Consider the following 72089-nt stretch of genomic DNA (forward strand, 5'->3'; position numbering starts at 1 on the left):
TGAGTCTACATTATTATAAGTGTTATTCAAATATTCTATATTCTTAGTGATGTTTCTATCTAATCTGTTCTGCTATTGATAGAGCAATTTTGAAGTCTCCAACTATAATTATGGATTTGTCTACTTTCTCTTTTCTATAGTTCTATCAGTTTTCTTTTCATATATTAGGAAGCTCTATTCTAAGCACATACACAATTATAATTGTCATGTACTACTGGAGAATGTACCCCTTCATTTTTTATGTGATTTTAAACAATTCTAGGTAATATTTCTTGTTATAAAATTTATTTTGACATTAAAATAGCCAACCAAGTATTTTAAAGTTAGAATTTTCATGATGTATCTTTTCCCTTCCTTTTAATGTCTACATAACTATAGTGTGTTTTCTTTATAAAGCATCTTGCTTTTTGAAAAATCTATTTCAACAATCTGTCTCTTAATTAGTGTGTTTGGGTAATTTACATTCAATATAATTATATGTTTGAATTAAAATCTATCATCTTGCTACTTTTTTTTTAAACTGTAGATAAGCAGTTTCTTTTAGAGCAATCACAAATGAGAAATGTCCTTTCTTGCATTACTTAAAAAAAACTATTTCTGGATATCTTCCTTTTTTTGTTCAGAAAGAAGTTTTCTTTTGTGTATTTTATTTTTGTCCTTATAAAAATTCTCCCTGAAGAACTTCTTTCACATTTTTTGACTTTGTCTGCTTGTAATTTATTTTCTCAATTTTTGTCTGAAAATAATCTTTTAAAAAAAATTCTGTTTTTGGTTTGGTGGTACATGTGGAGATTTGTTATATAGATAAACATATGTCACAGGGGTTTGTTGTATATATTATTACATCATTTAGGTATTAAGCTCAGTACTGAATACTTTTTCTGCTCCTCTCTCTCTTCCCTCAAGTAGACCCCAGTGTCTGTTGTTTCCTTTCTTGTGTTCATAAATTCTTATCATTTAGCTGCCACTTACAAGTAAGAACGTGTGGTATTTAGTTTTCTGTCCCTGCGTTAGTTTGCTAAGGATGATAGCTTCCAGCTCTATGTTTCTGCAAAAGACATTATCTCATTCTTTGTTGTGGCTGCATAATATTCCATGGTATAAATGTACCACATGTTCTTTATTCAGTCTGTCATTGATGGGCATTTAGGTTGATTCCATGTCTTTGCTATTGTGAACAGTGCTGCCGTGAACATTCGTGTACATGTGTTTTTATGGTAGAATGCTTCATATTCCTCTGGGTATATACCAAATAATGGGATTGCTGGATCAAATTCTAGTTCTGCTTTTAGCTCTTTGAGGAATTGCCATACTGCTTTCCACAGTGGTTGAACTAATTTACACTCCCACCAATAGTGTATAAGGGTTCCCTTTTCTCCATAACCTCACCAGCATCTGTAATGTTTTGACTTTTTAGTAATAGCCTTTCTGACTGGTATGAGATAGTATCTTATTGTGGTTTTGATTTGTATTTCTTTAATGATCAGTGATATTGACCTTTTCTCCCTGTGCTTGTTGGCTGCATGTATGCCTTCTTTCAAGAAGTGTCTGTTTATATACTTTGCCCACTTTTTAATGGGGTTTTTGTTTTTCTCTTGTAAATATGTTTAAGTTACTTATAGGTACTGGATATTAGACCTTTGTCGGATGAGTAAATTACAAATATTTTCTCTCATTCTGTAGGTTTTCTGTTTACTGTGTTGATTCTTTTGCTGTGCAGAAGCTCTTAAATTTAATTAGATTCTAATTGTCAATTTTTGCTTTTGTTGCTATTGCTTTTAGTGTCTTTGTCATAAAAATCTTTGCCCGTTCCTATGCCCAGGATGGTATTGCCTTGGTTGTCTTCCAGGGTTTTTATAGTTTTGGGTTTTACATTTAAGTCTTTAATCCATCTTGGGTCAAGTTTTGTATATGGTGTAAGGAAGGGGTCTACTTTCAATCTTCTGCATATGGCCAGTCAGTTATCCCAGCACCATTTATTGAATAGGGAGTCTTTTTGCCATTGTTTCCTTTTGTCACCTTTGTCAAAGATCAGATAGTCATAGATGCACAGCCTTATCTTTGGGCTCTCTATTGTGTTCCATTGATCTATGGTTTTGTACCAGTACTATGCTGTTTTGGCCACTGTAGACTTGTAATATAGTTTGAAATCAGGTAGCGTAATTCCTTCAGCTTTGTTCTTTTGGCTTAGGATTGCCCTGACTATTCAGGCTCATTTTTGTTGCATAAAATTTTAAAATAATTTTTTCTAGTTCTGTGAAAATGTCATTGGTAGTTTCATAGGAATAGCATTGAATCTGTAAATTGCTTTGAGTAGTATAGCCATTTGGATGATATTGATTCTTTGTATCCATGAGCATGGGATGTTTTTCCGTTTGTGTTTTCTCTGATTTATTTGAGCAGTGTTTTATAATTCTCATTGTAGAGATCTTTCACCTCCTTGGTTATCTGTATTCCTAGGTAGCATATATTATTTATTTATTTATTTTGTGGCAATTGTGAATGGGATTGCCTTTCTGATTTGGCTCTCAATTTGGTTGCATTGGTGTGTAGGAATGCCAGTGATTTTTGTACATAAATTTTGCATCTTGCAAATTTGCTGAAGTTGTTTATCAGCTGAAAGAGCTTTTGGGCTGAGACTGTGGGGTTTTGTAGATATAGAATCATAACGTCTGCAAATAGAGATAGTTTGACTTCCTCTCTTTCTATTTGAGTTTATTTCTTTCTCTTGTCTGGTTGCTCTGGCTAGGACTACCAATACTACGTTGAATGGAAGTGTTAGAGAGGGCATCCTTGTCTTGTGCTGGTTTTCAAGGGAAATGCTTCCAGCTTTTGCCCATTCAGTATATGTTGGCTGTGGGTTTGTCATAGTTGGCTCTTATTATTTTGAGGTTTGTTTCTTTGTATTTCTCTGTTGATCAGTGATATTGGGCCTTTTTTCATGTGCTTATTGGCTGAAAGCATATCCCATAACGGGATGTTGAATTTTATCAAACGCCTTTTCTGCATCTACTGAGATAATCATTTGGGTTTTGTCTTTAGTTCTGTTTATGTAATGAATCACATTTATTGATTTTCATATTTGAACTAACCTTGCATCCTGGAGATAAAGCCTACTTCATCATGGTGGATTAGCTTTTTGATGTGCTGCTATATTTGATTTGCAAGTATTTTGTTAAGGATTTTTACATTAGTGCTCATTGAGGATATTGGCTCGAAGTTTTCTTTTTTTTTGAGATGGGGTCTCACTCCATCGCCCAGGCTGTAGTGCAGGGGCACGATCTCAGATCACTGCAAGCTCCGCCTCCTGGGTTCACACCCTTCTTCTGCCTCAGCCTCCCCAGTAGCTGGCACTAGAGGTGCCTGCCACCATGCTTGGCTAATTTTTTTGTATTCTTAGTAGAGACAAGGTTTCACTGTGTTAGACAGGATAGTCTCGATCTCCTGACCTTGTGATCTGCCTGCCTCAGCCTCCCAAAGTGCTGGGATTACAGGCATGAGCCACCGCGCCAGGTGAAGTTTTCTTTATGTATTGTGTCTCTGCCAGGTTTTGGTATCAAGATGATGCTGGCCTCATAGAATGAGTTGGGGAGAAGTCCCTACTCCTAAATTATTTGGAGTAGTGTGTTTTGGAATGGTACTAGCTCTTCTTTGTACATCTGGTAGAATGCAGCTGTGAATCCATCAGGTTCTGGGCTTTTTTTGGTTGGTAGGCTCTTTATTACAGATTCAATTTTGGAGCTCATTATTGGTCTGCTCAGGGGATCAATTTCTTCCTGGCTTAGTCTTGGTAGGGTATTTATGTCCAGAAATTTATCCGTCTTTTCTAGGTTTTCTAGTTTGTGTGTGTAGAAGCGTTCATAGTAGTTTCTGATGGTTGTTTTTATTTCTGTGGGGTCGGTAGTAACACTATCTTCATCATTTCTAATTGTGTTTATTTGGATCTTCTTTCTTCTTAGTCTAGTGTCCTATTCATTTTCTCAAAAACCAACTCCTGGATTTGTTGATCCATTGAATGCTTTTTTGTGTCTCTATTTCCTTCAATTCTTCTCTGATTTTTGTTGTTTGTTGTCTTCTGCTAGTGTTGGGATTGATTTGTTCTTGCTTCTCTAATTCTTTCCATTGTAAAGTCAGGTTGTTAATTTGAGATCTTTCTAACTTTTTGATGTGGGCATTTAGTGCTATGATATTCTCTCTTACCACTGCTTTAGCTGTATCCCAGAGATTCTGGTATGTTGTATCTTTGATCTCATAATTTTCAAAGAACTTCTTGATTTCTGCCTTGATTTCATTATTTGCCCAAAAGTCATTCAGGAGCATGTTGTTTGATTGCCATGTAATTGTATGGTTTTGAGGGATTTTCATTGTGTTGACTCCCATTTTTATTACACTGTGGCCCAAGAGTGTGTTTGCTATGATTTTGGTTCTTTGACATTTGTTGAAGATTGTTTTGTGTCCAATTATGTGGTCAGTTAGTAGAATGTATATTCTGTTGTTTTTGTGTGGAGACTTCTGTAAAGGTCTATCGGATCCATTTGGTCCAATGCTGAGTTTAGGCCCTGAATATCTTTGTTAATCTTCTGCCTTGAAGATCTGTCTAATACTGTCGGTGGAGTGTTGTAGTCTCCCACTATTATCATGTGAGAGTCTATGTCTTTTTGTAGGTCTCTGAGAACTTGCTTTGTGAATCAGCATGCTCCTGTGATGGGTGCATATATGTTTAGGATAATTAGGTCTTCTTGTTGAATTGAATCCTTTACTATTATGTAATACCCTTCCTTGTCTTTTTCGATTTTGTTGGTTTGAAATCTATTTTGTCTGAGATTAGGATTGCAACTCCTGCTTTTTTCTGTTTTCCATTTGCTTGATAGGTTTTTCTCCTATCTATTTTGAGCCTATGAATGTCATTACATGTGAGATGGGTCTCTTAAAGGTAGCATACCATTGGGTCTTTATTTTTTATCCAGCTTGCCACTCTGTGCCTTTTAAACTGGGGCATTTAGCCTGTTTACATTTAAGATTAGTATTGGTAATGTGTGGATTTGATCTTGTCATTGTGCTGTTAGCTGGTTATTGTGTTGGGTTTTTTGTGTGGTTGCTTTACAATGACATTGTTCTGAGTGTTTCAGTGTGTTTTTGATTAGCTGGTAGCAGTCCTTCCTTTCTATATTTAGTGCTCCTCTCAAGATACCTTGTAAGACAGGTCTGGTGGTAATAAAGTCCTTCAACGTTTGCTTATCTGAAAAGGATCTTATTTCTCCTTTACTTAGGAAGCTTAGTTTAGGTGGATGTAAAATTCTTGGTTGAAGATTTTTTTCTTTAAGATCGTTGAATATAGGTCCTCAATCCCTTCTAGCTTGTAGGGTTTCTACTGAGAGATCTGCTGTTAGCTGAATTGGGATCCCTTTGTAGTGACCTGCCCTTTCTCTCTAGCTTCTTTTAATATTCTTTCATATCGACCTTGGAAAATCCAATGATTATGTGTCTTGGGGATGATCTTGTGTAGAATCTTGCAGGAGTTCTCTGTATTTCCTGAATTTGACTGTTGGCCTCTCTAGAAAGGTTGGGGAAATTTTCGTGGACGATATCCTAAAATATATTTTTCAAATTGCTTGCTTTCTCCCCATCCCTTTACGGTATGCCAGTGATTCATAGATTTGGCCTCTTTACATAATCTCATACTTCTCAGTGGTTTTGTTCATTCCTTTTTATTATTTTTTCTTTATTTTTATCTGACTTATTACAGAGAACCAGTCTTCAGAACTTATTTCTTTCCTCAGCTTGGTTTATTCTGCTGTTAATACATGTGATTGCATCGTGAAATTCTTGTATTTTGTTATTCGGCTCTGTCAGACCCATTAAGTACTTTTTTATACTGGCTATTTTGTCCTTCAGCTCCTGTATCACTTTATTGTGGTTCTTATTTTCCTTGGATTGGGTTCTGCCATCTTCCTGAATCTTGATGATCTTTGTTCCTATTCCTTAGTCTGAATTCTATTTCTGTCATTCCAGCCAGTTTGACCTGGTTAAAAACTCTTGTTGGAGAACTGGTGTGGTTGTTTGGAGGATATATCACACTCTGGCCATTTGAGTTACCAGAGTTCTTGCATTGGTTCTTTCTCATCTTTGCATGTGGGTGTTCCTTTAACTGCAGTATAGATTGAGTACAGTCAATAGGCTTCTTTTCTGGTTATTTTCACCAGGCTGAGGCTTTGTGTAGGGTCTTTATTTGAAGCTGACTTCTTGTGTCTTGTTTCAGAGTGGGGTATGTTAGTGAGGTATTTTTTTGGTGTTGAAGCTTTGGGGTGTGATCCAGGAGGTGATACTTAGGCTGATGGGTCAGTTGGTAGACCTTGCCCAGTTGTGTGACTCCTCTGTTTCCTCACAGTTGCAGCCATGTTCCTTCTCAGTGCTCTGAAAGTGTGGGTTTCTCTCCCACTTAAGTCCTGGCTGTAGTTCACGACTTGGCATTCCTGGGCTGCCCACTGCAGCTCTGGAGTGATCTCAGTGTTTATGTCCTTCCCCAACTTAGAGGCAGCAGAGGAAGAGATTTCAGTAGTCCAAGTAAGAGATCAAGTTCCAAGGGTCATTTGCTTGACTCCTGCAGACTGCTCCAGAGAGATGCAGCTTAGCAATCACTCAGTGCAGTCAGCCCAAGAGGGAGGGTTTGTGCCATGGTCCCAAGCCAGGGGTTCCCTGTCTGGTGCTGAAGTATGGGGGATGTGAGGGTCCCATGGAAGGACTGCCTTCTGTCCTTGGGTTAATTGCAGTTTGTTGGAGGTGTGAATGAGGCACTTAGGGTCTTTACTCCTTTGTTAGTCTGAGGGTGTCAAGGGCAATTCCCCTGCAGAGGAAGTGGCAGGGAGGCTTTCAGTTGCCCCTGGAGGCTCTGTCCAGGGAGTTACTGAGTTGGTACTGGAAGGACAATGTAATCTTAGTCTACTACATAACTTTGTGAATAATATTTATATTAATATAAGCAGAAAATACTGATTGAACCAGAGATTGTTTAATTGCTATATGATGAGGATAGAGATAATTGTGCATAAATGAATCTTCACATTTCAGAATTAGAAGTCAGTAGATAATGTCTAAAATTTAAAAACCAAAGAATAGAGATATAAGCTTTTAATTTAGAAGTATAAGATCACATAATAATGGCAATACCTAAAATAATTTAAAGTGGTTGCCTCTAGGACATGGGAGTTGGGGGTATGAGCAAGAGTGAAACATCAGGTTTCATTTGAAGTACTAAGGTTTTACTAGAAATTTCTAATTGTGTATATGGTTAAAAATTAAATATAAGATTAAAACTTTTCCATATATTAAGTTCTTCTAAAACGTCTTTGACAATATTTGATAGGAAGCCTAGGTTTGAATATAGTTCCATACATAACAGCTGTATGTCTGTGGATGACTGTTACTTAATCTGACTGCTTCTGATTCCTTCTTCTAAGGTAAAGATAAAAATAGTACCCACCTCACAGCATTGTGATGAGATAAAGTTAGTAAATGCATGTAAAACACTTAGTGCATGGAACAAAGAAAGCAACTGTTAAATGACTTTATGTTGTAATTAATTTGTAATACAAATGTTTGTATTAAATACAATATAAAGCCATACTAATTTCCTTTGTTTGCTAAATTCCACTTCTCTTTTTTTGCTAAATTCCATGACTTTTTTCTTCTAAATAAACTTAAGAATCATTTTCTCTTCCCCAACAAATATATTTTATCTCTACATTTATTCAAGTTTTCTTTTATGTCCACGGTCTTTCTTTATCAAAGTCTGCACATTTCTTGTTAAATTTATTTCTAGGATTGTGAGTGTATTTGGGTCTCTAAATCTCTTTCTTTTATTAAATAAAGTTCCAGATCTAGTTCTATATTTATGTACCCTTGCATATGAGATCTTATTTTTAATATTTTCTTTACATCTATTTGTATATAGGAACAATCTTGACTTTTGCCATCTTGTTTTTTAAAGCAACACCTTTCTGAATTTACCAGTTTTAATATTTCAGTTGATATTCTTGTCTTTTCCTTTTATACAGTCATAATATCTGTAAATTATGATATTTTACCCTTTTTTAATATGTGACTAATTTTCTTTTTTCTTCCTTTCCTTTCTGCTTTTATGATATTTGAAAGTTGAACTTTTGCTTTATTTATTGTTACTTTGATCTTGTGATTTCCCATTATTTTGTTTTCTGTCTTTTGGTTTATGGTATGTTTTCTTTATTTTTATTCTTCTAGTGTTTTATGTCACATTTTTATTCAAATAGTAATAGCAATAATATTTTGAATTAGTATGATCATAATAGCCATTTATTAGAAACTTGCATGTACCTGGAGATGTGTTAGCCACATTACATGCTTTTCAATAATACTAATATTACTACTACTACAACAACAACATAGCAACAATTGCTAACAATATTGAACATTTTCTATGTGCTAAGTATGTTTTTTAGGTGCTTTACATGCATTATCTATTTTAGTTCTTTAACTCTGTGAAATAGCTGGTATTATTGTCCTAGTAAAATCCTGTGAGGCATGTACAATTATCTGCTTTACAGAAGAGAAAATGTGATTCTTGGGTATAACATCGATACCTAACAATAATACATTGTCTCTCATACTTTTAATGTTTTGAAAATCATTTTTCTGTAATTTCTTTATTTTTGAAACCTTAGTTCTTTTTCTTTTTCTTCCTCCTTCTCTTCTTTTCTTATTCCTTCTTTCCTTCCTCCTCCTTCTCCTTCTCTCATCTTCCTCCTCTTTCTTCTCCCTCCTCTTTCTCTTACTCTCCTACCCTTCTTCCTCCTCTTCCTACTCTTCCTCCTCCTCTTCCATATTCCTCATCCGTGGCCACTTTTGCTCATTATCTTTCATCTTAATTGTAAGCAGTTTCACTCTGCATTGCTTTCTCCTTTTCCTTCTTTAAAGACCAGTAGTGCAACATCTATTATGTTCACACAGCAGTGTAATAGGAAAGGAAGGAATAAAAGAAGAGAAAAAGAAAGGAAAGAAATGGTGAGGGAAGAAAATCTTTTCAAGACCCTGATTTCAGGTTATTCCCAGTGACAGTTTTCTCTTTTATTCCAAGATCAGGACTCCTTCCTCTTGGAAGGGCTTGGGGGCAGATGGTGTAAATAAGTGCACATTCAGTATCCAGGGTGTAACAGTTTCCACACAGGGTGGCTGCTCCTCGGGTTCAGGTGCAAGAGAACAGCCACAGATGGTGCAGACCATTACTTGCTACCCTCAGGCAGCACAGCCCGTCTCCCATTGTTCCCGGAGATGAAGTAGTTAGATCAAGCCAGTGACAAAGGGATTCTCTCTAAGCACTAATTAGACTCTGAGTAATTTCCAGTCTAACTCCAATTTCAACCATATGTATATATAGATGCAGTTTATACTTCTCCTCCTTTGCTGCATCGTTCTTACATGCTTTTGCCACCCATCCACAACTCCTGCATCCTTTTTATTCTATTCTTCAATTTCCTTCCACAAAATATTTTAATATTAACTTGAAACTTCAAGGCTGACAACTTTTGGGATCCTGCTTGTTCTCCTACACTTCTACATGGGGCTCTCAGGAGCCATCACTAAAGTTGGGATTAAAACTCAGAATCCCTTTCTTTCTGGGATGAAAGTAAACAAATACAGATGCAGTGGAGGCAGGTATTGCATAACCCGCTGACTCTGTTGTGTTATTATTTATTTTTAGTATTTTTTCATTATTTGATTTTTTGTTTTTTGTTTTTGTTTTGTTTTGTTTTGTTTTTGAGACAGATTCCTGCTTTATCACCCAGAGTAAAGTGCAGTGGTGTCGTCATGGCTCACTGTAACCTCAGTCTCCTGAGCCCAAGCAATCCTCCCACCCTAGTCTCCTGAGTAACTGGGACCACCATGCCTGGCTAATTTTAAATTTTTTTGTAGAGAAGGGGTCTCACTATGTTGCCCAGGCCAGTCTTGAACTCCTGGGCTCAAATGATCTTCCTGCCTCGGCCTCCCAACGTGCTGGGATTACAAGTGTGAACCACCAGGCCCAGACTCTTCATTTGTTTCTTAAAATATTTTCTCAAAGTGATCTACAAAGAACACCTTTTTGTTATCTTGAGCACTTTACTGTATCAGAGTCTGCTCTAGGTTGTCCAAGGGGCCCTTTCGCTTAGTCCTATTCTTTTCATATCACTGGCCTTCTTGGGTTGTGGATTTCTTTAGATGACTGCACTTGTCTTTCTATTTGACATCAGCCATGAGTGTATTGTCATAATTTTACTTTGGAAAATTCTGGTTCTTATTTTTCTCTGTCTGTGGATTGACTCCTTTTTTTTTCTTTTTCTTTAATATATTTCCACAAATTTGTTTCTTGAATTGCATAGCCCCTACTAACCTTGCACCAGTTTTCTTCCCAGTGGACATGAATTCCTAGAACACAGCAGTATTCTCTTGTAGACGCTCCTTGTTTCCACATCCACTATCAATTTGCATTAATTAAGGCCGGTGTGGTCGTTATCTGTGGGGCCATGGAACATGATGGCTTTGGAGCCTGTAGGTCAAGGTTAAAACCTTGGCTCTACTTCTTGCTGGCTGTGTAGCTTTGAGAACGTTACTCAGCCTGCCTAAACCTCAGGTTCTTAATGTTTAAAAATGGAGAGAATAACAGCTACCTTGTGAGATTATCATGAGGATTAGAGGTCATTCTGTAAATTACCTGGTGTGTGATAGGTATACAGTAAATGAAAATAACTTTTGAGTCAGTCAAAGATGAGATTCAAATCCAAGTTCTGCCACTTACTATAACTTTTTTTTCTTAAGTTTACCACTTTATGAGTCTCAATTTTCTTATCTGTAAAATGGGGGGAAAAGTTCCTATCTTATAGCATTCCTAGGAAGACTATAGCTTCTGGCATGGTATAAGACAGTGGTACATGCTCTTATTGAAAATTGCTCTCTTGGGTGGGCATGGTGGCTGACGTCTATAATCCCAGCACTTTGGGAGGCTGAGGGGGCACAGATCACTTGAAGTCAGGAGTTCAAGACCAGCCTGGCCAACATAGTGAAACCCTGTCTCTACTAAAAATACAAAAATTAGCTGGGCATGGTGGTGGGTGCCTGTAATCCCAGCTACCTGGGGGACTGAGGCATGAGAATCGCCTGAACCTGGGAGGCGGAGGTTGCAGTGAGCTGAGATTGTGCCATTGCACTCCAGCCTGAGTGACAGAGTGAGACTCTGACTCCAAAAAACAAAAAAAAAGGAAAAAAAAAGAGTGCTCTCTTATGCCTTCTGAACAAAGATATGCCCTGCTGGACACATCTGCATCTGAACTTTACCTGACATGCTGTTTTTTGTTTTTTTTTTTTTTTTAACAGAATGAAGCTTTCAGTAGGTATCACACTAGCCTGAAGGCTTTGCTTTAGCTCAGTAGAGTCCTTGTTTTGATATGTTGGGTAAGCAGTACCCACTTGTTACTTCTGATCAACAGAAATATGTTTTCATAAACATTTTACTTCTGATTTTTACTTTCTATGTGGCTGTGTAGAAAGCCTCACAGGTATCATTCAAAAAGGAAGGAAGGAGAAGAGAAAAAGAAAAATGGAAGAGAGAAAGCAAGAGAAAGGAAGGAAGGAAATGAAAGAAATGGACAACTTACTGAAGGGGACACTTTCAGGTATTACAGAAAACAAGAGAGTCATAGACAATCTCAATCAAGAAACATTTATGCAGCTTGGTGAGCTCATTTGTCACAGTTTGCTAGAAGAAAACTTCGTAACCTTAATCATTTTTTCAAGGATTTGGAAAATGCTCAATAAAAGGGAAGCAGAAAATTGGGGAAAATATTGCTTATAGTAGAATATAAACAAAGATTCTTTGCTCCTCACAGGGCTTTGAAGAAGAAATGATCTTGGAATGTGAATTTCATCCCATCCTTTGTAATCCTGCAGGAATACTTCCATATCTGATGAACTGGAGGGTGTGGGCTATTTTAAATCTGACATGCCTTGATTGGAATCCAAGCTCTGCCATTTACTGTCAGCAATGCATTAAACCTCTGCATGCCTCAGTTTCTGTAGGCATTTTTGAAAGGGCAGCCTACTTTTTTCCTCATATAGTTTTTAGCAGGAACAAATAACGTAATTGATGTATGCTGCAGCAATTAGCATGATTCCTTGCATGGAATAGATAATAAATGTTAGTGCTCCATCTCTTTTTCCTGGAGGCCTATCCAATAGTGTGAACTTGATTATCATAGATGATCAATATGAGCAAATAATGGGACCTGATGGAAGAATGTATCAGTGGAATTAATCTCATTTTCACTAGTATAAATCAATTTGAAGAAGCATCTGCTCTTGAGAGGAGCAGAAATGACTGAATTGTTTTAATACATGGCATAACTTGATTTTAATTTTATGAGGAAAATATGAACCCCACCTGGTTATGATTATTGATTAAAAATAACTGCTACCATTTGTTAACTTAGTGTGAACCAGATGCTTGCCTTTTAAGGAAGATATGATGTACATTGGACAGATGAGGAAACTAAGGCTCAGGGCAGAGAGGAGACGTTCTGAAGGTTACACAGCTAATGAGAAGAATCAAATTTGAACATAGGCTCTTTCTTTTGGTGTGTGAGGTTTTGTGCTGCATGACAGCAGAGACAGACCATTACTCCAAACATGTACATTATTTGTCTCACAATATAATTGAATCTGGTATAACACTTAAGAAAATTCTTGGCTCAGTGCAGTGGCTCATGCCTGTACTCCCAGCACTTTGAGAGGCCGAAGTGGGAGGATTGCTTGAACCTAGGAGTTTGAGACAAGCCTAGGCAACACAGAGAAACCCTGTCTCTACAAAAATACAAAAATTAGCCAGGCATGATGGTACACACCTGTAGTTCCAGCTACTCATGAGGCTGAGGTGGGAGGATCACCTGAACCAGGGGAAATAGAGGCTGCAGCGAGCCATGATTGCAAAACTGTGCTACAGCCTGGGCAACAGAGTAAGATCCTGTCTCAAAATATATATATATATATACATATATATACACACACACACACACACATAATTTTCATATATTCCCTGGAAAACATCAACAATCTTGGGGTAAGGTAATTTTATTTCTATCCAGTTTCCATGTGTAAGTCAGTTTCATTAAGTTTATCTAGATCAGTTATCAGTGTCCTACCACTGGATATAGGAAAGAGTCATTCTAACAAATGAGGCCAGCCCATGACTGAGGCGTCAAGACTACGTATTTACTGACAAGTCAAGGAAGTAGGAGATACGCTTTCTTCCTTTTGACTTTTGATACTTTCAAAGGGAAGTGAACTAACCTTCAAAGTATACCTGGAATGTAACCAAAACTATTAATACAAATAGGAACATAAAATTCATCTTCTCATTTAATACAACAATGGGTGAGACAAACATTATTATCTCTATTTTATAGTGGAGAAATGGAGGCTTTGAAAGGTTAAGTAACTCATGTAAGGTAAGAAGTGCAGCTAGATTTTGAGCCCCAGAAAATACAATCACATTGAAGAGCTCATTCCATGATGATGCTCATAAATGAAGTGTTGCAGCTCTTTGCTCTAATTTCTTACTTACCTTGACAAGGAAACCATTCATCATTTTTCCTAGTGGTGCCTTGGCCCATCTCAGGGTCAGGCTGTCTTTCAATTAAGTAATATACAAATTGAGGAGCATACAGCCAGAACGTCTTCAGCAGAACCCTCACTCTACAGGCTCAGAGTTGTAGGGGTGGGTGGATAGAGAGGCGAGAAGGTGGATGGGAATAATGGAAAATGAAGTGATGTTGTGGAAATGTAGATTTTGAAATGATTTTTAATCAAGTCAGCCAGGAGAACCTCTCTTCAGGTGTAACCAAGATGTAATCAATAACTGACGTTCCCGGCCCTCTTGTCTCCCATGTGATTTTATTGAACACAGGTTTAATTGACCTGAAAAAGAAACTTACTTGTTTGGAAAGATGTGTGCACCGCCAGCAAAATAAACCTTTCTCAGTTCTTGCCATGTATAGGGGTGTTACTGGACTGTTTTACATGATCACTTCTGACAGTAGAAATCTGTCAGGTCACCACGTTGTAAATGCTTTGGAGGCAACATTCCATGAGGCCAATTTGATAATGAGAGAAATTATAAAATGTGGTGAGGATTTCCTTTTACTTGGCTTGCTCATTCCAGAAATTGATTTGGATTGATTACCATGGAAAGACTCCACTGCATCTGTGCTCCAGAGGGGCAAAGTGGCACAAAGGGACGAGGCTTGTACAGTAAAATTTTACCTCCCTTGACGTGATACAGTCCACGAGGATCCTATCTCAAGGGAGTAGACTAGAAGTGATTGCTCAAGGAAAACTCCCATCTGTTTGTAGAATCCCGGCTATGCATTTTGTCTCTATGCACCTGGTTCCATCATCTGTGAAATAAAAATCAGCCTTACCTTGTCGGAATGTTACAAAGGCTTCCGTACTTAGCAACTCAAAAGAATTTAGTCAGTGACTTCATACTGGTACCCAAATTCTTCTGTGCACTTAAAAATACGTTGGTGGCCTGAAAAATCTTTCTTGAGCCTCGTGTTTTTTATATGTAGAATGAGATTCAGCTAGATTATCACTGACATCCTTCCCAACCCTAACACCAAATAACAGCACTTCTACCAATATCCTAGGAGTAAGGCAATCTCGAATTTATAAAATATTGTCAGGCTCAGAGAGCTGTTTTAGAAATCAGCCTTGACACAAGGAAAGGACCTTCAGTTAGGAGAGCTGGACTCAAGGTTTCACTTCAGCCACATCCTTGTCATCCCTAAGCCAGAATATCTTGCTCTACAAAATTAGGATAATTTCCTCCTCTACAGACTTATTGTGCAACACATAGTCCATACATCTGCTTCCTTTTGTCACTGATGTCCTGTTCCCCTGAGGCAACCACTTGCAACTGAGTTTTTATTTTTTCTGATATTTAGCTCCATATATCTAAATAGCTACCCATAGTGCCATTTCTTGACTTTTTAGTTTTAGGCATTTTATGACCTACCCATTAAGGAAGATGGGAACTTAGCCATTTCATCCCCATCACTCTGCTAGTAGCAAAAGCATGCACAGTTATTCATGTTTCCATTTTCCCAAAATAAATATATATTTTGGCTAGATCTATCATCAGTGCTTAAATTGAGTACATAAATACTATTCACAGCTGAGCCACATAGAGTACTATTATTTTTTCCCTTCTTGAACAAGCATTTGTTTTCCCTAGATTTACTAAGTGTTTTGTTTATGTACTGCGTTTTCTATGGTCTTATCTCTGATTCAACCTCAAGTTCTCTCAATATATCTCAATGCATTAAGTATTTTTAGCAATTTTATCTACTTGGAGACATTACTGCAGAAGCCTTCTTATCTATTTAGTTAATTCCTGACCGTTGTTTGCAAGCCCACTGTTTGCTGCCATCCTGGGGTTATTCTTTGTTGTATTCTAGGGGTTTCTTTTATTATATAACACCTCTCTCATATTGAATTCCTCATTACTTGAGCGCAGTGTCTACAACTTTATTAGTTGATCTCCTTGTTTTAAAAATGGAGCACCTTTTCTAGTACCTTCAGTAAATGTGTATATGTTGAGAACTTACATATCTGAAAACATATTCAGTTTATCCTTATCCTAGGTTAATAGTTTGATCAGTATAGAATTTAGGTTGGAAACAATTTTTCCTTATAATTTTGATGGCATTCCTCCAGTCTTACTGTTAAAATGTCCAGGGCCATTCTGACCCTTGAATACTCCTGATTTTTCCTTTAAGAAGCTTTTAAGATCTTCTGTTTTTCCCAGCATTCTAAAACTTCATGGTAGTGTGATCATAAAAATAAATAAGTTTTATTTATTGTGCTAGTGCTGGGATTAAACATATTCTCCAGTCCTGAGATTGAGTGAGACACTTCTTGGTAGCTACTTTTAACTGAGTAGTTGAACGAAATTCTTCCATGATACTGAAGACACACTTCTTTTAACAGCTGTTATGACATTGTTTTTTAGTTAGTTGTGTATATCCACACCATATAGCATTACAGGCCCCATTATGGAAACCCAGTGGAGTTCTGTTGTATAAATGAAAAACAATTACTTATGATCTTCTGCCTGCATGGGCATAGAAGCAAAATAAGTATTATGGATATGAAAAATTAATAAGTTATATTGAGTTTTTAGAAAACATACCACTGCTTTAAAGAATTCACAGTTTGCTATACATTATGTAACTTTTTGTAATAAATGAGTTAGTTATCAACCGAAACAAATTCTGAACTGCTTTCTGTAACCACCTGAAACTTGAAAGGAGATAAATAAAAATGGTTTGAGGTTCTGGAGGTTTCTAAAGACCTTCAAAACCCCATTGGTTGTGACAGTCAGGATGTTTATGATCAAGGAAAAAGGGAAGTGTTCTGGAGACATGTCCTATTTCCACATTTGTGGTGCCCAATCAAAGACATAAATGGTGACCCACATATGTATGTCTAAATAGTTAAAATTAATAACCCAAGCTTTAAAAATATTAAACAAAATTTGCCCTAGCAAATTTGGAAGGCTAGGTTGCATTTAGAGTTCTGGGATTTCTTGGCAGCCCAGGAAGCCAACCCTAAGCCACCAACTTGGCTGTCTTATCTCCTTACGTTCCCCCAGATATTTTTAGTCTTTGTGGCACCCTGTTTGCACATATACAGACATGTTAACACGATAGTCACATGGCCAAGCTCCATTCACATGCTCTGCAAACAACTGCCCTTTGGCCATCCCTTGAGGAAAGGGTAAGGGCATTGGTGAGTCAGTTACCACTTGGGAGGACAGTCATGGGTCAGAGGCTGTGCATGCCCTGAAAGTGAATGAGGGGCCATTTGGAAAAGGAATTCCCATGGAGAGCAGGCGTGTCACCTTGGCTCTGGGGACTCCTCCACAGGACAAGGGCCAGAAAGGAGTCCACCAAGTGCAGAGTACAGGGCAGAGTCACCTCCTGACTGAGGCTGAAGGTGAGACTCTCAGACAGTAAGAGGAACCTGACTGTGATCCTTTGGTCAACTTACGGCAAATCTGAGAAGGAAACCCAGGTTGTTCTAAAGGATTCCTTTGGCGTCTAACTGCCTCCCCACTTCCATGAGCAATTTCATTAACCAAACAGGAAGGAACTGAGCAAGTTCAGTCCTCTTACTTTTATTTTACATTTAAAAAAAATAGCGATGGAACATGATCCTTCTTGATAACTTATACTGGTCCAGCCTAGACCATAAATCAGAATGTAAATGTCTTGTGGTTTGAGGACACGTTATCCTCCCTTTTATGAAGCCTCGGAGGCTCACAGGCCCAGATTTAGTCTTGGTGGTTTGCATATTAAAAACTGGTTTCTTTCTCTGGATTTTATGTTACCACTTCAAATTCCTCTAGACAAGAAATAAGGGAAACGGTGGGAAAGTTCAAACTACAAAGGGTGCTCACCCAGGAATCCAGGAAAGACCCCCAATTAGACTTTGGAAGCTCAGAATACCTTTGTTTCTGATAGACTTGTGAACCTGGAAGAAGTTAAATTTTTTATTTCAAAAACTTTCTAAATAACAATATCTTAAATTTAAAGTCCTTCCTCCCTCACTCTACCTCTAGCTGATTGTTTTGCTTTAATATTTGTAAAGTACCTGTAGTTGTTTACATTTCTTCTACTCTTTTTTGCAAGGCCCCAGGAATGCAAAGGGAAAACACACCAACATAGGCAAGCCTTGGGGTAATTTTTAAATAGTCACTGCTCTTTCAATGCATGGTGTTGGGTCATTGCTTAATAAACAGTATTCTTTCTCAACTCCTATTCCAGCTCCATTTCCATATACTTTACATTAAGACTGGAAATAAATCAACTGCTAATAGTTTAGCTCCCAGGGTGAGTGGGATGCTGGGTCAGGATGTTCTCTCTCAGAGGAAACAAAGGGTCAGCCAGGCGACAGCTTGAATGTTGAACGCTTGTTTCCTTACCTTTTTCTAGCAGTTCAGATTTTGGGTTGGGTCTTAGAATCTGTTTCTCCTAGTTGCTCTGGTATGAACTTGGAATCTCATGGTGATTGATTCTATCTGATTTTGGCCTGCACTCCCCTTACCCACTCAGCTCTGCCTTCCCATCCGTATCCATCCCATTTTTTTTTGAGACTGAGTCTCGCTCTGTCGCCCAGGCTGGAGTGCAGTGGCCGGATCTCAGCTCACTGCAAGCTCTGCCTCCCGGGTTTACGCCATTCTCCAGCCTCAGCCTCCCGAGTAGCTGGGACTACAGGCGCCCGCCACCTCGCCCGGCTAGTTTTTTTTTTTTTTTTTTTGTATTTTTTAGTAGAGACGGGGTTTCACCGTGTTAGCCAGGATGGTCTCGATCTCCTGACCTTGTGATCCGCCCGTCTCGGCCTCCCAAAGTGCTGGGATTACAGGCTTGAGCCACCGCGCCCAGCCTTATCCATCCCATTAACTGGCTTGTTCCCGCCCTTTGGTAGCCATGGCAGTGGGACAGCCCAAGTGCGCACTGCACAGATTGGTGCCTGAGAAAGGACATTGCCCACCTCTATGTTAGAATAAGGAAATGTTTTCTTTTTCATGACACCAAGGTTTGTGGTATGAATGATCCCATTACCCAAGTAGTGAGCATGGTACCCAATAGGCAGTTTTTCAACCCTCTCCCCTCTCCTCCATCTAGTAATTCCCACTGTCTGTTATTCCCATCTTTGTCTTCATGTGGAACTTGTGTTTAGCTCCCACTTACAAGTGAGAACATACAGTATCTGGTTTTCTGTTCATGTGTTAATTTGCCTAGGATAATGGCCTCCAGCTACATCTGTGTTGCTGCCAAGGACATGATTTTATTCTTTTTTTATGGCTGCATAGTATTCCATGGTGTATATATATACCACATTTTCTTTATGCAGTCCACCACTGATGGGCACCTGGGTTAATTCCATATCTTTGCAATTGTGAATAGTGCTACAATGAACTTATGAGTCCATGTGTCTTTTTGGTAGATGGATTTATTTTTCCTTGGGTATACACCCAGTCATGGAATTCCTGGGTCAAATGGTTATTCAGTTTTAAATTCTTTGAGAAATCTCCAAACTATTTTCCACAGTGGCTAAACTAGTTCACATTCCTACCAACAGTGTATAAGCATTCTTGAGAATAAGGAAATGTCTTCACCTCTCAGTTCACTACCTGCAGGGTCATCTCATACCTATCAATTCTTATTGCCTCCTCCAGACTTGTCTTCTTTTTGTAAAATTTGATTGCACTGTCATCAGGAGTTACTATAGAGACCCGAGGCTTTTTTAAAAGCAAATATAGCAGCACTCACAAATTGCCACTGGCTTTGTTCTTTGGTGTCCTTTCCTTGTGAAGCCAAGTGTTCACTTCAATGAAGCTGCTTTGCTCAATACTTTTTAGGAATTACTTCTTTTTGGAGCTGCCTCAAGAGCTAATTCTCCATTGCTATTTCTAAGCAATTGAAATTCCTTGAAAGAAGAAAAACAAACATTGCTAAGGGTGTTCCAGAAAGGAATTTTATATATGTATAGTTCAAGCATAGCATTGGCTAACCTGACATTTTATCTTTTTCACAAAATTTGGCTTGGCAAGACTTTTCCAATTTGAAAAAAAAAAAATCCGTCTACAAAGGTGCAAACTGTGCAGCCATGGATAACAATACTTAAAAGAACATCCAGAGTTCTGCTGCCATTTAGCAAGTAGGAGCATGTGAAAGACCTTTGCTCCTGCCAAAACAAGAAGAAATCACCAGAGAAAACAAAAAGCATACTTTTTATTTAGTGTCATTAAAGAGCTTTGGACACAAATATAAAAGAACCAAATTCTAAAGGAATGAGCTCTTCAAAGGTGAGCAGCAAGGAATAGAGGAGGTTGCATACCTGGATTGAGTTGCTGAGTTTGGGGGTAAAATGACAGGGGAATGAGGCTTCAGGGAATGACAATCTTTGCTTGGGTGTGAAGAAACCCTCTAAACTATTGACAAACTTGGAGGCTGGTATCATCAGATTTGATCCTGGAGGAGCCCCCAATGCAGAAATAATTCTCTCTTCCACGTAACTCACTAATGTTGCTAAGTAAACAGAGGCTGGAAGAGAAGGTGAAAAGCAGAAAGAGTTCTCAAATCTAGCCATCTCACAGTTTTTTAAATCTTGTGATCTCTAAGTCTCATGGTTCCAAACACTCTTTACCTCCAAATCTTATCTCATGGGCTTGCTCTGTTGAATTCTTGAAAATTTGAGGTTGTGAAGACTGGTGGTTTTAAAGTCTCATGATCATCCACTCTCACCATTTCTTGGTTCTGAGGCCTAGCCATCTTACAGGGTTTGGTCTTTGGACTTTCCCAGAGAAAGAGGCCTGAACTTACATTCAAAGTGTTTGAAGACAGAGGTATAAAAACTTAGTCTAACCAAAGCCACAGCCAAACACCCATTCTATTTAATGTCTGATACATTCAAAGATTTCAGCACCAGCACAATACATGAGTTAGGATCTGGGCTGAAAAGCAGAGATGAATTTCTTAAGATCCCTCATACTAAATTCCATCTCCCTGCTGGAGGAATTAAATCTACAATGCTGCCTTCAAACAGTTCGACTCCTGATTGGATCAAATTGATCAGCAGTCACCCAAGTTGCACATGCCCATTTTTCTTTAGTCTCTACTGTTCTTTTAGACCCAACATCCAACACACAATAAAATACTATGAGTCAGGCAGCAGAGCAGGGGAACGTGACACAGATTAAGAAAAAATCAATGAATAGTAACAAACCCAACAACCCAGATGTTGGAATTATCAGACACAGTCCTTAAAATAGCTATTACATATATTAATACTCTTTTTTGATACGTTGTAAGGTATTTTATTCCTCCAGACTTTATAATCCTCATATATCATTGATGATTTCTCCTTTAAGTAGTAAATTGTATTTTTTAAAAATATAAAGGAAAAATAATTTATATTAAAGACATGGGTTAAACAATTCACAGAAAAAGATGGATTAAATGGATGGAGATGGGGGAATTTATGGAGAGGTTTAGAAACAGTGAAAAAGGGACCAAATGAAAATTAAGATTGAGAAATGAATCTGAAATGAAAATTTTACTGGAAGAGATTAATAGCAGATTGGACAAAACAGAAGAAAGAGATGATGAATTTTAAAAAAAGATGAATTTAAATTATTCAAACTAAAGTACAGAGAGAAAAAAGAACAAAATAAAAAAGAACAGGACCTCAGCAACCATGACACAATATCAAATATATGTGTATGTGAAGTGTAAGAAGAAGATAAAAGACAAAAGAAGGCAGAAAAGGTTGTTGAAGATTGTCAGCTAAAATTTTTCCAAAGTTGAATAAAAAATGGCAATTCATAAATCTAGACAGTTCAATAAATCCCAGGTAGGATAAATGCAAAGAAAACCACCAGTAGGCACATCTTGGTCAAACAATTGAAAACCAAAGAGAAAGAAAAATCACAAAACAGCCAAAGGAAAAAAGGCACATTACATATAGGGGACAATGACTGCTGACTTCTCATGGAAAACAGTGGAATGATCCAAGATGCAGACCTAAACTGAAAGAAATGCTAAGGGATGCTTTTCAGGCTGCTGCAAAATTATACCAGATGAAAACTTGTATGTAGAGGAAGATATGAAGAACACCGGAAACGGTAAATATATGGCTGAATATGAAAGACAAAATTTTTTCCTTTTACATTTCTTTAGGCCAAGCACAGTGGGTCATGCCTATAATCCCAGTGCTTTGGGAGGCCAAGGTGGGCAGATCACAAGGTCAGGGGTTTGAGACCAGCCTGACCAATGTGGTGAAACCCTGTGTGTACTAAAAATACAAATATTAGCCAGGCATGGTGGTAGGCGCCTGTAATCCCGGCTATTCAGGAGGCTGAGGGAAGAGAATCGCTTGAACCCGGGAGGCAGAGGTTGTAGTGAGCTGAGATCGTACCACTTCACTCCAGCCTGGGCGACAGAGTAATAAGTCAATAATAATTCTTTAAAATACAGTTTACTATTTAAGGGAAATGTTATTATGTTATGGGCTTGTAAAGTATGAAAAGAAAAAATACAACATTATCAAAAAGGATGACAGTGTACAATTTAAGTTACTATGTTGTAAAATTTCTATATTATAAAGGAAGTAGAATATCATTAGTTCAGTGTAAATTGTGGCATGTTAAGGATGTATATTGTGGCCAGACATGGTGGCACACACCTGTAGTTCCAGCTACTCCAAAGGCTGAGGTGAGAGGATCACTTGAGCCCAGGAGTTCAAGGCTATAGTGAACCGTGATAGCACCACTGCACTCCAGCCTGGAAACAGAGCGAGACTGTCAAAACAACAACAGCAACAACATACAACCCAGATAAAAAGGGGTAGCTAAAAAGCCAGTAGAAGAGAGAGAAGGGAATATTAAAACATACCTAATTAATCCAGAAGAAGACAGAAAAGGATAAGAAAATGAACAAAAGGAACAAGTAAAACAAATTTAAACGATTGTAGACTAAAGCCTAACAATATTGATAATTACATTAATTAAAACTCTCCAAGTAAAAGAAAAATATTGTCAGCCTGCTTAAAGAAGTAAAGCCCAACTGTATCTTGTTTATATAAGAAGCCCTTTAAATGTAAAGACATGGACAAATTGAAAGTAAACTGTTGAGAAAAATACAGACCATGTAAATGCTAAAAATAAGAAAGTTGATTGAAATGACTCTCATTGACAAATATGATCTCACCCTTCCACTGGTTCAGTAATTTTTTCAGCCTTAGTCAAGTAACGTATTAAATTAGTCAAAAGCTTATATATGGTAAAATATTTATCTCTAGAGGTATCAGTCCTTAAGAGATAACCATGCTGTTATTAAGTGTCTATTCAGCTATTCATTTATTAGTTCACTTATTTATCTAGGCTATATGATGTATGCTGTTAAAGTAGCTTTGTTCACATACTATGTATGCCATTTAAAATAGCTATTTTATGCTCACCTTTACAATATGTTTAAGGTGTAACAAAACATATCTACTTTTATATTTTGTCATTTGCAATGTTAATTTTTAAAATTCTTAACATAGGAGGAACTGTTAAAAGGCTACAACTTTTTCTTATCCTCATATGCCCACCTCTTTGCAATATGACTTTGCCACTCCTCACATCCAGAAATGAGGCCTATTTCTTGCTCTCTTGAATAACGGCTGGTCTCTTGACTTGCTTGGACTAAGAGCATGTGGCAGAAGTGACACTTTGTAGGTTTCAGAGCCTCAGCCTCAAGAAGGATTGCAGCTCCTACCTTTATCTTCAACCCTACACCGAGGCTGCCATGGAAGAAGGTCAGTCAAGCCTGCTAGAGATAAGCTATGTGGAACAGAATCATGTGCCCTAGTAATAGCCTGTGCCAGTTTCCATACATGTGAGTGAGGACATATTGTACCTCCAGCCCAGTCAACCAGCAATAAACCCCAAGTAGGATAAATGCAAAGTATCACTAAATCAAGCTGAATCAAGCTTCATGTATTATCCCAGCCTAAACCAGCAGAGGAGATGTTCCAACTACAGAATTCTGACAAATAAGACAAAGTTGTTTTAAGTCATAGAGTTCTGCAGCGCTTTGTTACACAGCAATGGCTAAAGGAAAGAGAAATTGCTACCTGGAAGTAGGATGATGAATAGCAAAAACCTAAAACATATGCCACAGAGTTTGGGATCAGGAGGCAGATGAAGGTGGGAAGAGTGTGTGAAGAAAAAGGGAATGAAGATTAAATGATCACAGGAAAGTTCTTATGGACACTGGAGAAAGACCCAAGTTATGCAATGGTGAAAAGATGAGCAAGATTGTTATCTGCAGCAATTTGGAATCTATAATGTGTTTAATTAATGTGTGGATGTGAATAAGGAAATTTCTTGGCAGAAAGAAGTATCAGTTGTCATTTTTTAGCTATCATGATACACAAAGAGATACATGAACTCAAGAAGGAACTGTTTAGCTTGCAAGGAAAAATTAAAAGACATGCACTAGGTTCAGGACATGCATTAGGTTCAGGACATGCATTAGGTTCAGGGCATACTAAGTAACCAACCTTCCAAAGTGCTGAGATTACAGGCATGAGCCACTGCACTTGGCCCTAAAACTATTTTTTATTCCTAGCAAATATTTTCTCCCAGAAAAGATTCTTAAAGTAGGAAACAATCTCAGGGTAAAGATCAAATTAAGGGAGTGGGTATAAGATCATTTAGTTTGGAACTATTTAATGTAGTTCCAGGAAGATCCTCTTCTCTTTACAAAGGACTTCTAAGAACCACAAGGATCGTGTTCTAAAGCAGCTCCATACAAGGTCACAAATAGAGAAAGGCCTTTTTCAAAAAGAATTATGGATGTATCTTTGGGGGCATTTAATGATTCCCAATCAAATTCATAGGAAAGTCAAATTTTTTTAAAGGGTTGTATTAGAAGGAACACTACTAGCTTGGATTATAAGGGACAGAGTATTAGACATGTCCTCCTGTCATAAATAATGATAAACTGAAAAAGAAATAGGCAACTCTTATCAGTCATCAGACAAGAGAGCACAGAGCTGTGACCCTTGAGAAAGGAAAAGCGCAGAAGAGGAACCCCACTTTCTTTTCTTTTTTTTTTTTTTTGAGACGGAGTCTCGCTCTGTCGCCCAGGCTGGAGTGCAGTGGCCGGATCTCAGCTCACTGCAAGCTCCGCCTCCCGGGTTCCCGCCATTCTCCTGCCTCAGCCTCCCGAGTAGCTGGGACTACAGGCGCCCGCCACCTCGCCCGGCTAGTTTTTTGTACTTTTTAGTAGAGACGGGGTTTCACCTTGTTAGCCAGGATGGTCTCGATCTCCTGACCTCATGATCCGCCCGTCTCGGCCTCCCAAAGTGCTGGGATTACAGGCTTGAGCCACCGCGCCCGGCCGAGGAACCCCACTTTCATACTGTGTTTCTACCTAGGGCAATTTGCTAATCAGGGCACAAAGAAGTGGAGTCCACATAGAGTATAGCAGTCCTGCTGAGTTGGGGAGGATGAGATCAGTGTTAGGGTCTGCTACAAGACCTGGAAATTTCAGGGTAGGATACTGTATAGGAGAGAACTTACAAAAGTCTCTGCAGACTTCAGAGTAAGTATTTCAATCCCTAAAGTTCTTTCTTTCTTGCATGCGCATGCACACGTGCACACCCACCCACACACTTATAGCTGAAGAGCCAATAGAATAAAAGAACATAAAATATAACCCAAAAGAAAGCAGGAAGAGAAGAGCAGAGAAACAAAAGCAAATGGCACAAAGAGTAAACAAACAACAAAGTGGTAACATAAACCCAACCCATATTGACAATTTCCTTAGTTATATATGGACTTAGAACTCCAATGGAATGGTCAGCCTGGTTGTAAAAGCAAAACTCAATGATATGTTGTCTAAATGAGAGTAAATAGTAGGATACAGATTAGCTAAAAGTAAAAGGATGAAAAATACATACCATTTGAAGAGTAAGCAAGGGGAAGTTGATATGGATATATGAATATCAACATATTATGTTATGATAAAAGTGTCAATTCAGAAAGAAGAATTCTAAGTGTATATGCTGCTAAAAGTAAAACTTCAAAATATGTAAAGCAAAAACTGACAACTAAAAACAAATCTACGATTATAGTTGGAGATTTTTAGCACTCTTAGGAATTTAGAATATCTGGATAAGCAGTGAGTAAGAATACAGAAGATATAAATCATACAATCAACAAACTTGACCTAATTGATATTTACATAATATCCCAATGCTACCATGTACATTGGAAACATTTGGCAAGAGGGACCATAATTTCAAAAGATTGAAGTGTTTACTCTAACCACAGTAAAATTCAGTGAGAAATTCATAATAAGATAATACCTAGAAAAGTGCCAAGTATTTTTTAAAATAAATAACCCACGTATCAATAACTTATGAGTCTAAGAAGGATATTCAAATTGAGTATTTCAAATTGAATGAAAAAACACAGGTTCTAAAATTAAGTTGGATGTAGCTGAGTGCTCAGAGGATAATTTATAGACTTAATGCTTATATTAAAAAAATAAAGATTTAAAATCAGTGATCTAAAATTCCACCATAAGCTAGAAACAAGACCAAATTAAATGCAAAGTATAAGGAAGTAAATAATAAATATAAGATTAGAAATTAATGAAATAGAAAACAACATAAAATTGACAGCTAAATATATCTAAAAAGATAATAATAATTATTATCTTAAAGTAGGAAACAATCTCAGGGTAAAGATCAAATTAAGGGAGTGGGTATAAGATCGTTTAGTTTGGAACTATTTAATGTAGTTCCAGGAAGATCCTCTTCTCTTTACAAAGGACTTCTAAGAACCTTCTTTTATTCCTTCTAAGGAACCTTCTTTTATTCCTTCTAAGAAGGAATAAAAAATAGTTTTAGGGCCAAGTGCAGTGGCTCATGCCTGTAATCTCAGCACTTTGGAAGGTTGGTTACTTAGTATGCCCTGAACCTAATGCATGTCCTGAACCTAATGCATGTCCTGAACCTAGTGCATGTCTTTTAATTTTTCCTTGCAAGCTAAAAAGATAAAAATAAATATCTAAAAAGATATTTATTTGAAAAGATTAATAAAATTGATAGCCACCTAGCAAAGCTAATAAGCAAATAGAGACAATTTAGATTTGCTTTATCAGGAATGAAGAGAATAATATCACTACATTAAATATCATAGACATTAAAAGGATAATAAGGGCATATTGTGACCAGTAACTTTTGTCATATGTCAACAACTTTGACACTGTAGATAAAATTGGTAAATTTCTTAAAAGAAACACATTACAAAACTAACAGAAGGATAATTAGAAACTTTGAAAAGCCTTGTATCTATGAAAGAAGATGAGTTTGTAATTAAACATCTTCCCACAAAGAAAGCTGCAGGCCAAGATGGTTTAATGGATGAATTCAGTCAAGTATTTGAGAAGAAATATTGCTGATGCCACATAATTCTTTTTTCAAACAGAGGGAATACCTTCCTACTCATTTTGTAAGGCTAGCATAAATCTGATACCAAACCTGACAAAGATATTAAAATAAAATAAAATTACAGACCAACAGCCTCATGAATATAGATACAAATCTTTTTTTTAAAAGTTAGCAAATAAAAAACCATAAATATATTGAAAGGAAAACATCTTATCCCAATGCTACCATGTACATTGGAAACATTTGGCAAGAGGGACCATAATTTCAAAAGATTGAAGTGTTTACTCTAACCACAGTAAAATTCAGTGAGAAATTCATAATAAGATAATACCTAGAAAAGTGCCAAGTATAAACAAATAGGTGTGCAAGGTTGGTTCACTTTTTTAAAGAAGTCAGAGCCTGGCACGGCAGCTTCCGCCTGTAATCCCAGCATTTTGGAAGGCCAAGGCAGGCAGATCACCTGATGTCTGGAGTTCGAGACCAGCCTGGCCAACATGGTGAAACCCCATCTCTACTAAAAATACAAAAATTAGCTGGGCGTATCCTAGCTACTCAGGAGGCCGAGGCAGGAGAATTGCATGAACCCGGGAGGCAGAGGTTGCAGTGAGCCTAGATCGCACCATTGCGCTCCAGCCCTGGGGGGCAAGAGTGAGACTTCATCTCAAAAAAAAGAAACCAATATAATTCATCTTGAAATGAAGAATCGTGTGATCATCTCAATAGATACATTTATTAGTTTTCTACTCCTGCATAACAAATTACCCCAAAACTTAGTGGCTCAAAGCAATGAGGATGTATTATCTCACAGTCCCTGTGAATCCATTACATAGCTTGACTGGATGCCTCTAGCTCGAGGTCTCTTACAAGGCCACAAACAAGATACCAATTGATGCTGCAGTCATCTTTTGGCATTACTGAGGATGGTTCCACTTCTCAGCTCAGGAGCTTTTGCAAAGATCTAGTTCCTTGGGTGGTTGAACTTAGGGGGCCTTGTTTCCTTGCTGACTCTTGTTTGGAGGTCAGCCTCAGTTCCTTGTCACAGAGACCTCTCCTTAAGGCAATTCACAACATGGCCTCTTGCTTCATTGGAGGGAGCAAATGAGGGCAAGAGAGAGAGTGCAAGCAAGTGGAAAGTCAGTCTTTGATTACCTTACCCCAAAAATGACATCTTCATCCTGTTCGCCATATCCTGTTCTTTAGAAGCAAGTCACGTGGTTCAACTCATACACAAAGGAGAGAGGGTTACACAAAGAGTGTGAATATGCAGAGGTCATCAGAGGCTATTTTAGATGCAGCCTACCATATACCTAAAAAGCATTCCACAAAATTCAAAACCTATTTATGATTTTTAAAAATTACCAGCAAAGTAGGAATAGAAGGGAATTTCCTCAACCTGATAAATAGCATCCATTGAAAAACTATAGCTAGCATAATACTTTATAATGATATATTAAATATGTTTCCCCTGAGACCAGAAAAAAGGCTAGAATACATTATCTTACCACTTTTATTCAACATTGTGCTGGAGTTCGGCCAGTGTAATAAGACATACAAATGTCTTTGAAGAAAGGAAGAAGTAAAACTCCTTATTCACAGATAACAGGAATCTATAAAAATTTAGTTACATTCCTATACATAAGCAACCCATAATGGGAAAATAAAATTTTAAAATATTCCCCTTTAAAATGGCATTCCAAGCATTAAATACTTTGGAGTAAAATTAATGAGACGCAAAATATAATACATACTTTAAAACATTTTTGAGAGTAATTTTAAAAGACTCAATCAGTTATACCATATTCATGGACTAGCATACTCACCTGTTAAGTATCACTTGTTCCCAAATTGATCTAAAGATTTAGCATAATACTAACCAAACTCCCAGCAGGTTTTTTTATTGTAGCCATTGATAAACTGATTCTAAAATCTGTATGAAAATATAAAGGAGTTAGAATATACAACACAAATTTGTAAACAAAAATCAAAGGCTTTTGCTATGTGACCTTAATGCTTACTATAAGCTACAGTAATCAAGAAAATTATATTATTAAATTATTAAAGTATATTCTTAAATTATATTATTAAAATGATAAAAAGCATAACAATGAAACAAAATCGTCCAAAAATACACTCACATGTTTATAGTCAATTTATTTACAATGAAGATATGAAGATAATTCACCAAAGAAATACAATCTTATCAACAAATGATGCTGGATGAATTGGATGTGCATATAAAGAAATTGATTAGATATCTAAACATAAAAGCAGATATAAAACTTTTAGAAGAAAATATAAGAAAAAGCCTTTGTGACTTTAAGGTAGGCAATAATTTCTTAAACAGGAATCAAAAAGCAAACTATTAAAATATTAAGTTATTTGTTGGTCTTTATTAAAATTAATAACTTATTTTCAAACAACACAAGGAAATGAAAGGGCAACCATATACCAGGAGAAAATAACTTTAGTAATATATCTGACAAAAGACTTGTACCCTGAATATATAAGGCATTCTCATAATTCAATAATAAACCAGACAACCCAGTGAAACAAATGTGCAAACAACTTAAACAGAAATCTCAGAGAAGAAGATTTACAAATGACCAATAAGCACATGAAAGATGCATGCCACCACTCCTCAGAAAAATGCAAATAAAAGCAAAATGGGATACCCCTTCATACTCACTAGATTGAAGTCTTAAAAGTGAAAATACCAAGTATTGTGGATGATGTGGAGCAACTGAAACTCTCGTATATTCCTTGTGGGGTTGTAATATAATACACCTACTTTGGAAAAGAATTATATACCCATCCACTTAATGACTTGGAAATTCTAAGCCTAGCTATTTTCTGAAGACAGATTAAAAACATACATGCATAAAATCTTGAATTTTCACAGCAGCTTTATTTATAATAGCCCCAGACTAGAAAAAACTCAAATGTTCATCAAGAGGTAAATGGAAATAGAAAATATTGAAACATTGGTTTTCAAATAATCTTTTTGGAATACCATATATTATGGTATATCCATACAGTAGGTTATTAGTCAGTAATAAAAATGAAGAAATGACTTTCTTCACCAGAGTTAATCTCAAAAAGTTAAGTTGCATGAAAAAACTAGACACAAAAGAGAGTGCGTAAGTACATCATTCCATTTACGTGAAGGTCTAGGACTAGTACATTTAAGCTATGGCAATAGAAATCGGATCACTGGGTACCCAAAACTTGTGAGCGTTTGACTTCAAAAGAGCCCCCAGGAACTTTCTGTGAATGACTGAAATGTTCTGTATCTTAATTGGGGTAATGACTATGTGGGTGAATATATTTTCAAAACTCATTAAAGCAGTACTCTTAAATTATGTTCATCTGATCTTAAATTGATTTTTAAAAAGAATATTTACAGATGCAGGGTACTTCTACTTCTTTGCATTAATTATTTTGTTTCCTCCAAAGCAGCTTGTACTTTACAGAAACTGCTCTTTTAACGAGTGTCTGTCAATGTCCTCCTAATTGCATATTTAATGGGCTGTTTATTCTTTGTTCCCCTTAAACTTTTGGGAGCATTTCACATTGTTACTTACTTCCATTTTCTTGAAACTCTTTTTTCAGTCTGATACCACACCAACCTACATTTTCTTCTGTTTCTCCAGTAAATTATTCTCCGATATCTTTGAGGTTCTTCTTTCTCTTGCTTACTGAATATAGCTGTAGGTCATCTTCTCTTCTCCCTGTACTTTCATTTCCTGGATAATCTGATATTAATCTCAGGACTTTAACTATCATTTCTATATGGAAATTTAAATCTATAGCTTCACTCCCTGCCCTTATTTCAGAACTCTAGTTCTACCATAGCTGCTTTCAGATTTATAAACCTGCCCTTTGAAGCCTAACTTGTTTATGGCAAATTCTGGACTTCAGATACCATTGTATCTCCAGACTCTTGCACGGTGTCAAGCATGGTGTCTGACTCATAGTTTGATGTAGAATTCATGGGTTTATTGGATGTTAGGAGTGGGTAGGTGGTAAGTATGAAGGATGACCCCTAATTTATTATTTGGATTACTATAGAGATGATGGTTGTTAACTGAGATAGGGAATAAGGAAATAAGAGGCCATAGAAGCAGAGAAGAAAAATAAGAGAAGAATTAAGTGCAATTTTGAGCATCTTGAATTTGAGATCTCAAATGCATGCTGATGCCAGAGTAAACTCCTAAAGTAGGGTTTGATCATGACATGTCTTCCTTCTTCAAAAACCTTCAATGATTTCCCACTGTTGATCAAGTCCATATCAAACTCCCTACCCTAGAATTTAAGATTTTCCACCATCTCTGGCTGCCACCTGACTTTTTCACACAATCTCAGATCCTTCCCTTCTAGCAGATCTGCTCTTCCTGCCCTCCTCACCCACATGTGCATCAGACAGTGCCACCTGTGGAGTAACACCTTCCTTTTGGAGAGCACCTCTCTCCAATCTACCAAATTCCTATCTATCCTTTAAGACTAAACTCAGACAGCGTTTATACGATTAGAATACTTTTCTCCAATTACCAGACAGAAATACTCCTATTACTGAGCACATATCAATTTTGTCACATGTATTTACCACATAACATTCCTTCTTACTTGTATGTAGCTATTTACATATGTTTTTATTACTCCTCCAAGACTTAAAGCTTTTAAGCCTTAACTAGAGCTTTAAGGTACAGAATGTGTTTCATTTATATTTTCAATCCCTCCAAGTAACTAGCCCATCATGTGACATGTAAGTGTTTAATAAATAATAAAATAAAAGACTACAATAGAGAAGAATGAATAATTGAAGGCATGAAGGAAGGAATAGTTGAAGTAGTTAAGAATAATGGTTCCCTGGCTGTTTTTACATACTTAACTGCAGCAGTTTCTTAGTAACTGTGCAGAATGTGCCAACACTGAAATAAGCACGTGTTCATGAGAAAATGAGGCCAAAAAAATTCAGCTTGCCTGTATGACTATCAGAGTTTTAGCTAATTGATCCATGGCCTGGAGTTTGTAGCTATTGGTCCCAGCTAGAGTTCCTGTACCAATTAATAAACTAGACAGAGTGAAAATAGAAGCCAAGTGAAATGCTTACACTTCTCCAGGCTCACTATATATAAATTATTAATGCTTCCTGATACTATATTTTCCTTGAATATATTTAAATGTGAATACATTGGTAGAAGCAGAAAATAAATTTGTTTCCATCACTCCAATATAATTTATAAAACTAACATTTATTATATATTTCTGATTACAAAATATGTGTTCCTTGTAGAAAATTTGCAAAGTGTATAGAATCGTAAAGATGAGATAAAAATCACCTATAAGGTCCCCTCTGTAATATAAATTTGTTACTATATTGGCATTTATTCTTTTAGGGTTTTTTATGTAGTATGAAATACTAGCATCTTCTAACTTTGTTTTCTTAATACATTTAGAATATTTTCTCTGTAATCAAGAATTCTTCATAGACTGTAACTTTCAATGTTTGCTATATGCTCTAACTTCTCAATAGGTCATGCAGTCAATTTGTTATTGACCACTTAGCTTGTTTTGAACATTTCATGATTATACATAACTGATAGACATCCCTGGACCCAAAGCCTCAGCACCTCTCATTATATTTTTATAAGTTGTAGTTATGGAATCACTGAGTCAAATAGTGTGCATAGTGTTATGGTTTTTTCACACATATAGCTTGGCAGAAAGATTTTTGTTTTAGTTTTTAATGAATTGACACTCCCATCCATATTATGTGAAATTTCCTATTTCCCCATATCCCCTTCACCAGTTTTATAGGTAAAAAATTGCACCTCAAAAATCACAAGCATTCCTATATACCAATAACAGACAAACAGAGAGCCAAATCATGAATGAACTCCCATTCACAATTGCTACAAGGAGAATAAAATACCTAAGAATACAATTTACAAGGGATGTGAAGGACCTCTTCAAGGAGAACTATAAACCACTGCTCAAGGAAATAACAGAGGACACAAACAACTGGAAAAACATTCCATGTTCATGGATAGGAAGAATCAATATTGTGAAAATGGCCATACTGCCCAAAGTAATTTATAGATTCAATGTGATCCCTATCCAGTTACCATTGACTTTCTTCACAGAATTAGAAAAAACTACTTTAAATTTCATATGGAACCAAAAGAGTCCATATAGCCAAGACAATCCTAAGCAAAAAGAATAAATCTGGAGGTATCATGCTATCTGACTTTAAATTGTACTACAAGGCTCCAGTAATTAAAACAGCATGGTACTGGTACCAAAACAGATATATAGACCAATGGAACAGGATGGAGGCCTCAGAAATAATGCCACACATCTACAACCATCTGACCTTTGACAAACCTGACACAAACAAGCAATGGAGAAAGGATTCCCTATTTAATAAATGGTGTTGGGAAAACTGGCTAGCCATATGCCAAAAACTGAAATTAAACCCCTTCCTTACACCTTATACAAAAATTAACTCAAGATGGATTAAAGACTTAAATGTAAGACCTACAACCATAAAAGCCCTAGAAGAAAACCTAGGCAATGCCATTCAGGACATAGGCATGGGCAAAGACTTCATGACTAAACATTAATAGCAATGACAACAAAAGCCAAAATTGACAAATGGGATCTAATTAAACTAAAGAGTTTCTGCACAGCAAAAGAAACTACCATCAGAGTGAACAGGCAACCTACAACATGGGAGAAAATTGTTGCAATCTATCCATCTGACAAAGGGCTAATATCCAGAATCTACAAGGAACTTAAATTTACAAGAAAAAACCCCATCAAAATGTAGGCAAAGGATATGAACAGACACTTCTCAAGGCATTTATGCAAACAACAAACATATGAAAAAAGCTCTTCATCACTGGTCATTAGAGAAATGCAAATCAAAACTACGATGAGATACCATCTGATGATGAGATACCATCTGATGCCAGTTAGAAAAGTGATCATTAAAGTCAGGAAACAACAGATGCAGGAGAGGATGTGGTGAAACAGGAAATCTTTTACACTGTTGGTGGGAGTGTAAATTAGTTCAACCATTGTGGAAGACAGTGTGGAGATTCCTCAAGGATCTAGAACTAGAAATACCATTTGATCCAGCCATCCCATTTATAACCCAAAGGATTATAAATCATTCTACTATAAAGACACATGCACACGTATGTTTATTGCGGCACTATTCACAATAGCAAAGACTTGGAACCAACCCAAATGCCCATCAATGATAATGCTGCCATAAAAAAGGATGAGTTCATGTCCTTTGAAGGGACATGGATGAAGCTAGAAACCATCATTCTCAGCGAACTAACACAGGAACAGAAAACCAAACACTGCATATCCTTACTCATAAGTGGGAGTTGAACAATGAAAACACTTGGACACAGGGAGGGGAACATCACACACCAGGGCCTGCTGGGGGGTGGGAGGCTAGGGCAGGGATAGCATTAGTAGAAATACCTAACGTAGATGACGGCTTGATAGGTGCAGCAAACCACCATGGCATGTGTATACCTATGTAACAAACCTGCACGTTCTGCACATGTATCCCAGAACTCAAAGTATATTAAAAAAAATTACACCTCATGGTTGTTTAATTTACATTTACCTGAGTACTTTGTTAAATTTCCTTCCATCTCATAAACTCTTTATATTTCTTCTTTTGTCACTTGACAGCTTATCTTTCATCTTTGTATTTACATTTGTAAGAACTATTTATTACAGATATTAACTTTTTGCCATATATTACAATAATATTTCCCCAGTTTTCATCTGCCTGTGAACTTCATTTTTGTTGATTTTTTACATATAGAATTCTTTCATTTAATGTGAAATATATTCCTTATTTGATAAATTCTGCCTTTACACGTATACAAGATTAATATGCTTTTTCAGGTTACTTTATTTCAAATACTTTAACATTTCAACTTATGGTTTATACTGAAGATGTCGTGAGATAGAATTAATACTCCTTTATTTTTTCCCAAATAATTAGGTAATTCTCTTAGTGCTATTATTGAATAATTCCTTTCTTTGAACAATTTTGAACATCACCTTTATTGATATCGAATTCTTACACATACCATTCTCCACTCTAGACTTTGTCTTTTGTTTCAGTTATCTGTTTATCTGAAAGAACACTTTTCATTATTGTAGAATTTTAATGTGTCTTAATATTTACTAATGTCATTCCACCCTTCTTCTTTTTTAGAAGATTTATTGACTCTTCCATTTCTTTTTCTAGATAAACTTTAAAAATGATTAACTCAGGTTCCAGAAAGGTCTTTTTAGGATTTGTTAGAATCTCATTGATTCATTCATTAAATAATGACTGACTGACAACTTGTGAAATCATATCTACCCATCCAGAAACATGATTTTGTTCCATCTTTTCTTTAATCCGTAAAGTTTTCTTATGCATTAAGCAATTTTTAAAAATTATATTTGTGTCTGGGAATCTCATTTTGTTGTTGTTCCTATCATGAATGGAATCTTAATTCATAATATTTCTAACAGTATTTCTAGTATAATGCATATTTATTTTATAACTGACCAATTTAATGAATTCTCTTGTAAGACCTAGGAAGCTCACTTCCTTCTCTCTTTCTTAGGAATATCACCTACAAATATTTGTCTTGAGTTGTGCCATGTTTTTCTTTATGATTTTGTGAGAGCCTTTTCTAATTCTAAGTAATGATCTTTTATTGGCTTTTAACCATATAGATCCTATACCATATATATAAAACATATGAAATACACACACTCATATATATATATTCCTCCCTGTTGTCATCCAGCAATTAACTGCATGCATGGTATATTTCATGGAACAGAATTCTTTCATTTTGACATAGTCAGTTTCACCAAAATTTCACCTTAAAATTTGTGATTGTGGAGTCTCATTTAAAAGTACCCTGCTCCACCCCTAGGTAAGATTTCTTCAACATCTTTATCACCTTTATAGTTTCACATTCTCATTTTGATCTTTGATGGATTTGGTATAGATTTTTGCAAATAGTACGAGGTAAGATTTCTTCCTCCTATGAGCCCGTTTTTACCAACACCATCAGTTAGACAATCCATTCCTTCTACATCAATTTATGATACCACCTCCTTGATAAACCACCAATGTATACACAGAGTGTAAAGTTGATTTAGCTTTTCACGACCTTTCATTCTTACATGTAAAATTTAAAATAAGTTGTTAAGCTTCTAAAAAAAATCCCGCTAGAATGTTAGTTGGCCAATTTAGTGGATTCTCAGTGAGGATCACTCCAGTGATCCTCCTGCCTCAGCCTCCTGAGTAGCTGGGACTACAGGTGCATGCCACCATGCCTGGCTAAGTTTATTTAAACATTTTTTGTAGAGACAGGGTCTTGCTTTGTTGCTCGGGCTGGATAAATAAGTATTTTAATTTAATTTATGAAATGCTTTCTCTGCACCTACCTTTGATGTGGTAAATTATACCGATAGATTTTCTAATGCTAAATCACCCTTACTAATTAGGATAAAATCTATTGATCAAGATCCATATGTTGGCTTCAGTTAGCTAATATTTTCTTTAAAATGTGTGCATCTAGGCACATGTGAAATGGTTTATAATTTATTTCTCTCTTTCCTTATACTCATTACTGTCTTTATTTTGTTGTTATTATCTAGAATTTTAATTCTGAGTTGTAATGGATATACAGTACATTTATTACAGTCAATCCTTCTGTTACCGGGGTCCTAGCTTCCAGAGCTCCCAAGATGGTGGCGGGCCACTTCCAAGATGGTGGCAAGCCTCGTGTTCTCTGACCTGGGTTCTTGGCCTTACAGATTCCAAGGAATGGAATCTTGGGCCATGTGGTGAGTGTTATAGCTCTATTAGAAGCCGTGGGTCACAGAAGAGAACCATGGAACCCAGTGACTAGTGTTCAGTTGGATTAGGATGAACCCAGGCACTTAGCTGTGCAGGAACAATGGCAAACCTTTAGCCTGATGGGGAGTGGCAACGGGCGCCTAGCTGGATCAGGAGCACAGCGGACACCCTGCTGGATCCGGAGGGATGGAATTCAGTGGTGAGTCTGCCATGGCGCAAACAGCAGTGGTGGATGGCAAGCGAAAACTCAGCTCGAGCCTTAACAAAACACGGACCAGAAGACTGCACTTGTAAGATTTAATAGAGTAAGATAGAGTGAAGACAGAGCTCCCACATAAGGGGAGGGGACCTAAAGGGGGTTGCCATAGCCGGCTCCAATGCCTGGGTTTATATCCAGATCCTTGTCCCTCCCGCTGTGCTCTCAGGCAATAGATGATTGGCTATTTCTTTACCTTCTGTTTTGCCTAATTAGCATTTTAGTGAGCTCTCTGATTGGTCAGGGGTGGGCTAAGTTGCAAGCCCCCTGTTTAAATGAGGTGGATGCGGTCACCTTTCCAGCTAGGCTTAGGGATTCTTAGTCGGCCTAGGAAATTCCAGCTAGTCCAGTCTCTCACTTTCTTTATATTATAACGGTTCTCCTGAACGTCTTACTTTTCTTACTGGAATACTTTCTCTAAGAATATTTCCGAAGAGGTATTTGTAGCAAACCATTTTATGCCCAAAAAAAAAAAAAAATCTTTATTACGTGCTTATATCTAAATGGTGGTTTCTGTGGATATAAAGTTCTAGGCTTTAAGATAATTTCTTCCAACATTTTGAAAATATTTCTCTATTGCTGCCTGCCTTTGGTCTTGTAATTAGTCTGATGTCAAAGTGATTCTTGCTTTTCAGTAGGTGAGCTGCTTTTTTCTGAAATCTTTTGGAAATATCTCTTTGACTTTAATGTTCTGAAGTTTTAAAATTTTATTTAGTGCAGGAGAGCTTTATATTTACTCTGTATTTATTTTTAATCTGAAAGTGATATTTTTTGAAATCTGGAAAATCTGTTTCTTCTCAAGTGTGTTTTTTGTATTTTATTTTGTGTTTTTTTTCTCTTTCCCCAGCATTTCAATATATGTTTATTTTTTGTTAATACTTTCTAGGAAGAGTTCTTTAATATGATCTTAAAATGATTATGTCTCCTTTCATGCTATTAACTGAATTCTTTCCATTTTATTTCTCATACATAGTATGTGCAGATGATTCTTCATGACTTCTTCCTCCTTCAGTGTTGAAAGTGTCCTCTTTTATGTTTCTCTTTCATGTTTTGAACAACCTCTCTCGTCTCACTGATATGTATTTTAAATTCTTGCTCTCTTTTGCTGCTTTCTCTTTCATTTAATTTGTCCAGGTTGCCTTCTTTCTTATAACCACCATGAAAATGTCTTGTGATTGTTTCTAGCAAACGCACAGTCTCCTGGGGAAGTTTGATCTTCTTGTTTCATGAAGCAAACCCCAGGAAAGGAGTTAGAGTTCAGGTCCCAGCGTGTACGCTCTCCAGAGGAGAAATGCTTCAGCTCTGTTGCTTGTCTCTCTCTCTTTTCCCTGGCTGTGCCTTTTCAGGAATTGTAATTGTGTAGGTACTGAGATGTGGGTGGTTGGGTGTTGGGGGAAACCTGAGTAGTTAGCTGCAGTCCTTTCTGGAGAGTCTGATGCACCACCCTGATTTTCACTCTCCCTTTATTGTTGGGCTGAGACTCCACACTGTTGCTGTATTTGATGTTACATATGAGGTTCTGCCTGCAGCAATAAAGACACTAGCCCTGGAGAGATAAAAGGCATGTTAAAAAACTTTCCATCCAGTCTGGGCAACATGGTGAAACCTCATCTCAAGTACAAAAAATTAGCCACATGTGGTAGCTCTTGCCTGTGGTCCCAGCTAATCAGGAGGCTGAAGGGGTAGGATTGCTTGAGCCTGGGAGGTCGAGGCTGCAATGAGCCGTGATTGCACCACTGCACTCCAGTCTGGGCAACAGGTGAGACCCTGTCTCAAAAAAACAAAAAATACACAAACTTTCCCTCGTCCTCCCTGTGCTATCCAGCCCACTTTTCATGTTGACTTTTATACTTGTCATGCTGGTTCATGCTGACTCACAGCCTCACCAGGACCCCAATCACACCCTGTTGCTGTGGAGTTGCTAGCGTTTTATTTGTTTAACTACTCTGATTCACTAATTTCTCCCTAGCTTCTATGGGATATGTATTCATAAGAGCAGGCCAACAACATTTGTTAGTGCTGCTATCCTGTCTGTCATGAATTTTATTTTTTATTATTTTAATTTTAGAGATGAGGGGTCTTGCTCTGTTGCCCAGGCTAAAGTGCAGTGACCTCATCATAGCTCACTACTCGCTACAGTCTCAAACCCCTGGGCCCAAGGGATCCTCTCAACTCAGCTTCCTGAGTAGCTGAGATTAAGCCATTGTACTCTGCTTGTTATGAATTTTATATGTCGATCTCTTATCCAGTGTTCTTGCTGAATCTTTATTATTTTGCCTGCAGATTTGATATTCAATGTAGAAAACTGTATCTTCTACAGATAATGTGAGTGATGTATCTTCCTTTACAATTCTTAAATTTTGTTCTTGTAATTAGAATATGTAGTGCAATATTAATAGTAGACTTGATATTGAGAATCATTGTCTTGTTCTTGGCTTTAATTAGAATAATATTTGCTTTAGGTTTTGGATACAGTTCTTAAAGAAATTTCCTTCTATTCTTTGTTCACTGGGAATTTTTTTTTTCTTTAAATTGTGAATGCTGGCCGGGCACGGTGGCTCACGCCTGTAATCCCAGCACTTTGGAAGGCCGGGACGGGCGGATCTCAAGGTCAGGAGATTGAGACCATCCTGGCTAACACGATGAAACCCGGTCTCTACTAAAAATACAAAAAATTAGCTGGGCATGGTGGCGGGCGCCTGTAGTCCCAGCTATTCGGGAAGCTGAGGCAGGAGAATGGCGTGAACCCGGGAGGCAGAGTTTGCAGTGAGCCGAGATCACGCCACTGCACTCCAGCCTGGGCAACAGAGCGACACTCCGCCTCAAAAAAAAAAAAAAATTGTGAATGTTGTTGAATTTTGTCAAATCTCTTTTCTGCATTTATGATGAAGATATTATATGGTTTTCCTTCTATAATTTGTTAATATGGTAGGAATATATGAATAGATTTTCTGATGCTGAAACATCCTTGCATTCTTGGAATATATATTGAATTTTATTGACTAATAGCTTAAAATTTTTGCACATATGCTTATAAATGAGTTTGAGTTATATGATCTTATTTTTGTTCAGTTTGGGACAATTTTATATCAAACCTATAAAATGAGTTGTATAACTTCTCCCCACCTACTAAACCTGTTTACATAAGAGAATATTTCTTGAACATCTAAAAAAACTAAGCTATGAAACCACTTAGAATAGTAATGTTTTTGTGAGAGTAAAGCAATATTTTATTAAATTATTGTAAATAATTTTTTGTTTTGAGAGTATTCTCACTCTGTTGCTCAGGCTGGAGTACAGTGGTGCAATCTCGGCTTACAGCAACCTCCACCTCCCAGGTTCAAACGATTCTCCTGCTTCAGCCTCCCAAGTAGCTGGGACTACAGGCACCCACCACCACACCCAGCTAATTTTTGTATTTTTAGTAGAGATGGGATTTCGCATGTTGGCCAGGCTTGTCTCGAATTCCTGACCTCAAGTAATCCACCCGCCTTGGCCTCCCAAAGTGTTGGGATCACAGGCATGAGCCACTATGCACAGGCATTTAAAGGATATTTACATACTGAAGGGGTGAAACTCCTTAAATTCTCTTCTTGAGATAATATTTAGAATTTAGGTTTTTCTAGAAAATTACCCATTTCATCTAAGCTTCAAAACCTATTGGCTTAAGGTTTTCCTAATGTTCTCATGATTAAAGAAAAAACTCTATTACGTATATGGTTATGCCTTTTTATACATTATTAATCTTAGAACTTTTTGGTCATTATATATTCATAATTTATATGATGTATATATTATAATTCATGGTTCATGAATACTTATATAATACTATATATATCTGAAGAGATGTATATTGATAGATATGTAGATCTGTGCAGATAGAGACATGGCACTTAATATGTAATATCTAATGAAGATTTAAGAACTTGAGAACTAAATTATTACCAAAAACATACATCCTTTTATGGACTCCTTTCTAATCCCACTTGCATGTCTCCCTGCTTCTGAGGAATAATCTCTAACTTGAATCTTATTTAGCATTCTCCTGCTTTAAAAAGTATTTTATGGCATATATATGTATGTCTCTATAATACATGATTTGATCTTGCTTGATTTTGAACTTTATAAAAGGGGTATCTTACTATATGTAATTCTCTGGGATTTTCTTTTTCATGTGACATTTTAAGATTCATCCAGGTCATTTATGTAGTTTTAATTTTTCATTTTCATTTCTCTGAAATATTCCATTCTGTGAATAAACCCATTTAACTTTTCCCTGTCAATTTTTTTCTCCCTGACATTTAGGCTATTTCTAGTTTTTTGATATTATGAATAGTGCTGCTATGACATTTTCGTACATATCTCTTGAAACACACATACTAAAGTTTTTCTTGGATATATGTCTAGGAGTAGAATTACTGAGTTGTGGAGTATAAGAACTTTGTTTTACATGATAATGCTGTATTGTTTTGTAAAATGACTGTATCGGTTTGCACTCCCAACAGTTACACAAGGGGATCTTATTGACACGCATTTTTGCCAAAACAGTATGTTTGGCAAAAAATGTCTTCAATTTGATTGTCATGGTCAATGAGTGTTAGGACTAGATGGCAGCTCCAGACAGAGCAGCTTGCGGAAGCTGGCATTGTGAATTTTAGCTCCAGATCGACTGCAAGAACAAACCAGCCAACCCAGGAGGACCCACAGACCCTCTGAAGGAAACAGACTGCTCCTGTGGGACCCAGGAGACAACCCAGATACTGTGCGAACCCCAACTGTGGAGGTGGAAAAGGGAGACCCTCCTCTTGTGAACACACACACCCACAGGAGAAGCTAAATGTCCATTTGCGGGAGAAGTTTCTGACTTTACCTGGAGCTGAGTCAATCTAGTGAACTGAGCAAAATACAGGGGTTGACGAAGCATCAGAAAGGCCCTGGGAGCTCACTTTGTCCCCTAGCAGGCCATTCCTGCTGGCACCACAGGGATCCATCGGGAGGATGACGAGAGGAACAGGTGGTGAAACTCCACCACGGGAAGGAGTTCTGTAGCTGAACTTTGTAAGAATTTGAATGGGATGAGAAGCCCCGTGGCCAGAACCTGGGGGAGGGCACAAATCCAGTGTGTAGACTCCACAGGTGGGGAAAGAACCAAACGCTTTTCTTTCTCAGCTGGGGAGGCAGGTTGACTGGGGCAAGTTTTCAAGCCCATCATGCCCTCCACCTGGAAACAGACTTGGGCTGTTGGTGGGGGCACGGTTGGAGTAAGATTGGCCTTTTGGTTTGTGTGGGAGCTGGGTGAGGCCTGTGACTGCCAGCTTTCTCTTGCTTCCCTGACAACATGTATGACTCAGCAGGGGCAGCCATAATCCTCCTAGGAACACAACTCCAGTGACCTGGGACTCTCACCCTCATCCCCCACAGCAGCCGCAGCAAGACCCGCCCAAGGAGAGTCTGAGCTCAGACACACCTAGAGCCACCCCCACCTGATGGTCCTTCCCCTATCCACCCTGGTAGCAGAAGACAAAGGACATATAATTTGGGGAGCTCTAGAGCCCAGCCTACTGCCAGTCCCTCTGTATACTACTACAGTTGATGCTTTCTGGAAAGTGCCACCTCCTGGCAGGAGGCCAACCAGCACAGAAATAGAATATTAAACCACCAAAGCTAAGAACCCTCATGTAATCCATTGCACACCCCTGCCACCTCTACCGGAACAGGCGCTGGTATCCACAACTGAGAGACCAGTTCACATTACAGGACTCTGTGCAGACAACCCCCAGTACTAACTGGTAGCCAGATAGACTCGCTGGGTGGCTAGACTCAGAAGAGAGACAACAATCACAGTTCAGCTCACAGGAAGCCACATCCATAGGGAAAGAAGAAGAGTACTATATCAAGAGAACATCCTGTGGGACAAAAGAATCTGAATAACAGCCTTCAGCCCTAGACCTTTCTTCTGATAGAGCCTACCCAAATGAGAAGGAACCAGAAAACCAACCCTGGTAATAATGACAAAACAAGGCTCTTCAACAACCCCCCAAAATCACTCTTTCCCTAGCAATTGATCCAAACCAAGAAGAAATCCCTGATTTACCTGAAAAAGAATTCAGAAAGTTAGTTACTAAGCTAATCAGGGAGGGACCCGAGAAAGGTGAAGCCAAATGCAAGGAAATCCAAAAAATGATACAATAAGTGAAGGGAGAAATATTCAAGGAAATAGATAGCTTAAACAATCAAAACTTCAGGAAACTTTGGATACACTTTTAGAAATGCAAAATTCTCTGGAAAGTCTCAGCAATAGAATGGAACAAGCAGAAGAAAGAATTTCAGAGCTCAAAGACAAGGTCTTCTCATTAACCCAATCCAACAAAGACAAAGAAGAATAAGAAAATATGAACAAAGCCTGTAAGAATTCTAGGATTATGTTAAATGACCAAACTTAAGAATTATGAGCATTCCGAGGAAGAAGAGAATTCTCAAAGCTTGGAAAACATGTTCAGGGGAATAATCAAGGAAAACTTCCCCGGCCTTGCTAAAGACCTAGACATCCAAATACAAGAAGCACAAAGAACACCTGAAAAATTCATCACAAAAAGATCTTTGCCTAGGCACGTTGTCATCAGGTCATCCAAAGTTAAGACAAAGGAAAGAATCTTAAGAGCTCCGTGACGGAAGCACCAGGTAACTTATAAAGGAAAACCTAGCAGATTAACAGCAGATTTCTCAGCAGAAACCTTACACACTAGAAAGAATTGGAGCCTTATCTTCAGCCTCCTCAAACAAAATAATTATCAGCCAAGAATTTTGTATCCAGTGAAACTAAGCATCATATGTGAAGGAAAGATACAGTCGTTTTCAGGCAAACATATGCTGAGAGAATTCAGCATTACCAAGCCACCACTAAAGGAGCTTTAAATCTTGAAATAAAACTTGGAAACACATCAAAACAGAACTTCTTTAAAGCATAAATCACACAAGACCTATAAGACAAAAATACATGTTAAAAAGCAAAAACAAAAAAACGAAAGTACACAGGCAACAAAGAGCACGATGAAGGCAATGGTATCTCACATTTCAATACTAACATTGAATGTAAATAGCCTGAATGCTCCACTTAAAAGATAAAGAATTGCAGAATGGATCTGAACTTGCCTACCCTCTGCTGCCTTCAGGAGACTCACCTAACACGTAAGATTCGTATACTTAAAGGAGTGGAAAAAGGCATTTCATGCAAATGCACTAAAAGCAAGCAGGGATAGCTATTCTTATATCAGATAAAATTAATTTTAAAACAAGAGCAGTTAAAATACAAAGAGGGACATTATATAATGGTAAAAGGCCTTGTCCAACAGGAAAATATCACAATCCTAAAGATATATGCACCAGACACTGGAGTTCCCAAATTTGTAAAACAATTACTAATAGACCTAAGAAAGGAGATAGACAGCAACACAGAAATAGTGGAGGACTTCAATACTCCACTGATAGCACTAGACAGGTCATCAAGACAGAAAATCAACAAAGAAACAATGGATGTAAACTATACCTTGGAACAAATGGACTTAACAGATATATATCAGAACATTTAATCCAACAACAGCATAATACACATTCTATTCAACAGCACATGGAACTCTTTCCAAGATAGACCATATGATAGGCCATAAAACGTGCCTCAATAAATTTAAGAAAATTGCAATTATATCAAGCACTCTTTTTGACTACAGTGGAATAAAACTGGAAATCCACTCCAAAAGAAACCTTCAGAACCATGCAAATACATGGAAATTAAATAACCTGCTCTTGAATGAGCATTGGGTCAAAAATGAAATCAAGATGGAAATTTAAAAATTCTTCAAACTGAATACAATAATGACACAACCTTTCAAAACCTCTGGGATACAGCAAAGGCAATGCTAAGAGGAAAGTCCATAGCCCTAAGTGCCTACATCAAAAAGACTGAAAGAGTACAAACTGATATTCTAAGGTCACGCCTCAAGGAACTAGAGAAATAGGAACAAACCGAACTCAAACCCAGCAGAAGAAAGGAAACTACCAAGATCAGAGCAGAACTAAATGAAATTGAAACAAAAAATACAAAAGATAAATGAAACAAAAAGCTGGTTATTTGAAAAGATAAATAAAATTGATAGATCATTAGCAAGATTAACCAAGAAAAGAAAAGAGAAAATCCAAAGAACCTCACTAAGAAACAAAACAGGATATATTACAACTGATACCTCTGAAATACAAAAGATCATTCAAGGTTACTATGAACACCTTTATCCACATAAACTAGAAAACTTAGAAGAAATGGATAAATTTCTGGAAGAATACAACCATCCTGGCTTAAATCAGAAAGAATTAGATACCCTGAACAGACCAATAACAGGCAGCAAGATTGAAATGGTAATTTTAAAATTACCAACAAAAAAAAGTCCAGGATCAGGCAGATTCACAGCAGAATTCTACCAGACATTCACAGAAGAATCAGTGCCAATCCTTTTGACACTATTCCACAAGATAGAGCAAGAAGGAACCTTCCCTAATTCATTTTATGAAGTCAGCATCACCTGATTACCAAAACCAGGAAAGGACATAACCAAAAGAAAAACTAAAGACTGATATCCTTGATGAACATTGATGCTAAAATCCTTAACAAAATACTAGCTAGCTGAATCCAACAACATGTCAAGAAAATAATCCACTATGATCAAGTGGGTTTCATACCAGGGATGCAGGTATGGTTTAACATACACAAGCCAATAAATGTGATATACCACATCAACAGAATTAAAAAGAAAAATTGTATGATCATCTCAGTAGGTGCAGAAAAAAGTTTCAACAAAATCCAGCATCTCTTTATGATTAAAGCTCTCAGCAAAATCAGCATACAAGGGACATAATGTAATAAAAGCCATCAATGACAAACCCACAGCCAACATAATACCCAGTGGGGAAAAGTTGAAAGCATTCCTTCTGAGAACTGGAACAAGACAAGGATGCCTACTCTCACCACTCCTCTTCAACATAGTACTGGAAGTCATAGTCAGAGCAATTAGACAAGAGAAAGAAATAAAGGGCATCCAAATTGGGAAAGAGGAAGTCAGACTGTCACTGTTTGCTGATATGTTCATTTGCTTGATAATATGTTCATTTATTTTGAAAACCCTAAGGACTCCTCCAGAAAGCTTCTACAACTGAAAAATAATTTAGCAAAGTTTCAAGATAAAAGATTAATGTACACAAATCAGTAGCTCTTCTGTACACCAACAGTGATCAAGTGGAGAATCAAATCAAGAACTCAACCCCTTTCACAATAGCTGAAAAAAGAAAACAACCAAAAAACTTAGGAACATACCTAACCAAGGAGTTGAAAGACCTCTAACGAGGAAAACTATAAGACACTGCTGAAAGAAATCATGGATGACATGACCAAATGGAAATACATCTCATGCTTATGGATGGGTAGAAACAGTATTGGAAAATGACCATACTGCCAAAAGCATCTATAAATTCAGTGCAATCCCCATCAAAATACCACCATCACTCTTCACAGAATTAGAAAAAACAATTCTGAAAATCGTATGGAACCAGAAAGACCCTGCATAGCCAAAGTAAGACTAAGCAAAAAAAAACAAACAAACAAAAAACAAAAACCAACAACAAAAAAACAAATCTGGAGGCATCACACTACCTGATTTCAAACTATACTATAAGGCCATAGTCACCAAAACAGTGTGGCACTGGTATAAATATAGTCACATAGACCAATGGAACAGAATAGAGAACCCAGAAATAAACCCAAATACTCACAGCCAACTGACCTTTGACAAAGCAAACAAAAACATAAAGTGGGGAAAGGACATCCGTTTCAACAAATGGTGCTGGGATAATTGACTAGCCACATGTAGGAGACTTAAACTGGATCCTCATCTCTCACCTTATACAAAAATCAACTCATGATTAAGGACTTAAACCTAAGACCTGAAACCATAAAAATTCTAGAAGATAACACTGGAAAAACCCTTTTAGACATCGACTTAGGCAAGGATTTCATGACCATGAACCCAAAAGCAAGTGCATTAAAAACAAAGATAAATAGCTGGGACCTAATTAAACTAAAGAGCTTTTGCACAGCAAAAGGAACAGTCAGCAGAGTAAACAGACAACCCACAGAATGGGAGAAAATCTTCACAATCTATACGTCTGACAAAGGACTAATATCCAGAATCTACAACTAACTCAAACAAATCAGTAAGAAAAAAACAAACAGTCCCATCAAAAAGTGGGCTAAGGACATGAATAGACAATTCTCAAAAGTAGATATACAAATGGCCAACAAATATATGAAAAAATGCTCAACATCACTAGTGATCAGAGAAATGCAAATCAAAACCACAATGTGATACCACCTTACTCCTGCAAGAATGGCTATAATCAAAAAAACAAAAAACAGTTGATGTTGGTGTGGATGTGGTGAACAGGGAACACGTCTACACTGCTTGTGGAAATGTACAGCCACCAGTGGAGATTGCTTAAAGAACTAAAAGTGGAACTACCATTTGATCCAGCAATCCCACTACTGGGTATCTACCCAGAGGAGAAGAAATCATTATTCAAAAAATATTCTTACACATGCATGTTAAAAGCAGCACAATTCACAATAGCAAAATCATGGAACCAACCCAAATGCCCATCAATCAACAAGTGGATAAAGAAACTGTGGTATATATATATGATGGAATACTATGCAGCCATAAAAAGGAATAAATTAACAGCATTTGCAGTGACCTGGATGAGATTGGAGACTATTATTTTAAGTGAAGTAACTCAGGAATGGAAAACCAAACATCGTATGTTCTCACTGATATGTGGGAGCTGAGCTATCAGGATGCAAAGGCATAAGAATGATATAAAGGACTTTGGGGACTTGAGGGGAAAAGCTAGGTGGGTGGTGAGAGATAAAAGACTACAAATATGGTGCAGTGTATACTGTTCAGTTGATGAATGCACTAAAATCTCACAAATCACCACTAAAGAACTTACTCATGTAGCCAAATACCACCTGAACCCCGGTAACTTATGGAAAAATAATAAAATAAAAATAAAATATAGGCATGGAGTGCCCACTGATAGCCAGACCTAAAAAGGGTCTTCAATTTTTATAAATCAAATTAGCAAAAACATGACATCTCCGTTTGTTGATTTGAATTTCCCTGATTACTAGTGCAGTTGGGCATATCTTCACTTTATTAGCCATATGTGTATAATTCAGAAAATATTTTTTCCCCAACTAGATTGTTTGTTTCTTATTATCTTATAGAAATTTAAGAATATATTTTCAATTAGAATAGTTTATTCATTATATGCATATTTTGATTATTTGCTTTTTTTAAAGTGTCTTTCTGAGCAGAAGTTTAAAAACTCTTAATGCAGTTGAATCTGTCAAACTTTTCTTTTTGAGGTTCGTGCTTTTAGTGTATTAAGAAATTTTTCCCGCCGGGCGCGGTGGCTCAAGCCTGTAATCCCAGCACTTTGGGAGGCCGAGACGGGTGGATCACGAGGTCAGGAGATCGAGACCATCCTGGTCTACACGGTGAAACCCCGTCTCTACTAAAAATACAAAAAACTAGCCGGGCGAGGTGGCGGGCGCCTGTAGTCCCAGCTACTCGGGAGGCTGAGGCAGGAGAATGGCGTAAACCCGGGAGGCGGAGCTTGCAGTGAGCTGAGATCTGGCCACTGCACTCCAGTCCAGGCCACAGAGCAAGACTCCACCTCAAAAAAAAAAAAAAAAAAAAAAGAAATTTTTCCCTACTACAAGGCCAGAAAGACATTTACCTATACTTTTTTTCTAAAAGTTTTAAATGTCTACTTTTCAAAAAATCTGTAATTGATTCCAACTCTTTGGTGAAACATTTAATTTTCTATTTTCTCTACCCTTTCTTTATTGTCTTTAGCATCATAATCATATTTAAGATCCTTGTGTACTAACACTAACATCTCTATCCCCTGTAGGTATGTTTCTGTTATCTATTTTTTCTCTTATTATTAGTCATCCTGTTTCTTGGCATACCCAGTAAGTTTTTAAATAGAATACTAGACTCTGTGTGTACACATATACACATACACACACAGTAGAGGTTCCATGTAATGTTAACTTCATCCTGAAAGAGTTCATCTTTCCTCTGCTAGACAGAGTGGGAACTGATCAACTAATCACATTAGGGAACAAACTGATTCAAGGCCTGTTGCGATTTTGGTATGGTGAAGTCTGTCTCTGGTTTACTTGGCTCCTAGGTAGATCCTAAATGCTAATCGCTGTGTTGTAGCATGGTATGACTCCAGACAACTTTTCCCTGTTTTTTGTTTTGTTTTGTTTTCTTCTGTAGGCTTCCAGCTTAGTTTTTTAACCTTCTGAGGCACACCTTTAGATTTTTAACCAAAGTACTAAGCTCTATGTATTGGCTCTGTGTCCAGCTCGGTATTCTTGCCCACTCTTTCTCAGTCATCTCATCAGCCCCTCTCCTCACTGCAAATGTCTCTATTGGTTTTTCTGTCCTTCAGCACCCATCTTCCCACTAGAAGCAAATTCCAGGTTATCAGCCTCTTTCCCTATGCTCAGAATCAGTAATGACCCCAGGAAAAACAAAAACAAATGCAATCTATTGGTTGAAATCTCTGAGCTGTCCTCCTTTTTAGAATATTCTCCTCTTCCCAGTTTTGGTTGTTTTGTCAGCTCTCCAATGCCTTGAAACTAATTCTTTTATTTTGCTTTGTTTTATTTAGCTTTTCTAGTTGTTTTGGGCTAGAGAGTAGTCTGCTGCCAACTACTTCAGCATAACCAGAAGCAAAAATCCATATTGTTTTTAAAATGAACTCTGGGGAGCCCTTGCTAAGGAACAAAAGAGAAGCTGCTGGAAGATTCATCCTCTGGGGTTCTCTGGGTGATGTTTTACCTCAATGTATCTAGGACTCAGAATAGCTGGTTGCAACCACGACTCTTCATTAACCTGCTGAATAACATAGACCAGCCATCCAACTTTCCCCACTTAAGAAATGAGGACATTATCTATTCTTCTCACTTGACAGAATTGTCATGAGAAAATACTATTTATGTAAGCATTTTGGAAAGGTGAAGATGATATACATGATGAATGCAGTCAGGTAGTTCTCAGATAGGTGTTTGGGTCTCTAGCTGTTCATTGGATGAATGTCTTTCTCCCCCAACTAGACTGTAAACACTTCAAGGATGGGGCCTATGTCCTCTACTTCCATTTTATTTCCTACAGTTTCACACTGCATGTCATTCACAAAACAGGCCTCATTTAAATGCCATACAGAAAAAAGTTAAACCTTTTTCTGTGTCTGTTCATAAGTGCAGGCTATCAACTTTATGATCTAAGTGTTTGTGTCGTCCCCAGATTAATATGCTGAAAGCCTAACCTACATGGTGATGGTATTAGGAGGTGTGGGGCCTTTGGAAGGTGGTTAATGAGGACGGAGACATCACGATTCAGATTGGTGCCCTTATAAAAGAGACCCCAGAGAGCTAGTGAGCCCTTTTCACCATGGAGGACACAGCAAGAGGGCTCCATCTATGAACCACAAATCAGGCCCTCACAAATCAGCCTGAAGAACTGGAAGAAATAAACTTCTGTTGTTTATATGCTACCCAGTTTATGGTATTTTGTTATAGCAACCCAACTGGATTAAGACAAGCCTCATTTTGCTTTTCAGTCTACGTTGGTAAATCCCAGCTTAGGGATTTGCAATTTGAGGGACAAGTTTTGATCATCAGCTCTTCCTCTTTTATTTTTAACTTTTTCTTTTGTTATTTTTAATTGACACATAATTGTACATATTTATGGGGTACATCTTGATACATGTATACAATGTGTAGTGATCAAATCAGAGTAATTAGCATATCCATCATCTCAAACATTTATCACTTCTTTGGGAATATTCAAAATCATCTAGCTATTTGAAAATATACAATAAGTTGTTGTTTACAGTCACCCTACAGTGCTGCGGAACACTAGAACGTGTACCTCCTATCTAGCCACAGTTGTGCATCTATTAACCAACCTCTCCCTATTTTCTCCTTCCCTCTAGTAGCCATATTTCTACTTTCTGCTTCTATGAGATCAACTATTTTAGCTTCCACATAAGAGTAAGAACATGCAACATTTGTTTTTCTGTGCCTGGCTTATTTCACTGAACATAATGTCCTTCAAGCTCATCCATGTTACTGTAAATAACAGGATTTCGTTCTTTGTGTGACTGAATAGTATTCCATTGTATATATAGGCCCCATTTTCTTTATCCATTTATTTCTTAATGGGCACTTAGTTTGGTTCCATATGGCTATTGCATATAGTGCTGAAATAAACATGGGGGTATGGATAATCTCTTCAACATACTGATTTCTCTTCCTTGGGGATAGCTAGATCATAAGGTAGTTCTAGTTTTAGTTTTTTGAGGGACCACCATACTGTTTTCCACAATGGCTGTACTAATTTGCATTCCTATCAACCAGAGTATAAGAGTTCCCCTTTCTCCATATCCTTGCTAACCTTTTTTTTTTTTTTTGTCTTTTTGATAATAGCGTTTCTAACGGCTATTATCTAAATGATACCTTGTGGTTTTGATTTGCATTTCCCTGATGATTAGTGATGTTGAGCATTTTTTTGTATACTGGTGGACCAGTTGTATATTTTTTTTTCCTGAGAGATGTCTATTTAGTTCATTTGCCCATTTTAAAATCAGATTATTATTACTTTTTGCTGTTAAGTTCCTTGTATATTCTGGATTCTAATTCCTTGTTGGATGAATAGTTTGCAAATATTTTCTCCCATTCTTTAGGTTGTCTCTTCACTCTGTTGATTGCATCATTTGCCATGCAGGAGCCTCTTAGTTTGATATAATCCCGTTTGTCTATTTTTGCTTTTGTTGCAGGTGCTTTTGCAGGCCTATCCATAAAATCTTTGCCTGTTCCAACGTCCTGAAGCATTTCCCCTATGATTTCTTCTAATAGTTTCATAGTTTGGGATCTTATATTTAAGTCTAATTCATTTTACGCTTTTTTATATATAGTGAGAGACAGGGTTTAGTTTCATTCTTCTGTGTATGGATATTGTATTAGTCCGTTCTCATGCTGCTAATAAAGACACATCCAAGACTGAATAATTTATAAATGAAAGAGGTTTAATTGACTCACAGTTCAGCATGGCTGGTTAAGCCTCAGGAAACTTACAGTCATAGTGGAAGGGAAAGCAAAGACATCCTTCATTACATGGTGGCAGCAAGGAGAAGTGCAGAGCAAAGTGGGAAAACCCCTTATAAAGCCATCAGATCTCATGAGAACTCACTCACTATCACGAGAATGGCATGGAAGTAACCACCCCCATGATTCAATTACCTCCCATCAGGTCCCTCCCATGACCTGTGGGGATGATGGGAACTACAGTTCAAGATGAGACGTGGGTGAGGACATAGCCAAACTGTATCAGATACGCAGTTTCCCCATCACCACTCATTGAATAGACTGTCTTTTCCCCAGTAAATGTTCGTAAGATCTTTGTCAACAATCAGTTGGCTGTAACCATGTGGATTTATTTCTGGGTCCTCTATTCTGGTCCATTGGTCTACATATCTTTTTTTATGCCAGTACTATGCTGTTTGGGTTACTATAATTTTGTAGTGTATTTTCAGTCAGACAGTGTGATGCCTCCAGTTTTGTTCTCTTTGCTCAGGATTGCTTTAGCTATTTGAGGTCTTTTGTGGTTCCATATGAATTTTAGGATTGTTTTTCTATTTCTGTGAAGAGTGTCATTGATATTTTGATAGGGATTGCATTGAATATGCAGATTGCTTTTGGTAGTATGCTCATTTTCACAATATCATTCTACCAGCTCATGAACATGGAAGGTCTTTTCATTTTTTTTTTGTCCTCTTTATTTCATCAGTATTTTATAGTTTTCATTGATGAGATCTTTTACCTCCTTGGGTTACATTTAAGGTATTTTATTTTAGTTTAGTTTTGTTGCTATTATAAATGTGATTACTTTCTTGATTTCTTTTTCAGCTAGTTTGTTGATAGTCTATAAAGAATGCTACAGATTTTTATGTGTTGATTTTGCATCCTGCAGCTTTACTGAGTTTTAAAAATCAGTTCTAAAAGTTTGATGGCACGCTTAGGGTTTTCTATGTGTAAGATCATGTCATCTGCAAATAGGGACAATTTGACTTCTTCTGTTCCAATTTGGATGTCCTTTGTTTTTTTCTTTTACTTAATTACTCTGGCTAAGACTTCCAAAGGTCTACTTTTGACATTTATATTTTGATTTTTTTGTACTCTCTAGTTTCACTGTTTTGTTTTTTTTTTTTTTTTTTTTTTTTAATGTTGTTCAATATTGGTGCATACTTAGAAGAACTTTCTTCAATACTGGACAATTCTCAGCTTTTTTTTTTTAATATTGCCTTTCCATTTTTACCTTTATTCTCTTTTTCCAAAACTCCTACTTAATGGACATTAGAAATTCTCAATATATTACTCATCTCTGAACAGCTCTTCTCTTTTAAAAAATAGGTCAGGAGATCGAGACCATCCTGGCTAACACAGTGAAACCCCATCTCTACTAAAAAATACAAAAAACTAGCCGGGCGTGGTGGCGGGCGCCTGTAGTCCCAGCTACTCGGGAGGCTGAGGCAGGAGAATGGCATAAACCCGGGAGGCGGAGCTTGCAGTGAGCTGAGATCCGGCCACTGCACTCCAGCCTGGGCGACAGAGCGAGACTCCGTCTCAAAAAAAAAAAAAAAACAAAAAAAAATCTCCGTTTCTCTGTGTACACTATAGAGAAAATATTTTTGTATTTTCTTCAAATTCCCTAATTTTTTCTTTAATTAAGCCCAGTCAAGTTATTATCCTATTATCCTGTTGAGTTTATTAGATCAACTATGTTTTTCAACTTAATGGTTGTAATTTTTTAAAAATTCACTTGTTCTTTATACATTTCTATTTTATTTCATAATTTGATTATTTGTAGATATGATTCCTTCATTTGTTTCTTTGTAGATCCTAAATATATTTATTTTGAGGTCTCTTTCAGTTGGTTTCTTATTTTATTTCTATCTGTAGAGAACTCATATTTTGATTGTTAATTTTGTGGCTTTTTTCTTATCCCTTGCTTTATTTGGAACTTATATTTTTAGGCTCATTTTAAATGGTTGGATATATTTCTTTCACTCTTTCCTTGTTTTAATTTAATTTACTCTCCATTTAATGGTTTTGAAATGACTGTCTGTAGACCCCACAGAATCATGCCTTTTATTGGTGGCCTAGGACTCATGCTCTGCAGTGAAACCGGGCATGGTATAGCTTTGGCTGGCTGGGGATTTGATTCTTTTCCTGATCTTAAGGCTCTGTCTGCTTTATTTTGGCTTTCCTAGCCAAGGAAGCATTTGGCATTAACTTTTAGGAGGCCCAGAAGTCAACCCAAATATATATTTTATTCTGTAGTTTCTTAATTGTTAATATAAAGTGTAAAACATTATCCCTTGCCTCCTCCCACTTTAGATGAGGAATTTAACATGTAAATTCCCTCTTCTCTCTTCCTTCTTGGTTTTGCTAATATGATTTGGGATTTTAAATCAGAATTATTGCTCTAAATTTATTATTTTAAATGGCCAGCTTCCCTCTTAAACTGGGAATGCTTCAGTGTAATATAATAGGAACACCCATGATTCTCTAAACTTCCATAAATGAAGCACTAGTGATCATAAAGAAGATGAAGAAATTTTGGGGGACTGCCAGTTTCCTTTCACTTGGGTGATAATTGTAAATGATGAAACATAAAAGTGGCCTAACTAAAACAGGCAATCTTTGTAGGTCTTTCTAATAGTTATCTTTGTTTCAGTGCAGCTTTTAGCTTATGTCCTGGTTATAAATAGGTTACACAAGAGGCATTGGAAATATTCATGAGAGTGTGGAGATATTTAAATGGCAAGTATTTGTAGGCACTGGGGTTACAGCAAAAACTAAAAGCTAGATGGTCTACGTTATCATGGAATTTGTGGTCCAGTTAAACAAACTGTGAGCCATTTGTGCTTCCTCTTCAAGTTCACCTTCAACACATTTCATCCTGTCTTCCATCTCCATGGCTTTGCTAAAGCTGCCCTGGTCAAGGACGCTCATGGCCTCCATGTTGCCAAACCTAATAGACCTCACTGTACTTGACTTTTTGGCGACATTCAAGAGAGTTGACTGCCCATCTTTCTTAAAACACTTTTCCCTGTTTGTTTTGATGAAAAAAACTCCTATTTTTCCTCCTGTTTTTCTGGCTGCTCCTTGACTTTTTGACCAATAAATATTAGAGTTCCCAGGGTTTATTCTTGAGTCTTCTTTTCTATCAATACTCTCTCTTTATGAAACCGTAACCAGCCCCATAGCTTTAAATAATGCATAATGAAGATTCTTAATTTTCAGCTGTAAACCCACTTCCAAACTGCAAACTCATAGGACTAATTGCCTGTTTGATATCACTACGTGGATGTGTAACAAACGTTTCAAACTTAACATGTCTGAAACAAACCAGGAATTGCCACCCATCCAATGGTTCCTTCCCAATTCCCCCCGGCACTGAACCTCAGTAAATGATCCTGTCAGACAGTTGCTAAGCCAAAAATCTAGAAATTTCTTATCACCGTTTCTTTAACCCCAATATCCAATCCATCAGATCACCTACAATATACATGTTGACTCTACCATGGCTTTCCATTCCTGTCACCACTATGAAAGTTTAAGCCACCATCATCTCTTGTCTGGACCACAGCAGTTGACTCCCATTGGTCTCTCTGCTTTTATGCGCGCCTCACTCCAGTGTCTTCTTTGCATGGCCAACTAATCTTTTTAGAATATGAATCATGTCATGTTAATCCCCAGCTTAAGACCCTCAGTGATTTCCCAATGAATTTAGAAAAAGTCTAAATTTTCTTAACCCGGTTTGTTACATTAAACCCAACTTATTCTATTCTCCCTTGAGTTCTTTCTCTTCCTAAACATGGCAAGTTTCTGTGCCTTAGATATTTGGTGTTTTCTTTTCCCTCTGCCTGGGAGATTCTTTGCCTGTCTCTCTGCAAGGTTTTGACATAAATATGAGTGACATCCTTAGACTTTCCTTCCAACCACACTATCTAAAGTATCTCCTGGATTATTTATTTCAGTTAATATTTCTTTTATCCCTTTATACTAGTACATGGAATTTTCTTGTTTGTTTCTTTACTATCCGTCTCTCTCTATTAGAATGTAAGTTCCCTAATGGCAGAGACTTTGTCTTGTTCATGGATATAGTCTCATAACCAAGAACTAGGATGACAATATAATTTATTTTCCAAATTGTAACACTTTTGTTTGTGCTAAAATAACGTGATGAGTGAGATGCAAGGATAATAGGTATAAGCATGGACTACACCAGCAAATGGTGACTTATAGTCAAGCTACCTAGAGCATTAGCTGACATCTAGTTAGCCCTCAATAGTGAACTGTTAAAAACAATTATGGAATCACATGCTGCTAAGTGAAGGAAGCTAGTATGAAAAGAATAACTACTGTATGATTCTGTTTATATGAGATTGTAGTGAAGACAAAACTATAGCAATGGCAAACAGATCAGTGATTGCCAGGGCTTAGGGAAGGGAAAGAGTTGAATAGGTGAAGCATGGGGGATCCTTTAGGACAGTGAAACTGACCTATGTGATGCTGTCATAGTGAATGCATGACATCCTGCATTTGTTAAAATCCATAGAACTTTACAAACAGTGAACTTTCTTGTATACAAATTTTAAAAAATCACTTAGGAGGTCAGGGGATCCCAGGATGGAATATAGGCTACAACAAAAGAATTGAATGTGTTATAAATGTATATGATAACCTCACTGAAGGAAGTGACAGGGTTGGGGTTGGGGAGGTACTAACCTAAGTAACTTTGGAAATGAGTGGAAACTGGAAGACTAAAGCCACAGTAACTGCACATAAGCACTGTTCTATTTGGTAAAGCTTTTCCTTGCCTGGCTGTCTGCAAGATTTTGACACAAATACGACATCCTCAAAGATGTTTCCTCCAATCACACTATCTAAAGTATCAGTTACAATAGGAGCAAGCTGAAGAATGCTGTAGGCAAAGAGTGGTATGTGGGAGGACCCACAGGCATAAAAATAGCAGATTGCATTGCAGATACATTAGCAAGTCCAGTATCTTATATCCATCACTCTTTCTTCACAGGAAAGCTCTTCTTTAAGTAATCCTTAAAGGACTGTTATCATTCCCATTTTACAGATGAGGAAATCAAGACCCTGAGAGGTGGTACTTTTCCCAATGACATACAGCCTATTGGTGGTTAAAACAGAACAGGGAGCCCAGCCTATCAGACTCTAAAACCTATATCCTTTCCTCTCATGTTACTCTCCATTTGCTTGAGAATCCTATAAAAGTCAGCTGTAGTCAAACAGTTTCTCACTTCTGAAAATGAACAAAACTGAGTATGTATAGAGCTAACATACAGATCAACAGCGGGGCTGGGAAACGTCGGCCATGGCAGCCACTAGTTCTCACTAAGTTGCTCTCACAAGCAGCATTCTCTTACTTGCCAGGAACCAGAGCCCTGTGAAACCAGAGGTCAAATTCCAACCTATGAACCCAAGGGAAATCATGTATCATGAAAATATGGCCTGGGAGCTGGAACCAAAAAAAAAAAGGTCCTGTTATGGAAACGAGAATGAGAATAGTAGAAAGAAAGGCAGGGTTGGAGACAGGCTGTACTGGGACTGGGGTGGTGGGGAGATGGGCAAGGTGAGCAGCTCAGTCTCCACGTGGCAGGTACCCCCAGGAAGAATCAAGAGTTGGCCCAATGCTGCTCACTTAAATGACTCTGCTGCCACCTCTACCTCCCACCTCCTTCCTCCTCCTCCATCACCACTGTGTAGCAAGCTGCTAAAAAACCGGGAGGAACTGTCCAAACCTAGCACCTGCCTAAGGAGGATCACCGCCGTCTTCCACCTGCTGGGCCTGGGAACAGGGCAACATTTTCTGGAGTAGGATAGGAAAAGAGATACCATAGCCTGAAAACAAACTCAAGTGCTAGACTTCAGCATTATAGCACTGATAATAAAGAAACCATAAAATGCCAAAAAAAAAAAAAAAAAAAAAAAGGTCAAAATACTTTTTCTGAACACCCACACCAATGTAAAAAAACACTCAGAGGGGGTTGAATATTTGGCAAACTAGTTATAATGAATCATGAGCTCAACTGCTTTTAAGCTAAAGGGCTGGGGATAAGTTTACTAACGAAAAGGGATGTCAAGTATGATAGTGTCTGATATTGTTGGTCAAAAGAATGTGAGGGTTGGGAAGGGGAACTGGTGATCTGTTTTGTCCCTCTGTCCCAGTTCCCAGGTGAATGATTCCTAGGTTCAGCACTGTGGCATCCTTTGTGGCCCCTTCAGCCCTCCTACTCAGGCTCCAGAGCTGGAACGGATTTGTCCTGGGTCCCACCCACCTAGAGGATGGCCTTTTCAGAGTTTGACCTGTTGTTTGTGTGGTCGTTTGATAGAGGGCCAGAATTTTCTCTAGGGTGAATTAAATTTTAAGGATCCAGGTTTGGGGCACACCCAGTATCTCCTAATGGCTTAGCTAAAGATACTCAATTTTACCGCACAGATGGAGTCAGGCATGTTGTTCTCTTTCCAAGCAAGCTGGAATCAAAGGGAGGTGTGGTACAGGCTCAGAACTTTGAAGCTGGAAGCAATTGACATTTGGATCCTGGAGGAGGAAGGGGAAGTATTTGTGGTTCGATGTTTACATTGGCTCAGATAACAGGGCTCAAACAGTTGCGGTCTTACTTTCTCATCATCACGCTCTCCTGCATCAGCCTCATGGAGCTGGCTAAGTAGGGTCCTAGAGACATTCCTCACTGCTGACCTTTGTCCTGGCTGTTTCTAACACAAGCACCATTAGCTGTCCTATAGCTTGGGATATGAAATGTCGGGGAGTGGGGGTGGCGTGGGAGTTCACCAGGTCAGCCTACTGCTCTGACTGAGTCCTATATAGCATTCTCTGTTAATTGTTTGAAGTTCTGTGCAAGAAGGTGGCACCACTCTGAAATATTAACATAGAATGGGGCCACTTGGGGGAAAATAAATGAGCAATGTAAGTTAAGTACTATGAATTCTTTTTTAAGAAAACATGCCAGAAGGATAACACTTTTGTATGAATACTTCAAGGTACTTACTGAGGAAGCTGTGTACTGGTGCCATCTTGATCCTAACACTGAGCACCCTGTTGGAGCTTATCTCTGGAAATGGACTTGGGGGACTTGTTACATTCCTTTGCATGTCATCAATGGTGAATCTTCATTCTTGAAGGACGTATTTGATTTGAGGAAGAGCCAAACTTCATAATAACCTCAATCTAGAATGATAGGTGATTTGGAAGAGAATTATTGTTTTGGGTAGAAATAATTATACAACCTTTTTTTCTCTTCTAACATCATCCTTCTGACTGACATCACAGAGTCTAAGATTTTCAGTTTTGGAAACATTTGAAGAAATAATGAAAGGCATTCCAAAAGAACTTCATGTGGAAAGCCATTTGGACAATCTAAACTCAGTCCTGAATTTGGAGTATCAATATCATCTATTCAGGGAATGTTAAAAACATGGTATTTCAAGCCAATAAAATTAGTAATACTAACATTTGTGCAATACTTTTAACTTTTCAGAGGGCCTTTGGAACCTGTATTTAGTGGTTACCAAGTTCCAAAGAGACAGTATTTGATCACAAAGATGTTTAACCCCTTTGGGTATAAATAAAGGAGCTTAAACTAATGTTTGATCCTCTGATTGGATGAAAACTTAATCTTTTAGATACATACTGTCATATTTTATGGTGAAGTGGTTAGAAACCTCGGCTGGGGAGCCAGCCTACCTGGGTTCAAATCTTGCCTCCATCAATTATATAGTTCAAATTAACCTTTTAGAACCTCAATTTTCTCCTTTGTGAAATGGAAATAACAATACTACCTACCTCAAAGAATTTTTTGAGTATCAAATTATTTAAGATATATACATTGCACATAGTAAGCACTAAAAAAATGTCCATTGTGATTACCCAATCACACTATAACTTAGGCAGGGCAGATATTCTCAATCTCAATTTTATTTGATTGGCACAACAATCTTGATTGAGATGGGAAAATGCCCAAAAAATAAAGGGTCAGAGTTTAAAACTTTCTAAAACTCCCTGTACACAAGCTAGATTATACAATATCTGTTTTTCTTTTCAGTTACTCTAGTGAACAATAACTCTCAGTTTTAGAACACTGTGACTAAATAGGAATTTGTAAAGCCCATTGTTATTTCTTACATTTTTCTCATCAAAACATTCCTGAAAAAAGGTTTAATACACATGGATGCTTAAAAATTATAAGAATAGTTCAGATTGACATGACACATGCATTCTACTGTACGTTCTTTCAAAATTGAAGCAAAGGGTTGCAAATTCATCTCCCAGAGAATCTGTTAGAAAACTTTGTAGGATTTTTGGTTATGCAGATAAGTGAAAATCTCTTCCTCAATTACTGCTATTAAATTTGGGGTTTAGATGGTAAAATTTAAGTTTTGGGACATAAATTACTTTGTTTTTCAGCCAAAATGCTATGATTCATGAATGCCTTGTGATTGAAGACAAGTCACTTAATTCAACTGGATAATTTGGCCAAGTTATTCAGTCACTCTAAGTCTCAATTTCACCATCAATAAAAAGAGGTTATTAAAAATACTTAATATTAGGCTAGGAAAGAATATATGTGAGTGTTATGAACAAATACCTGGTAGTCATTTGCCTAGGTGTGTCTGTTAGGGAGCGAATTGTTCTGAGAAATAAGAGGTGATATATTGAAAATACTTAGCACCATGACTGCCACATTTAAGCTCTTAATAAAGAAGAGCTATCAATATTATTACTGCTGCTGTGATGACTGCGACTACTATCCTTTGAGATCTCATTCAAATGAGCTCATACTCTCCCCAGTTCCAATAAATAATTTGGTCAATTATCACAAGATACTATGTTTTATTATATATGTGCATGTCCCAAGAGCTGAAAAGGATCCACAAGCATTTTAAGAGAGCCCCTTCTACTGCTCCAAGAGTTAGGATTTATGTGTATTCATGAACATAGTGAAGAAAATTGGCTTGGGCTGGAAGAGAGGAGAGGGTATGGAGGGGTTATGACTCCTGTGTAACCAAGGTTTCTGGGATATGGCAGGGAACCAACAGAGAAAAATTGTGAGAGGGGAAAATTCTGCTTACTGCAGAGTGCTTAAGACTAAGGAGCCATGGTTGTGGGGTGGGGGTGGTCAGCCTTATGCTTCTGCATAGGGTATAGATAAGTCACATGCAGAGAGAATGAGGGGTGCAACCCATATGTCCAGCTCCCAACCCACTGGCTCAAAGCATCAGGATCTGAACAAAGAGGGTTCAGATGGACAAAAACAAAAAGGGTCATTTGATGGATCTATTCAAATGGCCTGAGCCAAGTCCTCCTGGAGCTCAGTCACCATCTCCCTACAATGTCTTCCATCCAACCCCCTCAAAGCCCCCAAGTCACCCTCCAATGAGTCCCATAGCAACCTATATGCATCTTAGGGTAACTGGTGCACTATGTAAATTCAACCCCCCCCAAGGAGAGACAGAAAATGATTCTATTTTTTCCCTGCTCATGCTCTCAAATACTCTGTTTGAATGTCCCAGAAATGCATCTGGTACATTTCCTCTGAAGCTGAGGATGGGAGGAGGATGGAGGGAGCCAAAGTGCCTGCTCTCAGCCACGTGGAGTGGGATCCCTTACCTCACCCTGAAACTGTGGTCTCTGTGTTGGTGAACAGCAACATTTTTGGGGGGTGGGGGATGTTCTTCACCTGGAGACACAGGTACCACTCAGTGCCCTTCCTCACTCTCCAAGGCCCTCTGAAAACTAGGAAGAGGAGGAATTTGCTCCATGTTCTTCCTGGGCATACAACACCACATTGCCTTCACGCACTGATGGCTCACAAGAACGTTCTCACTTAAAAATCTCAGGACAAAAAGCAAACAGCACTCCATACATTTTCATATGCCCTGAACTTTAGGGACCCCAGATACAATTCTCTTGAGTAAGAAAAGTCCATGGTCCACTGATCAGACAGTTCCAGAGAAGACTCATGGGTCCCTCAGCACAGCACTCACCCAGATGCGATGTAAGAAGCAGGACTCCCTTGCCATTTTACATCCCCACCAACAGTGCACAAGAGTTTCAGTTTATACAGCAACACTTGTTATTTTCTGTTGTTGTTGTTGCTTTTATAATCAGGGCCATCCTGATGAGTGTAAGGTGATATCTCGCTGTGCTTTTGCTATTGTTGTCTTTATTGTTGGGTTTATGAGTTGTGTATGTATTCTGTATATAAACTCCTTATCAGACGTGATTTTCAAATATTTTCTCCCATTCTATTTCTCTCGGTTACTCAGTTGATTGTATCCTTTGATACACAGAGGTTTTTCATTTTGATGCAGTCCAACTTATCTATTTTTTCTTTTATTGGCCTTTGCTTCTAGTATCATATCCAAGAAATCATTACCAAATCCAATGTCATAAAACTATTCCTCTTGTTTTATTCTAAGAGTTTTATGGTTTTAGCTCTTACACTTAGGTCTTTGACCCATTTGAATTAATTTTTATATATAGCATAAGGCAAAGTTTCCAACTTCATTCTTTTGCATGTGGATATCCAGTTTTCCCAACACCATTTGTTGAAAATGTTATTTCCCTGTATTAAGTGGTCTGGGCAACCTTGTTGAAAATCATTTGATCAGATACAGGAGGGTTTATTTCCAAGCTGCCTATTCTATTCTGCTTTTCTATATGTTGGTCTTTATGCCAGTACCAAACTGTTTTGATTACTATAGCTTTATAATAAAATTCGAAATCAGGAAGTATGAGACTTCCAACTTTGTTCTTCTTTTTCAAGATTGTTTGGCTATTCAGGATCTCTTGAGATTCTATGTGAACTTTAGAATGGATCTTTCTATTTCTGCAAATAATGCAGAAATTTTGATAGAGATTGCATTGAATCTATAGCTCTCTTTGGGTAGTACTGATGTCTTAACAATATTAAGTCTTGTAGTTGATGAACACACAGTATCTTTCCATTTATTTGTGCCTTTAATTTTTTCACAAATGTTTTATACTTTCTACTTAACAAGTCTTTCTCTTTCTTGGTTCAGTTTATTCCTAAGTGTTTTATTATTTTTGATGCTATTGTAAATTGAATTGTTTCCCTGATTTCTTTTCCAGATTTTTCATTGTTAGTGTATAGAAACACAGCTGACTTTTGTGGGCTGATTCTGACTTAATTCTACAATGTTACTGAATTTATTAACAGGTTTTGTTTTTGTTGTTGTTTTAGTATGGAATCCTTAGTGTTTTCTACATATAAGATAATTTTGTCTGAGAATAGAAATAATTTTATTTCTTTCTTTCTAATTTTGATGCCTTTAATTTCATCTCCTTGCCTAATTGCTTGGACTAGGGCTTCTAGTACTATGTTTAATAGAAGTGGCAAAAATGAGCATACTTGCCTTGTTCCCATTCTAAAAAGAAAACTTACAGGGTTTCACCATTGGGTGTGTTAACTGTGTACTTTTGATATATGACCTTTATTATGTTGCAGTAGTTTTCCTCTATTTCTAGTTGTTGAGTGTTTTTATCATAAAAGGGTGTTGAATTTCATCAAATGTTTTGTCTGCATCAACTGAGATAATCATGTCTTTTTTTTCTCTTTATTTTGTTAATGTGGTATATTACATGGATTGATTTTTTGTATGTTGAATCATCCTTGCATTCTAGGACTAAATCTCACTTGCTTATTGTATATAATACTTTTAATGTAGTGTTGAATTCTGTTCACTCATATTTTGTTGAATTTTTGCATCAATATTTAGGAATATTGTTCTGTTGTTTCCTCTTTTTGTACGGTCTTTGTCTGGCTTTGGTATCAGTATAATATCGGGCTCATGGAATGGGTTTGAAAGTGTTTCCTCCTCTTTGGAAGAGTTTGAGGAGGGTTGGTGTTAATTCTTCTTTAAATGCTTAGTAGACTTCACCAATGAAGTCATTTAGTCCTGGTCTTTTCTTTTTTGGGAGGTTTTTGGTTACTGATTCAATCTCTTTCCTGGTTATAGGTTTATTCAGATTTTTTTTTTTTTCTTCATGATTTGGTCTTTCTGGGTTGGATGTTTCTAGGAATTTGTCCATTTAAGATACATTATCCATTTTGTTAGTATACAACAGTTTATAGTACTCTCCGATAATCCACATTTCTGTAAAATTGGTTGTAATGTCAATTATTCACCATATTTTTATATTCAGGCTGTTCAATCCTTGTCCATTTTGAGATATTTAGAAACATTTTCCCTTCCCAAAGTGAGTACATCAGAAACTCTTTATTGAACTGAACATAAAATAGAAAAGCACTGGACCCCTTCCATCATGTGGGCAACCCAACCTGGGGCACGTTCACTGAGAAGGATGGACCTGGAAAAGGAGGCAGCAAAGGCAAGGCCTGCAGGTTGGAACTGTGGCCACCAGGGCTGGGCTCTGAGGGCTGACCCTGAATGTTGAGTGATGATGACACTCGGTGAGATGTAGTAGTGTCTTCAGGCATGGCATGGGTCACAGAGGCACAGTGGTTCCACTCGTCAAGGCAGCCCAGAGCCTACAGTGTGAACTTAAACCTGGCCAAGGGGGTCTGAGGGTCCAACATACATATTTAGAACCCAGTTCTGGCAGATGTGAAGCTCAGTAGAGGTGTAGTGTATTAATCTACAGGGGGACTTGTCTTACAGGGCTGAAGCCTGGCCCTCATGGTGCTCTTGGAGAAGCAGAGTCTAGGCTAAGGGTCCCTCAGTGAGCTTCTTCAGGACAGGATGGAGGTATTCCCATTTCCTGCCCTATCATAGTTGTGACCAGGAAGAGGCTATGGAGAACCATGAGTAGTATATATGCAGAAGGGAGATGGCCAACTTTTGTCTCATGTAGCCTTCCTCCTCCAGTTTTGACCCTGTTCTCACAGAAGCAAATTCACAATTGGAAAAGGCATGTCTTACTCCCCACTATGGACAGCAAAATTAGGCAGTCTGTTATTTTCACATAAGAGATGTCCTTCTACTACTCGCCCAGCATGATTTCAGATCTTATTTCCAGCACTTTCATTCCACCTACCCTCAACCAAACCAAGAATCTCTCTTAGCCTCCTGCATTAGACTTTTGCTCATCACCCACAATTCATGCAGGGCTTGGCACTTAGCAGGTGTTTGATTGATAGGTGCTGAATGCTGGATTCTATCTATTATTGTGGCCCTTCAGAGTGCCTCATCTTAGAGAAGATAGAGAAGACATGTGTTCTTTGCTGAGATTATAGGAGACCAAAGGGAAATGTGTATGTCAATAAGTTTTTCCTCTATTTCAATCTTCTCATAAAAATTCAGCTACCCAGAGATCAGTATTCTCATTTGAGGCCTTTTGAGAAGGAACACAGCAGATGACAGGCAATGCCAGCTAGCAATTTTTTTTTCTTCAAAGCAGGTTAGCAGGTTCAAATAAAACACATTGGAGAGGAATTACATAAAACCAAAACGGAAACTGTGAAGTGCAAGCTGATATTTTTAGAAGTTTGTGTAATGACAGGTCAGATTCCTGAGGATTAGCCAAAGTGGCAAATCTAACACACTTATTCAAAAAGGGGGCAAAAGATATAGCAGGCAATTATGGTTTAGCAGCAATTGTGGGGGGAAATCAACTCCTCTTGAATTTATTGAGAGAACAGCTTGAAAAGTGTAATTTGAATATAGATAGCCAACCAGAAGATTTCTACAAACAGGGGTTGGGAAACTGATGGAGCCAGGAGAGGAAGGGAGGGGGGTTGCCACAGGTTCATTATTTTCATATTTTAAAGCCCTGAACAGTTTGAAAAAATGATTGCCAGAGGGGACCAGGAAAATTAGTGGTGGTTTGATTCAGTATCAATTTTCAAATCTGCCCAGTTTATAATTGTGCAACTTTTGCTGTCATCACTCTTGTGACTCAGGGTCCAGATGTTCAGGGTTGAAATGTCCCCAGGGCTTGCCACCTCCCTGTTATGTGCCTGAGCCTCCCTTTTTTCCCTCACCAAACATTTTTCCCTTGGACTTATTTATTTATATACAAAATACCTGCATGGGGGCTTAAAAATAAGAGGGAAAAAGAAACACTTAAATCCAGAGCTCAAGCTTAATGTGCATTACCTTTGGAAGAAGTGATGATGATCAAATCTGCACTCAGAAATGAGGGGCCAAGATCTTATTTTTTCTCAAGAGCAGATTTTTGTAAGAGCAGAATTTTGGGCTTTTGGGGGAATGAGAAAGATATGGGCATGAAAGAGAGGAGGGGAGCACAGGAGACAAATTTGAATAACTGATGGTTTTCATAAGGACTCAGTTGTCTGGGTTTTTTTTTTTTTTTTTTCTTTTCTTTTCCAACTTTTAAAATAATGGGAGAACTTCAGAGTTGGAAGGGATTTTTAAGATTATTTGGTCCAGCTTTTCTTAAACTTGGTTCAGTCAACTCTTGGGGTCTACAAACATAATCTTAAGAGTCTACAAGTTCTTTGTGAAATTTTAAATTCTGTATTCTCATTTTGTTGATGATATATTCTATTATAATACTGAGGACCTCTGAATGAGGACCTGGAGCCATGTGATTCTGGGGCTGTGTTTATGTTGGTCAAAGGGATCACCCAAAGGGAACTTGTACTTTGGCTTGTCTGACTGTAAGTAGGTTGACAGGTCCTGATGTCACTGTGATGACTTCCAACCTGGTCCTCTTTGTACTCACACTAAATTATTTGCCAGTAATAAACACTAGACTTACTTTCTATTGATAATTTTCCATTAAGAGACACTTTCATAGGCTACGCTGTTTGTTTCTAAAGTTTTTAAATTAATGAACACTTTGATATCATGAAATTGATGTCCTGTAACAGATGACTGAAAGAATCAGGTTTAATAGATAAATTACACATTTTGTAAAGCTAAGATTAAATACTATCAGGTGTGCTACATGAATGAAAGTTTTTAGTAATTTTAAAAGAGAAGAGTCATGGAGAAGTTAGTGATCGCATAACACACAGATGTGTAGCCATACCAAATCCCAAAGTAATCAGGGTGTAGCCTTCGATGCTCTATTCATGTTGGGAATAGCAACTTAGTTTCTACCAAACAACGTTATTTGTTATTTTAAATTAATGCATTTTACTACCTTTTGAGTTTTGTTTCTATTCACTTAGTGGATATGACTTTATAGCTGTTCGATACTTTTAAGAAGTTATACCCAGTTTTACATTTGCACAAAACATAAAAATGTGTTAAGTCAACATTATGGATCTGCCAAAAAAATTTTCCCATTAAAAGTCTGTCTATAACTTACCCCGGAGCAACACTAATCTATTCCATTGCTCTCATTTAAAGAAATGATCTTCTTCTGTTTTACGATTATGTCTCAATGTTGGAACTCCATACTGTTCCAAAGAAAACTCAACCATCTTGTTTACATAAATACAGTTTGTTCTGTATTCTTAGTGTAATTACTCTTCCACTGTTCCTGCATTTGCTCTGTTCCCCACCCCGCCCCCACCAATGTGCCCTACATGTACTACAGCAAACTTCTGCTTGTGTTTCAAGATCAGCTTGTCAAAAAAGATTGCCTCTTTTGTGAAACCATTCTTCTTTTCCGTGCATGGTGAGTGGCTCTCTATTGTCTCCTATAGCTTTCAGTCTCTATGTCTCATGCAGTGCTCTTCAAGGTCATTGAAAATATCTCCTTACCCCCAAATGTCTCCATTTGAGCTTCTCAAAGGCATAGATCTAGCCTTACTCACACCCTATTCTAATCCATGGCTCATTGTTGATACTTAATAAAAGTCTATTAGATAAGTTTTAGAGCTCTCTATACCAAAATAATACATCCTAATAAAACCAGTCATCACACTATGCTTTCCCAGACCCAGCCTCCAATGGCATCCTTGCAAGACATCCAAGAGACATTTATTAAGCTGCTAGAATTATTTTTATTGAACTAGAGCATGAGAGGAATAAAACAGAAACAGAGGGGAAATTCTCCAGCTAGACACTATAAAGATCTGTGGAATTTACATGCAGAAGTGGGCAGGCAGCTGTCTCTAGGGTTAGCTTTTGACCTTTCCATTTGTGTTTGAGGAAAAAAGGTTGGAAGTTAATTCTTGTTTGAATCTGGCCTTGCGATTGGCTGCAAGTGGGAGGGCTTCTCTCTGCAGGAAATGATGCCATCACATTGAGGAGTTGTTTTTTTGGACTGGCAAATGGAAAATGTTCTTAATGAAAACACAGAATAATCAGTCCAAGCATGGGGGAGAAGCACTGGGAGGAGAAATGAGAAAGAATCCATATTAAATAGATGTGCCTACCAGCATACTGATGAGGAAAGGGATTTGGAGGTTATTGTAGGGGGGGAAGAAATCTTCAAGTTATTATCCTGATGCTTTTCTGTGGCTTAAAAAGTGAATATATGAAATGTGCCACAAGTGGAAGGAAAGTGCCAATCACTGGTGTGTAAACTAGAGGTGTGGTCGTAATTTTTAGAGTCATGATGGAGGCCAATATTCTGGGCTATCACCTATTCCAAACCCTAAATGTACTTTTACTTGTCAGACTATTTGTCCAAATTTTTGTTTAGAAAATATGGTACCAATACAATCCTAAGCCTTGATAGGGTGTTCCAAGTGTCTCACTTATTTCTTCCTATAATACTCTGAGGTGGATACTAATATTTCCCCCATTTTACTCAGGAAATGGAGTCACCAAGCAGTTAGGAAATATGCCCAAGGTCACATAACTAGTGGGTGGTGGAGTCTGTATTCTACCCACACAACCTAACTCCAGAGCCCAGGCCGTCCAGCCCCATCCTGTGCTGTCTGTACACTGGAAAGAACATGGGCTTTGGAATCAGACCAGTCTACATACACATCCTGACCACTGACCCTTGACACAGGACACATTATTTAATGTTTCTGAACCTCTGTTTTGTCATCGACTGAATAGGAATTACAATATTTAACTCACGGGTGTTTTTGTGTGGATTAAGTGAATGAATGCATATAACATTCTTGGGGCAGTACATAGAGTAGGTAAATAATTTCCCCACACCTAGATCATCCTTGCTTTAGGGATCCTCAAACCAGAGCCTTCAGGTTTTAGGAATGAGACTTGATGTATGAGACATGAGCCTGGTTTCTGGGCAGGTGTCTCTGAGAATGTGTATGCCACGAGGCGGAGGTCCCAGTGGTATCACGGAGGGGTGTTTGAATGCTCAGAGTCAGGGACTAATGGGATTGTTCCCCTGCCTCTGTATGTTCTCATTAAGAGGATATGGCTCAGGAAAATGAGAAAAAATGAGACTTTAAGTTAAACTGCTTCCTCAAATCTTTTATGCTTTCTGCAAATACCTCTATAGCATATACAAATTTAGTTTTCACAGGGTGAGTGATTCACTCATGTCCTTTACCAAGCTCATAGTGTCAAGTAAGGCTGAAGTATTATCTTCTTGGGGAAGGTGATAGAGTAAGCAACCCCACATTGATGGTGGAAGGTGGATGCCTAGAACACAGTGTTCTCCCAGCCCAAACTACCCGTATGGGGCAGTGAAACAGACACCAACTCACTGGGAGATTCTTGGAATCATTTCCTCTATTCTAGAAATATCAGGGTCTACAGATGCAGAATTGTCTCAGTCTACATTTAAGCCCAGAGTGAATGAACCATCAGGTGGCACCAAACCACAGCTCAGACCGGAAAAGATGTGGACTGCATAGCCAGACCCCTCCTGGAGTGCCTCCAGGTGACATGGGCAGAGTCTACCTGTCATTTCATTAACCTTGGGCTAATGAGAGACTACATAGTACACGATTGAATTTTTTGGACACCACTTATGTTATTATTGATTTTTAAATATGTGCTGAACATCTATTTAGGGACATACATGAAGCACCAGGGATTCAGAAACAAAATAATAAACACAGTCCCCACCTTCGAGGAGCTCGTGGTTGAGCAGGGTGATAGTCAAATAAACACGTACAACACGGCATGACCAGAGCTGCCAAGGAGGGAAGCAAGGAATGTTCTGGGGCTTCGAGGGAGACACAGGAGGTCTTTGAACCACCTCCCAGAGGAGGAACAAAAGGATAGGAGGGCATTGCAGGAGGAGGGAGAAGCTCGTGCACTGACCTGGAGGCTCATGGTTTGCTCCAGGAAGTGAAGAGAAGGAGCATGAGACTGAGATATGAGCTTAAACAAGAGGAGGCTGGGTTATGAGGGCCCCAAATGCCACAATAAGAAGCTTAAGCTTTGTGCAGTACACAAGTAATTCTTAATCTGGAACGTACAGTAGAGTGGAATTTGTGGACCTTTTCTCTGGAAAAATCGTATAGTGATGCACACATGTATATTTTTACATTTTACATTCAACTTCAGGAAGGGCTGTAGACCCTCTGGTACCCATTATGTATGTTTCCTAAATTTAAAATCCCCCACTAGCAGTAGGAGAGATCAGTGAAAGATTTGAAGTTGAGCAGGGCTATGCATGGGACCTATAACCACTGAAACAGGAGCAAAGAGGACAGATTGGAAAAAGTGCAGCCTGTAGGCAAGGAAGATAGAGCCACAGTTAGAAGTCTGTTGCAAAGGTTTAGACAAAACCATGGTTTTGTTCAAACTCCTCCATCTCCAAAGCTTTTGTTAGGTGATGGAAAAGATGCAAAACCCACTTGTTGAACTTAGAGCATTTTTGACCCTACCCCCATCCTTTCTGGCAAAGGTACACTGGTCCTTAACCTCAGCCAGAAGAGAAGGCAAGAGGAGGGCAGGAAGAGAAGCTATGATCTCCAGGTGGCATCACCAGCCCCTGGGGACAGATTATTGATACCTTGGAAATTTATCTCTGAGAATGTTTCTGGAACACCTTGTCTGCTTCTAATAACCACAGTGACTCTCGCTTGGAAAAGAGGAAGTATTCCAGTCATAGGGCTTCATAGAGCCCTCCTGGTTCTTCTGCATGTAGAAGCGGGGGCAGGGATGTGGGGAGGGAAGCATGCATTAGTTTAGCAACCGAGTAGGGATTTAGGGATCTGAACTTAATCCCTGCTCTTCCTGTGAGACCCTGGGAAAGGGTCTCTGTGCTATTCTTCCTGCATCTATTAAATGGGAATAACAATAAAAATGCTAACCTGCTCTGGAAGGAGTAACGAGGAGGGGATTATAAAGCACTCTTTAAATACCATATGAAGGTGATGCAGCAGTGATGGATGGCGGCATTCATTGAAAGAAACAGCAGAATTACAGCCATCCTCGATTCTCTGGCTGACTTTTGATTTCTTCCATCAGAAAAGGCCCTCCCAGAAGCTTTGAGAAGAGGGCGCTCTACGTCTCTCTCTTGTCTTCTGCAGCTATGGACGTTGTGAAAGTGAGAGAGGGGGAAATGGGGAGAAACAGTGGGAAGGGATCAAAGGGTTGAGCCAGCCCCACCACCTCTGGAAATAGCTGCCTGTGCAAGCCAGGGCTGACTACATTGTAGATGTTTTTAAAATGTCTCAGTTTAATTGAATTTCACTGAACCCAGAGAGCCATTGGCACTTGCTGTCCACCCATAAAGTGGGCAGAAGCTGCTCAGAATGGCTTAGGTTCCCTGAAGTTCCAGTGTG

This window comes from Trachypithecus francoisi, unplaced genomic scaffold (genome assembly GCF_009764315.1).
Source record: "Trachypithecus francoisi isolate TF-2019V2 unplaced genomic scaffold, Tfra_2.0 Contig01440, whole genome shotgun sequence".
Classification (NCBI taxonomy): domain Eukaryota; kingdom Metazoa; phylum Chordata; class Mammalia; order Primates; family Cercopithecidae; genus Trachypithecus; species Trachypithecus francoisi.